We start from the raw sequence: 72,089 nt of genomic DNA on the forward strand, positions 1-72,089 counted from the left end.
AGGCTAACCCTCCGCCTGCCATGGTGGCATCCCATATGGCTGCTGGTTCATGTCCTGGATGCTCCTCTTACTATCCAGCCCCCTGCTAATGGCCTGGAAAAGCAGTAGAAGATGGCCCGATTGCATGGACCCCTGCACTCAAGTGGGAGACTTGGAGGAAGTTCCTGCTCCTGGCTTCCGCCTGGCCCAGCCCCAGCTGTTGCGGCCATTTCGGGGAGGGAACCAGCAGATAGATAGATCTCTCTCCCTCTCTCGTGCACACACACTCTCTCTGCCTCTGCCTCTCCTTCTCTGTAACTCTTTGAAATAACTAATTAATAAGTCACAAACATAGCTTTGGTTAGTTGCAGGAGACCCTGTAGCCAGTTATCCAGTTAAGCTGTTATCAGTTGGCTGATTGATTGACTAAGCTGTAGCCATATGGGCACCAGTTCATGGCCCGGCTGCTCCACTTCCAACCCAGTTCCCTGCTAATGGGAAAGCAAAGAAAACGGCGAAGTCCCTGGGCCCCTGCACCTGCGTGGGAGACCTGGGAGAAGCTCCAGGCTCCTGGCTTCAGATCTGCTCAGCTCCAGCCAATAAGGCCATCTGGGGAGTGAACCAGTGGATGGAAGACCTCTCTCTCTGTAACTCTCTCTCAAGTAAATAAATACAATTTTTTAAAATTTCTTTTCTCCTGGAGCTGGGAGGGCATTTTCACCTAAGAGTTCTGCTTTTACTTTCTGGAAGAAAAAGGAAGGTCAGTGGACTCTTCCTACACCTGTTCTTTTTAAAATATCTTTAGCCTTAAGTAATCATTGTGGCAAAAACAGTTTATTTTGGGGTGGTATGCTCTGAGCTCCAGCACCTAGCGGGGTGTATACAGCAAGCACCAGAATTCCCTTTCACAGCCCACATTCCTCTCATGACACCTTCCTGCAAAGCTTGGTTGCAAATTGCATTTTATTATCTATACTGTTCATTCCCTCCATTAGATTATGAGTTTTATAATGACTAGGCCTATTTCTTTTTACCTTTGCTTCTGTGGGAGCAAACAAGTGTTTGGAGTAAGGAGTTTAATCAATCTCAGTTGAATGCAAGGGTTTAATAGTTTTTGTCCTGATGGTAAGGTTCCCGCTGTGGGGAGCAATGTACCATACAGTCCTTGATAGCGAAGGTAAGGCAATCTGACAATCCCAAGGTGAGGTTGCAATTTTCATCAGATAAAACCTCATTGCTGAGTTAAATGAACCTGTAAGTCAATGCTGTTCTCTAAGGCCATCTACGGAGTCTTCAAGCGTGCAGCAGCCTCCTCTGAGGGGAAATTCTCTGTGCCAATACATCCAACGAAAAATGGCAGACCCGACAGGTTTGCAGGTGCAGAAAAAGGTGTGGCACGCACGCACCTCTCATGGCCCCGCCCCTCCCGTGGGCCCCACGGTACGGCTCCGCCCCCTTCCCGCGGTTGCCCGGCAACAAGTCCCGGAAGTCGCGGAAGCGAAGTCGCAGAAGCGCAATCGCGGCCTGCGCCGAGAATTAGCGGAAGATGGCGGAGGGCGGAGGCCCCGAGGCGGGCGAGCAGAAGAGGAGGTCTTCCGGCCCACGGCCCCCGAGCGCGCGGGATTTACAGGTGCAGTGAGCGGTCGAGGGAGGGAGCGCGGCGGCGGGCGCAGGCGCGGGCTGGCGGCCGCGCGGCCGAGGACGGCTCTGGCCGTGGCCGCGGCCCTGGCTGAGGACGGAGTTGTGTCTGGGCGCCGCGGGTCTTGCCCAGTGGTTTGTGAAACAGGTGTTGGAGGCTCTAGCGCCGCCGGCCCGTTTCCTTTCCGCCCCGTGCGCAGTGTGAGAAGCAACTCTCCGCTGAGAATGGCATTTTGTCGGTCAAGTTGTGTGGTTGGCCGGTTTTTGCTTCTATAGAAGAAAGCTTTACTGTGGCCATTGGGACATCAGCAAGTGCTTAGCAAGTAATAACGTGTGTTCTCATTTGTTCTTGTCTTGAATGCTGTGAACTATAAAAAATGGTTCCTTTTTTATCAAATAGCTTTCCCCCTTTAAAAGGATGAACTAAAGCAATTCAGTCCAGAGCTGTTATAGCACGGGCGTAAAAGCCGCTGTCTGTGAAACATTGCATTTAACAAACGGGGAAATAAAAGTTTGTTATTCGTTTGGAACACTGACATTCATTACTGAATCCTGTTTTATCGGATGCTGACACCACTTTGCTCATCTTCGGCATTTTTGTCTCTTTATAAGGTCACTGTTAAATTCAACAAGTAAACAACTATATAGAGTTACAATTTAAAATAAATGGGACTGAATCACCAGGTTTTGGTGGAACAACACTGTGTAGCCACACTTAACATTCTACATGTTAAACAGACATTGACGCCCGGCCATGTAACATACTGCTAATCTCTGGAGAATGCAGAGGTTAATAGGATAGCAGATCCACCATGGCGCTGGACAGTATTAAGGGTACTGCCGAATAAAATTTGTGAGAGGCCATGAATTTGGACTGGCCCAGTAGAGCAAACCAGTGTAGAGTTAATCACATACACAGCTTTGGTTATTTGCAAGAGGCCCTGTAGTCAATTAGTTAAGCTGTAACCAGTTGGCTGAGTGATTGACTAAGCTACAGCCAATTAGGTTGTTTTCTGTGCCTTGCTTCCCTTTTTGTATAAATGGTGTCAGATGGTGGTGTTGGTTTGCGCTCTCCTACTCCCTGCTTTCTCTGATTCTGGGAGCTGCCTGCTTTCCCAATTTTTTTTTTCTTTGTTCAGATAAACACTGTTAATTTTAATTGGATTAAGGAATTCTCTTTTAACAGTATAGAAGTGTAAATGACATCTCAACCTTTTTGAAATCTTTTTTGGAGAATAGGGTATAACTAGATTTAGCATATTTAAAGAAATTTATGTAAGGTAAACAAATTTCACGTATTTCATATATACCAATTTAGGAGCTTAGTGATACTTCCTACTCTACCCTCCCTCCTCCTCCTCTTCTTATTTTTTCTTTTAATTTTCACAATGATGTGCTTTAAGTTTATCATAAGCTTATCCTTCCAGTATGTAAAGAATTTAACACAGTAAGAAGAAAAAAATAATAAAACACTATTCTTTAAGAGTAGAAACAAGGGCTGTAAACAATAATCTCAAAATGTCAATTTTGCTCATATACATTATATTTTTTGTACTCTATTACTGCAGATTAGGGAAAACATATTTGTCTTTTTGGGACTGGGTTATTTCACTAGTATAGTGGTTTCCAGTTGCATCCATTTTGTTTTAGAAGATAGGATTTCTTTTTTTTATGGCTAAGTATGTATATAGTCCATATTTTCTTTATCCATTCATTGGTTGTTGGACATCTAGGTTGATTCATTTCATTTTGTTTGCGTAAACTTCCAGGAGTGGGATGGGTGGCTCATATGGGAGGTCCATATTCAGATTTCTGAGAAACCTCCATGCTGTCTTCCACAATGGCTGTGCTAGCTTACATTCCTGCCTACAGTGGGTTAGGGTACCGTCTCCCTCACATCCTTGCCAGCATTTACTGTTTGATTTGTGGATGATAGCCATTTTAACTGGGGTGAGGTGAAACTTCATTGTGATTGTTACTTGCATTTCTGTGATGGCTAGTGATTCTGAGCATTTTTTCATGTGTATATTGGCCATTTGAATTTCATCCTTTGAAAAATACCTATTCAAGTCCTTTACTCATTTCCCAACTGAATTGTTTGTCTGAGTTTCTTGAGTTTCTTGAGCTCTTTATAGATTCTGGGTATCAATCTTTTATCAATTGCAGTGTTTCAAATATTTTCTCCCACTGTGTCAGTTGCCGCTTGATTTTGCTAAGTGTTTCCTTTGCAGTGCAGAAAACCCATTGATTGCTAGGAATTTCCTTTATACTTTTACTCTGAGATTTTCGGTATTTACATCTTTTTTCTTTTCTTTTTTTTTTTTTTTTTAAAGATTTGTCTTTTTTTTTTTTTTTGGAAAGGCCTAGTTAGAGAGAGAGAAGGGGCAAGGGAGAAATGGAGGGAGACAAAGAAATCCTCCATCTGCTGGTTTACTCCTCAGTTAGTCGCAACAGCCAGAGCTGGGCTGACCCAGAGGCAGGAGGCAAGAGCTTCCTCTAGGTCTCCCACATGGGTGCAGAAGCCTCAGCAAGGAGCTAGATCAGAGATGGAGCAGCCATGACTCAAATGACACCTATCTGGGATGGCTGTGCAGCAGTTGGTGGCTTGACCTGTCAGCCCCCTTCACATTCTTCCATAATGATGACTATTTTTCTGTGTTTTTGTGTGTAGCACCTCCTTAAGCATCAGTTGTAAGGCTGGGTTGGTGGTGATAAATTCCTTCAATTTCTGTTTGTTATGCAAAGCCTTTATTTCACCTTCATTCATAAATGAGAGCCTTGCAGGGTATAGTAATCTGGATTCACAGTCTTTTTCTTTTAAGACTCTCTGCATTCTGCCTTAGCCTGTAGGGTTTATGATGAGAAATCAGCTGTGAGACTAATTAGAGACCCTCAGAAGGTAATGTGGCATTTTTTCTTGTGCACATTTTAGAATCTTTTCTTTATCTTTGTGAAAATTTGACTATAATGTGTCATGGTGAAGATCTTTTCTAGTTTTTGTCTATTAGGGGTCCTATGTGCTTTGTATACTTGGGTGTACCTTTCTTTCTCCAAGTTAGGGAAGTTTTCTGTTATTGTTTCACTGAATAGGCCTTCTAGTCCATTCTCTCTTTCCATACCTTTAGGAACTCCTAAGACCCATTTGTTCGGTTGTTTGATAATATCCCATAAATCTCAAACATTGTTTTTAGTTTTTCTAAATTTTCTTCCATTTTTTGGCCTAAGATATTTCCAAAGATTTAACTTGTAGCTCAAGTACTCTTTCTTTTGCCTCAAGTCTGTTGTTAAGGCTTTCCACTGTTTTTTATTAGACATAATGAAGTCTTCATTTCTAATACTTAGGTTGGTTTCTCTTCAGTATCACTGTCTCAGGGAAAATTTTCCTTCCATGTCATCTATGGATTTCTTTAACTCATGAATTTGCTTCTCATTGCTTCTAAGTAATTTTATCATCCGTTTTTTCAAATTCCTTTTCAGGCATTTTATCAGTCTCTTCATCTTCACATTTTAAAATTGAAGTGTTTTCTTCCTTTGGGAGGGAATCCTATCATCTTCCTTGTTCATGTTTCTACATTTAGTTTTAGGCTTTTGTGGAAATACTTGTTACTTTCTCCTCTGATGACTTTTATCTTAGAACTATGCCTTGTGGCTTAGTGGAGTGTCTGCTCCTTCAGTGGTTATTCAGAGATGTTTGCTGGGTGGGGTCAGGGAGCTCTGCTCAGAACATGGGTATGGTGCAAGAGTCCAGGGTGACACCTGTGTTGGGTGTGGTAGATCTCCTCCTCTATTGTCAGCAAGGGGGAGGGTATGATCATTTAGCTGGTGTAATCACTGCTCACCATCTCTATGCCAAGGTGATCTATGCCCAGAGTGAGCCCACAGTGGCTACACACCCACCCATGCAGGTGCGTGAACCACACAAAGGATTTGTGAACCACACAAAGGATTTTAGACAGTGTCACTAGTGACTTAGGCTGCTGCAGTGTCCTCTCATTTCTCTTTAAGAAGATGACATCTGCTCCTGATATCATAAAGTATTTTTAAGAGGTAGTATGATTGCCAAAATAAGCAGTCCATAAGATGGAGAACTTGGAGAATGGAGACATTAGTGTAAGGTTATGAATTGAACTCACTGTAGAATAGTTCCAGTGCCCATAGTAAGTCAGGCTCTTACATAGAATCAAGGAATAGGAAGTTACCAGCGTAGTATACCTCATCTTGTTAAATAGATATAAGTATCCATGAGGCAGTATGAGATGTTGGGAAAAATGGATTAGTGACCAGAGCAATTTTGGTTTCCATCATGGTCCTGTCCCTTAGATAGTGTGTGAAATTAGGAGAAATGTCTTAACTCTCTGATTCTCCATGCCTTCATTTATAAGCAACGATAGTGGTGCTACTGTAAAGATTAAATAATGTCTGAAAGACCAGTGCAAAATAAACTCAGAATTCTGACTCAGGCAGATGAGCTATAACTTACTTATTAGTCCATTCTTATGCCATTTAAATTAAAAATATAGAACTTTTCTTTACTATAAATCCATTTCTTTTTATTTGAAAAGTGAGAATAGCTTGATTCATGACTACCTGATACTTCACAGCTTGTCTGTAGAATTAATACTAGATTTAGACACTCTGGTAGATGTTGCTGCTTGTGAGAATGCCTTTGTTTCCACCATAAACATAAAATCTCCTCTCTACTCTATGATAGGTCAATAGGAAGAGAACTGATTTTGTTATGAACATAATTTGGTTTGTCAATTACAGCATATCATCTTTTTTTTAAGAATTTTGTGAGACTGAAGAATTTGTAAAGCCCCTTGAAAACAACCAAAATGGTGATGTGTCAATAAAGTTTCTATCAAAAATTTTGAAAGAATTGGGTAATGTTCTCCCCAACTGGTTTCTTGGAAATTGATGAATTATGTTACTTTTAACATGGCTATGCTTATTTTAAGAGTGATTCTAAGAGTCTTTCAGGGTAAGATAAAGGATGATACATTACTAATTGAAACTGACACAAGTAATTAGTGTATGTTCACTGCCATGCTGTGCAGTTCGTCAGGATCTCAGTCACTTGGGAGCATTTCAGGTGCCGTTAGGGGAAAACGGCATAGTTGCCTTCCTGACTCCAGCACTGGGAGCCGCTGACTTGCACACTTGTGAATCACTCTTGGTTATCAACCCAAGAGCAGCTTTTCTTGACCCCTTCATCCCCCATGGGAAGTGACCAGCGGGAAAGTTTGTGGTGAGATGAGTTAGTGACAATATTAAGCCTAAAATCCTGCTCAGTGTTGATTAGTATTTCCGAATGTTTGTCTTTACTGGTGAGCCTCAGTTCATCTATGCACAGTGCTTTAACAGCTGGTTAAGGTATTCAGTTGTATACTTCCATCCCAGATCTCCCCCAGCAGATGATCGGAAGAAAAAGGCTTTCTGTTTTCCAGTCTGTACTTCCATATAAGTTGGAAGTTGGTGGAGAGGAGAAGAGGAGAAATTAAGGATAACTTCAGGCCAGCACTGCTCCCACCTGGTAGCAGTGGATATATGTTAGGGTCCATGAGCTCAGCTGGGTGGTGCCCTTGGCAGCCAGTTGGTCCCTCAGCGGTGGGCCAGAGTGGAGCTCAGTGAGCAATGGTCCATTGCACTACATGCTCAGGATGAAAGAATCGTTCTGGGGCTACAACAAGATGCAAAAGTTCCCCCATGCACAGCTCCAAGGTGTATTCAGTAGCCTGGAGCTGTGACAGGTGTCCCTTAACCTCAAGGTCCTTCAATAAGATAGCCACCAAGGACTAAGTTGATGAAAGAAAACAGTTGTCAGTGCCGGCATTGTGGTCTGGTGGTTTGAGTTTCTGCTTGTGTGACTCTGGCATCTGTATGGGAGTGCAAATCCTGACTACTCCACTTCCAACCAGCTCTCTGCTAATGTGCCTGAGAAAGCAGAAGATGGCCCAAATGTTTGGGTCCTGACAACCTACATGGGAGTTCTGGGCTCTTGGCTCTGCCCTGGTCCTTGAGTCATTTACGGAGTGAACCAGTGGATTGAAGACCTGTTTATCTCCCTCTGTTACTCTTCCTTTCAAATAAATAAATGTTAAAAGAAAATTATCAGGGCCAGCACTGTGGCGCAGCAGGTTAAAGCCCTCGCCTGAAGTGCCGGCATCCCATATGGGGCACTGGTTCTAGTCTCGGCTGCTCCTCTTCCCATCCAGCTCTCTGCTATGGCCTGGGATAGCAGTAGAAGATGGCCCAAGTCCTTGGGCCCCTGCACCCATGGAATACCCGGAAGAAGCTCCTTGCTCCTGGCTGCAGATCGGCATAGCTCCGGCCGTTGCAGCCATCTAGGGAGTGAACCAGTGGATGGAAGACCTCTCTCTCTGTCTCTACCTCTCTCTGTAACTCTCTCAAATAAATATTTAATAAAAAATTATCAGGGAGATGGGTATAGTGTTGACCAGCTTTGTTGGGAACCAAGTAATCATTGTTATGGCATTTGGAGAAAACACATCTGAGATGTGAGGACTACAGAATGTATTGTACCATGGACACTAAAGGGGAGAACATTAATACTTGCTAGAGCCTAGACAGACCATTGCTGTCAGCAACAAGGATAATGTGGTAACCTTTACTGATGCCAGAATACATTGTGCCAAAGCAGAGGAGCCATTCAAGTTTGAGGTCAACTATTTGGTTCAGTGATAGTAACATGTTCTTGACAAATAGCAACGGTTGTGTCAATATCCACAGCTACTAAGAACTGAGTTACTGCAGTCTATCAGCACCTATCTTTCCACCTGCATCTGTATGAAGTTTGGCCCCATGAGAAATATACTTTGCTCCAGGGAATACAATGCTGTGGTCAGCCTCTGGAATGTGGACTACTTAGTGTGTTCGGATGCTTTTCCAGGCTGGATTGGCCTGTGTGGACTCTGTTAGCCAGTATGGGAAAATGCATCAGTATCAGGTGATCATTTCGTTGACATTGCTGAAATAGAGACATGAGACGAGACAAGCTAAGGGAGGTACAGTGTGAGTTCCCAGTAATCCCCTTGGCTTGACATCTCAAAATGCTTCTGTGGTTTTACCTGTGATGAAAAGATGGCAAATATGACAGTGGCTGGGAAGCTGTTGGGGCTACTTAATGATTCCTGAGAGAAGGTACTAGAAGAGGCCTGCCTATGTGTTGTTTGACATGATCCCTTAGAGTTAGTGAATTCCCTAAATATTTGTAAATTGGTAAAAATTTTAAAAATTCTCCTGTCGTGCTGCCCAGTGTCATTCTGTTCCTGTGTGTGTGTGTGTGTGTGTGTGTACTCATACGGGAACTGTTTTTATTCCTTCCCCCCAGAATCACTTAGCTAGCGAAGACTCTGCAGGATGGGTTGTCCTCCGGGGACTTCTTGTCTCACCTCTTTGGGGTATATGGTAGAGTTCGTTAAGCTTGACACTGCTTGAAACATACCTCGTTTGAAGGGAGGGTAAGAAACGGTAGAATAGGCATGGAAGTTTTTAAATGAATATATCTTATTTGGAGACTGGAGAAAAAAATAACTTCAGTACATACTAGGTTAAGGATTCAGCTTGATAGTGGATATTGTGTCTGAACAAAGAACGTCTGATACTGTGTTATAATTGCTACAAGTATCCTAATCCTGTTGGGTATCATTAATCCATATCATCTGGTGTCAGCTTGAGTTGTGATTAGAATCACCCAGAAGGCTTGTTGAAGCACAGATTTCTGTTGCTAATAATCTTTATAATGAATCCTTACTGTAGCTTTAAGAACTTCACTGTAAGGGTGAGAATTCCAGTACTTGTAATCTTTTGCCATATTCTCAATATTCTCACTCATTACTTTGTTTTTTCAGATTTCTTTTCTTTTTTTTTCTTTTTTTTTTTCTTTTTTTTTTTTTTCTTTGACAGGCAGAGTTAGACAGTGAGAGAGACAGACAGACAGAAAGGTCTTCCTTCCGTTGGTTCACCCCGCAAATGGCTGCTATAGCCGGCGCGCTGCGCCAATCTGAAGCCAAGAGCCAGGTGCTTCCTCCTGGTCTCCCATGGGGTGCAGGGCCCAAGGACCTGGGCCATCCTCCACTGCCTTCCCGGGCCACAGCAGAGAGCTGGACTGGAAGAGGAGCAACCAGGACAGAACCGGCACCCCAACCAGGACTAGAACCTGGTGTACTGGTGGCCGCAGGCAGAGGATTAGCCTAGTGAGCCACGTCGCTGGCCTCAGATTTCTATTTAAGCTCTTCACATATCAAGTTCTAGAGAAAAGATCCTTATATACTTTATTCTCTCTGTATCATTGAAACATCTTCATACTGAAATTTTGGGATTTTGAAATGCCATTGGCTTTGACCAGTGCTTACTAATTTGATGTCATTTGACATCAAAAAATTTTATTTAATTAGTTGAAAGGCAAAGTGACAGGAGAGAGACAGAGATCTTCCATCTTCTGATTCACTCCCTAAATGATCACAACATTCAGGGCTGGGCCAGGGTAAAGCCAGGATCCTTGAACTCCATCCGGATCTCCCAGATGGGTGGCAGGGTCCCAGGTGCTTCAGCCATCATCTGCCTCCAAGATAACAAAGCACTTTTATAATTTGGATTTCTTGCAAAATTGCCATATTGGAAATATGACTGTTGATACATATGTGTGAGGGCAAAAAAAAAAAAATCAAAAATGAGAAGTCATTCAGCTTTGTTGTATGTATATTTTAAGAGTTGACTAATAGAATCTTCAATTAACTGCCCCATGAGCTTCTTTTCCTACTGAGAAAAGCATTTGTGGTGGTGCTTTTCTTATCTCTTATGCTTCAAAAAAAAATTTGTTCTGTAAGAAGGGAAGACAGACCAAAGACTGTAGACACACCTGTTGTAAGTGAATAGCCACAAGGAGTATTAAGGAAAGTTTTTGAGCTAATTGTCCAAAGATGTCAAAAATGGGAAAAAAGTAATACAGAACTGTTTGGATTACTTTTCAAAATTCTACTTACAGAACAAATATAGTTTTATTTTGAAGATACCTAGATGTGTTACATAGAGTATAATTTGGTACTATTATTTTCCAACTCATATGTAAACCATATATATATATATATACACATATATATAATTCATTATTTCATTTCTCAGAAACTAATTTTGATGAAATTTATATGTCTGGTAAATTTTAAACATTACTTGTGAAATTGTTTTATGTGCTTGGATTTTGAAAACTTCTAACAGTTGAATGGAGTTATTGTATGAGATCCTCATGAAAGAAGCTGATATTAGTGTGAAATGTCTTGAAGCATTCGTAAAAGAATTGTGGGAGAGTTAATTGGTCCGAATTTTAAAATGGCTTGTTGCCTAATACAGATTTTTGCAACTGTTGAATAGTTAACTGAAAATAATTAAACAATTACTTTTCCAACTTCAACTTATTCTGGTATATAATGGCATTTTGGTTCTCTAAATGGAGAGCTACAATGAGTTTATTTTGGGGAAAGTCATCCTCAGAAGTAGCAGCCTTCACATAACTTATAAGAAATCTGTAGTGCTCATTTTCAAGTTAATAGTGTAGTCATAACTTAAAGCTGCATAGAAGAGCTTATTTCTAGTGTTCTACTGAATAACAAGCCTGTTACTATGTAGTTGGCCTTGGCAGAACTATATGAAGATGAAGTGAAATGCAAATCTTCCAAGTCTGATAGACCTAAAACTACAGTCTTCAAGAGTCCACGAACACCACCTCAACGGTAAGTTTTGTTGTAAAAAATCAAATATCTCTTTTTAGTTCACCAATCCCAAGTTAAAGTAAATACTCTTAGGGATTTTTTTTTTAATTATATTTTCTCAAGTTATTTAGGTACCTGGTCTAAAACTTCTATAGACAAAAAGCAAAGACCTTTATGGAAAACTTATCTGAAGTACCTGATATTTTTGTTGGCATTATATGCGATTATATCTGAATACTATTTTTCTTGGACAAAGTGGTTCTTTAATATTTTTGAGTCATGAGACTCATTGAGGATCTTAGGAAACCTACAGACCCTTTTGCAAAGACACATTCATTCACAAGTTTGTCAGTTATTTTCAAGTGTCTGTGTGGTTCTTTAAAGTCCCTCCCTGGAGTCTCAATGAGATATTTTTTCCCTTTCATTTGAAAATCTATGGCTTCTGGACCCTGTCTCTGCTCTGTCAGGTGATGAATCATCTAATAAGTGACCTCCTGGGTAGTATTTGCTGTTGTTAAAATTCCTGAACCATAAAAAGAAACAATCTAGAAGATTTAATAGATGAGAACCAGCTATATTTTGTCACCATAAGTAATTTCATTAACATCTTTTTAGTTTTGCAAATATCATCCCTGGGTAGAAACATCTTTTCTGATTATATCTCATTCTCAGGGTATAATTTTCCAAAACTTGAAAAATTCACATTATTTTCTCTTACATTGTTACTACATCATAGCTTTTTGTAGGGGGAATAAAGATAGCACATCTTTCTAGAACTGAATGAAAAGAAAAAACATAGTTTCCCTCAGATTTTTATTTTATCCATTTTCAGACCCTTAGAAAATCAAAAGATTAGTCCAGCGGGTAAATACTGCATCTGCTTCACCTGTGTGTTCCAGTTGTTAACATGCTGTAACATTGCCCTTGTGCACACTCTTCACCCAACTGTGTGAAAAGATTGTGTCCATCATGACACTTCAGCATGCATCTCCTCAGAATAAGCACATGCTCCTTTATCACCTTCATAACATATTACAACTTGAAAACTTAGCAGTAAGTCCACAATATCACTTAATACATAGTCTGTGGTCAGATAGCTCTTAGGGATTTAAAATCTAACCAAGGACTGTGCACTGCATTAAAATAATCTTCTTTTGGATTTATAAATCTAGACCATTCTTTCCACCTTTTTGTCCCTTTTTTAGTTCTGCATAATATCAGATTTATTACACTGACTTAGGACTTTCATGGTCTAGGCCAGATGTCTAATAAAATGTCCCACATTCTAGATCATTGTTTCCTTATGATTAGATTTTCTTGCTAAGCATTTTTGTCAAGATTACTAGATAAGTCTGATAATGTCTGCTATTTATTATATCACATCAGGAGCCATGTGATTTCAGGTTTTTCCACTATTGGTGATATGTTCACTTGGTTAAGGTGCTGAAAACCACATCACTCCATTGTAAGGTACAGTTTTACCTTTGTAATAAGCAGGTTGGTATCTTGACACTGTTTGAATATCTTATCTCTTCATTTAGCTCTTATTTGATTATTTATATATATAATATATTTGTTAACTGCTTCTTTAAATTATTCCTCCATCCAGATTTTGAAAGTGCTTAAGGTATATTTCTGTAGCTAAGATGTACTCATTCACTATTTGTTCTTCAGTTTGAGCATATTTGGAAGGACTTTATCTGCTTTTTGTGTAGCAAATCAGAATATTTGAGTTCTTAGAATAACATTAGTATTTTCTTTGCTATTCAGATATAATCAAGATATTTTTAATGGATGGATTTCTTTTATACCATCTGAAATAATGTTATTAATCATCATAATTTGATAATGCAGTTCTTAGGACCTTGTCCCTCAGATTTGATTTCTAGGATTATTTAGATATTCAAAAGGATGAACTTCCTTAAAAGATGCTGCTTGATATTTAAACCGTGTTTATTCTGCTTGAGATATAATATAAATTATTGGCAATTTTTTTGTAATCAATGTTTTCTAACACTACAGACATAGTTCCTTTGATTGCATGTTCAGTATCAACATTTGCCCAGTTTCCTTGCGTTTCTACTTTTTATTTAGTACAGAAAATCATGCTTATTTTTGTATCTACCTCTTTGGACAGTGCTAGAAATCACATCAGGAAAGAAACCAGAACTTTGGTAGATTAGTGTGACAAATAAGGTTAGATAAGTCAGGGTGCAACAAGGACACAGTAGACAGCGCCCCCATTTTAAAAAGACCTCACGCTAGACATCATGCTTGGCTATTACTGTCTTGAAACCCTTAGTATATTTTGACCAAGAGTGTTCACATTTTTATTTTGCAATGGACCCCACAAGTTATGTAGCAAGTCTTGGATGCTGCCACATTATGGACAACCTTGAGAACCATTTGTGTAGAAGGCACTGAAAAGCGAATAGGTTTGGTTTTTTTAATGTAAATTTAATGATGAAAACTGATTTAGTGACAATAGCTTTGACACACCTTAGTACTAATTTTTTTTTCTCTCTGTTCTAATAGATTTTGCTAATTGGCAAGTTATTTAAACTTGCAGTTCCAGTTTTCTCACCTATAAGGTGAGGACAAAGCCATTATTATGAGGATTAAATAAATACATAGTTACTCTCTGATAAATTCTAGCTGTTGTTGGCAAGTTCTGGATTTAGGTTTTATTAGTGGGATGGTAAAGAAAGGGTGAAATTGATGTAAGAAACTTTGAAGGAATTTGTTATAGAAACTTAATGATGGCATGGGATAAAGGGAGCAAGTAAATAAAGACTTACAGATTCTTTTTCTCAGATGCCAAAAAATGTAATTATAAATGGGAGGATTAATATGTAGAACATAGATTTAGTTTTGGAGATGATGAGTTGGATTCAAGTAGAACTCTCCAATAGAGGCTTTTAAATGAAAACTGGGCCAATAGTAAGGGATTACAAAAAACGTAATATTTGAGAATCTTTTGTATAGAGTTGGAAGTTTTCTTTGAGAGTGGCTTAATATTTTGATGATCAGATGAGTTTAAGTACAGGAGAATGGGATTCAAGGAACCAGGTATACCTAGTTATGAAAGAGAAGGAGAAAGAAAATAAGATGGAAGGAGATGTTGAACCCCACTGGACAAAGGAACAAGCAATTTTGGTATCATGTAAGTCCAGGGAAGACGGAGTTCACATATGAATTGAGGAAAGGAAGAAGGGTTCAAACACTTAAGAAAGTAAGTAATAACTAAAAAAGTCTTTTGGGTTTGACTGTAATAAAGTAACATAGAACCTTTAAATAAAATAAATTCAGAAGCAAAATCTTACCCCAGGATATGAGTACATGAGAAGGGTGGGTCCCAAATACAGATAATGTTGTTCAGGATTTGGAGGTAAAGAGATTGGCAAAGGAGATATATACTTCAACAATTTATATTTATTTTTAGTTATTTTTTAAAAAGTGTTTGTGAAAAGACTATCCTTTTTCTCTTAGAACTACTCCTCTGAATAGTTCCTGTATTAATTGATGGTCAATAGAAATACTTGTACTTAATGGAGTGATAGAGCAGCCTTATCATGACTGAATTTAATGTAATTAATGAAACATTAAAACCTTTAAAAAATTTTTACTATAAGAAAGAACTCCTTTGGAGGCTTGAGAGAGCCAGAAAAAAAGTTCAGAGGAAAATAGAACCACAAATTTCAAAACAGTTTATGAATATATCAGTTGAATTTTGCCTGTATGTTCCTCTTTTTTGGATAAAAATGTAGCTAGATAAGAGAAATAAATAATAGGTGTAAAATTATCCTATTATCCTATTTATACCCTATAGTGGCTTTACCTTTACTATTAACATTACAATTCATTTTATATATTTTGAGTTCTTTTTCATTGAAAGTGATGAAAGTATAATAATCTGCATTAGTCTTTTTTTTTTTTTTTTTTTTTTTTTTGACAGGCAGAGTGGACAGTGAGAGAGAGAGACAGAGAGAAAGGTCTTCCTTTGCCGTTGGTTCACCCTCCAATGGCCGCCGCGGCTGGCGCGCTGCGGCCGGCGCACCGCGCTGATCCGATGCCAGGAGCCAGGTGCTTTTCCTGGTCTCCCATGGGGTGCAGGGCCCAAGCACCTGGGCCATCCTCCACTGCACTCCCTGGCCACAGCAGAGGGCTGGCCTGGAAGAGGGGCAACCGGGACAGAATCCGGCGCCCCAACCGGGACTAGAACCCCGTGTGCCGGCGCCGCTAGGCGGAGGATTAGCCTAGTGAGCCGCGGCGCCGGCCAATAATCTACATTAGTCTTTAATAAGTGAATATTGCACGTTGTAATCTTTGGTAAAATCTAAAAGAAAAGTACAATATGTAACTAGTTATTAAGGAAATTAAAACCATTATGTGATTCAATAGAAGACAAGCATAAAGCCTAAATATAAATACAAACTGAAACATTTCAATAGTTATGTTAAATATAGTCTAAATAGTCTACTTAAAGGACAAAAGCAGATTGAAAGGCAAATACAACTGCATGCAGCTTAAGAAAGGTAAATATAAAGACCTAGAGAAATTGGAAGGAAAGGAATGATCTGTGCGAACACTAAACAAAGCAGCTCTTAAAGGGAGAAGCACTGCTGAAGTTAAAGAGGAGACATTTCATAGTGATAAAGTGTCAGTCCCTCCAGAAGATGGAACTATCCTACATTTGATAACATGGGTTTAAAATATGTGGAGCTAAACTCACAACATTTATAGTTTTAAGAAAACATACAGCAGGGACATCATTGTGGCAGTGAGCCAAGCTGCTCCCTGCAACTGGCATCCCACATTAGAGCATTATATCCAGCTACTGTGGCCATTTGCAGAGTGAACCAGCAGATGGGAGATGGATGTCTCTCCCAGGCCTTGCCCCTCCCTTTCCCTCTTCTCTCTCTCTCTCCCACCCCCCCCTTCACTCTGCTATTCAAATCTTTATAAAACACACACACATAACATGCAACAAACAGGTTAAAAGGGTTAAATAATCTGATTTTGAAAGATCTACAGACAACCTAACTTGCGGAAAATAAAACATTCAGCAGTGAAATAATGAGACTTTCTTCTGAAGTTGGGAATACATCAAAAAGTAACCCCTTTCATCATTTTCATTTAACTTATTCTGGAGGTTTTAGCACAATGATAGAAGAACAAAAATATACAATTGGAAAGATAGGAAATTCATTATTTGCACACAGAGAAAACTATAAAAGACCATATTGAAACTGTTTGATTTAATAGTATGTTAATAAGATCGGACCCTGAATTTAAGATCAAAAATGAGAAGTCAATTTTATTTCTATGTTCAAGTAAGAAATAGAAAGTACATTTTTAAAAGATAACATTTATATTCAAAAATATCAGATGCTTAGGAATAAATCTAACAAAAACTGTAAAACCAGAACTAGAAAACTGTAGCTTATATTATTAATAAAGGATCCAAATAAGATGTGATACACCAAATTTTAATATCTAATATTGACCCACATTGTATAAATAGCAGGAGTTTGCTTTTAATGATATTTGATAGGAAAATTTTAAAAGTTTTACAAAAATACAAAGCTTTAGGAATAGCTTTATTCATGAATAATGAATCATCTACCTGAATATAGGCTACAAAAAGACAAAAAGCATTTTACCCAATGCCGTGTCCTTGGTACAAACAACAGTGGCTTTGCATATAGCAAGCACTCAACAAGCATTTGTTGGATTAACAATATTACCTTGTAGAAGTCCCAAATTTTGGAGACTTGTAGATGGTAAAGGATTACCAACTGCTTTAGGAACCAAAAATTGTGTTTTGTTCTTGGTCCTTCTACTAATTAAATGACAAATTTTTAAATATTTATTTATTTGAATGGCAGAGATTTAGTAAGAAAAGGAGAGAGAGAAAGATCTCTTCCATCCTTTGGTTCACCACCCAAACGTGCCAGGGCTGGGCCAGATGGAAGCCAGGAGCTTCTTTCAGGTCTCCTAATTAGGTGCAAGGTTCCCAAGGACTTAGGCCATCTTCCACTGCTTTCTCAGGCGTATTAGCAGGGAGCTGGATGGGAAGGGAGCAGTTGGGAGTCACACTGGTGCCCATATATAGAATGCTGGCACTGCAGATAGAGGCTAGTAAGTTAGTGTTAGCATAAAATCATTACATCAATGGTCAGTAAAAATTAACAATTCTCTCCCTTGAAAAAAAGAAAATAGTACATTCATGAAGAATTAAAACAAAGTAGAGGACTTGCACTACAGGATAAAAAGACTTGGGTCAAAGCTGCAGTGATTGAGTCAGGACTGAGAGTAGGCAATGGACCAAAATGGAGAACTCGGAATCCTAGATGACCATGTGATTTAAGACAGAGGTGACACTACAGAACAGTGAAGAGAGATTTTTTTTGGGGGGCATGGCTCTGAGTAAAATAAACATTTATATACGGGGAATAATTTTTGACCTCCCCTTTACACCACATGCAAACATCAGTTCCAGGTGGATTGTGGATGAAAACATAAAAATTAAAACAATAAAGTTTCTGGAAAGTAGAGTATCTTCCTGACTTTGGAGGCAGGCAAAGATTTCTTAAGTAATAAGACCATTATCTATGACTGTAAAAATTGCTAGTAAATATTTCCTATGGCTGACTTCCAGTAAGATCTTTCTCATCAAGACAGCTGGGACAGGCATTGGGTACAGTAGTTAAACGCTGCTTTGGGATGCCCACATTCCATATCGGAGTGCCTGGGTTATGTCCTGGTCTGGTCTCATTTCCAGCTTCCTGCTAATGTGCACCCTGTGAGGCAGCAGATGATGGCTCAAGTACTTGGGTCTCTGCTACCCACACTGAAGACTTGGATTGACTTTTGTTTCATGCTGGCCCAGCCCTAGCTTTTATAACATTTGAGGAGTGAACCAGGGGATGGAAGATCTCTATGTCTCTGCCTTCCAAATAAAATGAAAGATAAATAAAAAAATCTAAGACTAGTGTAAATGATACTTACTTTGCCAGATTAGACAGTTATATCAAGGAGTAAAGAAGCTTACAATAGAAGACAGTTACAGCAGGAAGTTTTCCAATTCTGTGTTTGTCATTGCTATCTAAAACCATCTGCTCTTGAGCTCCTTCTCTTTAACAGTTGTCACTTTTTATAAGTTTAAAATTCTTTTTTCCTTTTTTCTTTGTATGTATGTTTTAAGGTGAAGAAATTTCATGTAATGTATTTCATATATACAGTTTTAGGTACATAGTGATAACTCCCACCACACCCTACCTGCCCTCCCACCCATGTTCACACCTTCACTCCTCCACCTTTCTTATTCTTTTAATTTTTACAATTATCTACTTTGTTTATTTTATACTCATAAGATTAACTACACTAAGTAAAGAATTCAACAAATCATAAGAAGAAAAAAACACTGTTCCTCAACAGTAGAGTCAAGGGCTATAAACAATCATCAAATCTCAAAATGTCAATTTCACTCATATATTACTTTTTTTGTACTCTATTAGTTACCATAGATCAAGGAAAACATATGGCATTTGTCTTTTTGGGACTGGTTTATTTCACTAAGTATAATGGTTTCCAGTTGCATACATTTTATTGTGAAAGACAAGATTTCATTGTTTTTTATTGGCTGAGTAGCATTCCATAGTGTCTATATACCACATTTTCTTTGTCCAGTCATCAGTTGATGGGCATCTGAGTTGAGTCCATATCTTAGGTTTTGTGAATTGAGCTGTAATAAACATGGGGGTACAGATAACTCTTTCATATGCTGATTTCATTTCATTTGGGTAAATTCCCAGGAGTGGGTCTTAAGACCCGATGGGGGTACTGTGTTCAACCTTGCAGAACTGGACCCTGCAGATAGCAACTTGGAAGAAAGCCTTCCATAGGTTCCTGCCCTGGTTAAACTTAGACCCCAGTGTTTCCAGAGCCCTGGCAGGATGAAGCCCACCCCGTCCTTATGCAGTTAGTGAGTGTTGTTCTACTGATAGCCACTTTTGTTCTCCAGTTGGATTTTCTTTCACTAGTGTGAATTGAAAACTGTTCTGCTCATGCAAAAAGGGCTCTTTTATATTAACTAGGAGTATGTATGAAGTTGGAGTGAGAGTAGAAATTAATTATCACATAGCTAATTCACTGCAAAGAATTGTAATCTACATTAATACAAGGGAGTATGATAGAGCAAGTCTTTTTTTCCAATCCAAAAATATCTAAGGAGTAAAACTTGTATGTGTAGCCCTACAGTCTAGAATTTGATATTTAGGCTGTATAAGTTTAGAGGTCTCTTTACTAACTAGATCTGTGCTGAGAGTGGATTTCTTTTTTTTTTTTTTTTTGACAGGCAGAGTGGACAGTGAGAGAGAGAGACAGAGAGAGAAAGGTCTTCCTTTGCCGTTGGTTCACCCTCCAATGGCCGCCGCTGCAGCCGGCGCACCGCGCTGATCCTGGCAGGAGCCAGGAGCCAGGTGCTTTTCCTGGTCTCCCATGGGGTGCAGGGCCCAAGCACCTGGGCCATCCTCCACTGCACTCCCGGGCCATAGCAGAGAGCTGGCCTGGAAGAGGGGCAACCGGGACAGAATCCGGCGCCCCAACCGGGACTAGAACCCGGTGTGCCGGCGCCGCAAGGTGGAGGATTAGCCTATTGAGCCACGGCGCCGGCTCGAGAGTGGATTTCTTATGCGGATGAGACTATCACTTTTCTCCCACTTTTTCCAAAGAAGCTAATTTGAATTTGATAAACAATCACAAGGGGCTAAGGAAGGAAAGTAGTAACCCAGGTATTGTGCTGAACGTGGTATCAGAATCTCTGCAAACTTTGTGAGAAAGTACATGAGTTGTTTCTTATTTAATCTTTTTCTTAAAATGAAATTATGGATTAAATATTTCCATAGAAGTTACAGGAATTCCTCTTTTCTCTTAAGCTCAGTTTCATTTATTTGAAAAGCAGAGGGAGGTCAGGAGAGAGAGATTGATCTTCTATCTGCCAGTTCACTCCCCAAATGCCCACAAGAGCCAGAGAGGGGCCAGACTGAAACCAAGAGTTCAGAATTCCATCTAGGACTCCCATGTGAGTGGCAGACTCAAGTACTTAAGAGAATCTGCTGCTTTGCAGGGGGAGCATTAACAGGAAGCTGAATGGTAAATGGAGGCAGGACTTGAACCCAGGCACTCAGTCCAATACAGGATGTGGGTGTCCCATGCAGTGACTTAGCATTTCTGCCACAGTGTCCACCCAAAGAATGCATCTTTTTAAATAAAAGTTATTTCATAAGACTGTAACTTTTTACTTTAGTTTCCATATGTTATTCGGAGTTTGTTTTTTCATGAACCATAATGTTTAAAGGTTTTATTCAGGTGAACATGAATACCGTGGATTACATATAGTTCGACCTTCAACTGGGAAAATTGTGAATGAACTTTTCAAAGAGGCAAGGGAGCATGGGGCTGTCCCTCTGAATGAAGCTACAAGATCTTCAAGTGATGACAAATCTAAGGTCAGTGTGCTGTTTCAAAACTAAACCTACTATTTCTATATCTGATCTCCTATTCTTCTTTTATAAGCAAACATTGGTTTTCTAATTGTATATTTGTTTTAATATTTCATGTTATAGGATTATTGCCTGTCTGTTAATTGACAGAAATTTGCAAAAAGTATAGACAGAAGTCTCACATACTGTTCACCTATTTCATGTAGTTTCCCCAAATGGTTCTACTTTGCATGATTATAAGAGAGGACTTCATGAAATTTGTGGAAAATGAAATTAAAAGATAAATTTATTTCAAAAAGGTAAATTTAATTCAAAGTACTTTGAAATCTCTTCATAGTTTTTTTATCATATGCATTTCTACATACCTTTTAAAGAAACCCTGTGTACATGAATTTTGACATTTTTCTGCATGAAAATTTATCAATTAATTCCATTTTTCACAAACTTCTTGAACTTTGTAGGACAATATTTAAGCCATGAATTTGCTATTAATACACTCTGTGTCAAAAAATTTTATCTTGTAGATTTATATAACTCAATCATGATACCATTCTATCATTACAAAGCTACTCATGTTGTACCCCTTTGTAGTCATGCCCACTATCTTCTCCTACACTAACTCTCTAACCTCTGGCCATCACTACTCTCTTTTTCCATCTCTGTGATTTTGTAACATTAAAAATGTTATAAAAATGATATCACGCAATAGGTAAATCTTTTGGGAGTAGTTTTTTCAGCTGGCATAGTGCCCTCAAGGTACTTCAAAGTTATCCCATGTATCAAGACTGTTCTTTCTCTAAGTTGCATTTATGGTATGGATGTACCACAGGTTTGACCATTCATTTATTCAGGGCCATTCTAGCTGTTTCTAGATGCTGATTATCACAAATAAAACTGCTGTGAGCAATCATACATAGGTTTGTCTACAGATGAATTCTAGTTTTTATAGCATAAATGCTCAGGTGTGCAGTTACTGAGTCATATGGTAAGTCCGTGTTGAGTTTAAAGAACCTGCCAAACTGTGTTCCAGAATGGTAATACCATTCTATATTCTCAGTGTATGAGAGACTATTTCTCTTTATCCTATAAGCATTTGACATTGTCACTATTTTTGATTTAGCCATGTTGATAGTTGTATAGTGATAACATACTGTAGTTTGAATTTGCATTTCCCCAATGAGTGATAATGTTAATTTGCATTTTCTTAATTGTTAGTGGTGTTGAACATCATTTCATGTGCTTGTTTGCCATATTTTTTACTCTTTTCAGTGAAATATCTCTTTATGACTTTTGCCCATTGGTTATTATTGAGTTTTGAGAGTTTTTAAAATATTTTAATAAGTATGGGTCCTTTGTCGAATGATATGGTTTACAGATACTCTCAGACTATAATTTATATTTTCATCCTCTTAATTGGAATTTTGCAGAGCAAAAGTTTTAAACTTTAATGCAGTCCAGTTTTTCAGGTTTTTATTTTCTTTTGTGGATCATGCTTCTGTTATTGTCTAAGAACTTTCACCAAACCTTAGAACCACTCATTCTTGCCCATGTTATCCAAAAAAGTTACATAGTCTGCATTTTACACTTAAGCCCATGATTCATTTTGAGTTAGTTTTATGTAAAATGTGAGATTTATATTGTTTCCTTTTTTGCTTATAGATAGCCAGTTGCCCCAATGTATTTGTTGAAAAGGTTCACCATTCTTTGTGAAAGTGCTTTTGTACCTTATTAGATTTCTGTTGAGCATTAATATAGCTTTTTTATCAGCCATCTCAGTATTGGAGTATTGAAGACTTCAAGTGTCTTTATGTCTAATTGTTATTTATTCCCATAATCAGCATTCTCAGCCTGGAATTCTCCAATCACAGTCACTCGGTGAGGTCTTCTAAACTCCCACATGAACTCGCATACGATGGCTTAGAAGGTTGGAGGTGTTCCTAGATGAGTGTCTGCTGAAAAAGCATGTCTTCTCCATATTGATTTTGATATCAATATGGAGAACTATTCTGATGAAACAAATTTTAGTTTTTATTATCTGTCAACAGCTTGAAATGCTTTCTCAGTCAAGTCTTTTTTTTTTTTTTTTAAGATTTATTTATTTATTTGAAAGGCAAAGTTAGAGAGAAAGAGGGAGAAACAGACAGATCTTCCATCTGCTGGTTCACTCCCCAAATTGTAGGGGCTAGGCTAGACCAATGCCAGGAAGCAAGAGCTTCATCTGTATCTCGCACATGGGTGGCAGGGGACCAGGCACTTGGGCCATCTTCTCTTGCTTTCCCAGGTGCATTAGCAGGGAGCTGGATCAGAAGTAGAGCAGCCAGGAATCGAACTAGCACCCATATGGGGTGCTGGTACTACAGGCAGTGGCTTAACCCGCTATGCCACAACACCAACCCCTCAGTCAAGTCTTAAAGTCACTTTGGTTCTTGCAAGCTCTCTGCTTCCATTTTAAAAAAATGTAGAATTGATGATTTAGTCTGTATGGACAAAAAAAAAAAATGTGACAATTAGATCATTGAGGATATTAGGAGTGATTAGAAAGAACAGTATTTTTACTTAGAATCCGCCCTACCTGATGAATGGAAGAACTTGTGATTAGTATAGCAAAATAAAAAGTCTAATCAGAGCTGACTTGTTACAGTTGAATCCAAATAGCTTATAAAATAAGCTTATAGCTTTTCTTCAGGGTCATTTAGACTCATTGATAAAATTCTTCCTTTACTCTAAGACTTGTCATAACATTGTAATGGTAGCTTAAAAATACCTTAGCTACACTTGAAAATACCCATTCCAGTGCATAAATGCTCATCTTAATTTGATTATCTAGTTTATAGTACATCACAATTTGTAATTACACTTTACTTAATAAACCTTTAACTCAATTTTTATCTTACTTTTATTGTAGTCTTTTACAGGTGGAGGATACAGGTTGGGAAATTCCTTTTGTAAGCGGTCTGAATACATCTATGGAGAAAATCAGCTGCAAGATGTAGGTATAGTACTCAAAATGAAAATTGATAGATATTTTCCTTTGGTTACTACTTTTAATTTTGAAATTTAAAACCAAGAATATAAATTTCTTTGTTAACTTTTGAAGCTTTATTCAAAGGATCAATGTGTAAGGTCTCAGTGTAAATTTTTGTATCATGTATCTCATTCATGCCTTATACTTAGAGGTACATAACTGATTGTTGAAAGAATGTGTAGGTGACTGTCAAAATGGGCTTACAGGCCAAGTATCTGGCCTACTGGCTAAGCCCCTGGTTAGGATACCTGTTTCTCACATTTGAGTGCCTGGGTTACATACCAGGCTCTGGCTTCTGATTCCAGTTTCCTGCCAGTGCAGACCCTGGCAGTCAAGGGTGATGTTTAAAATAGTTGACTTCCTGCAACCCATGGAGGAGATGTGGATTGGGTTCTCAGCTCCTGACTTTGGTCTCCCCAGCCATTGTGGGCATTTGGGAGTGAGCCACCAGATAGTAGCTCACTCAGTCTCCCTCCCTGTATGTCCCAATCTCTCTGTTTTTCAAAGAAAATTGTTTTTAAAAGTGTCATATATTGTGATAATGATTATAGTTGGTATAATGAGCTGGGTTGTAAACATAGACACTAAAGTCATTCTTTGTTTCTGTTGCCTTTTAAAATGTTGGAATTATAGTTTCATTTTCAGCATTTATAATTTTCGTAGAAGCACATTGGGACTTCTCTTGCCCTTTATCATGAGTATTTAAGCTCTGTAGCAGAGAAGAGGAAGGGTGGGAGTAGTGGGATCATAGCTGGGTGCCGTCTTCTGTTTTCTTTTACTGGTAGTTGTGCTTCGAGGTCAGGGTCAAGCTGTGGAACCTTTGGTATTTTCAGCCATTATCATTTGTTAAACTGAATGCTAGTCTGCTAAGCAAACTGAATAAAGCACAATAGGGATAAATTCCTATTTTAAATCTAAGTAGCAGTGTAATGTTCTGTGAGATACCACATTGGAAAACTTAGCCTTGTTTGATGGAAATGGTTTCTCCCCTACTCCTTATCTCACAGGTTCAGGTTTTGCTTAAACTGTGGAGCAATGGTTTCAGCTTAGATGATGGAGAATTGAGACCTTACAGTGACCCAACAAATGCTCAGTTTTTGGAGTCTGTTAAGAGAGGGTAAGATACATTATTTGTATTCTGTTACTTGGAATGGGGCTTTTTTTTTTCCCATTAACCAGATGACTATTTAGTGGTGTGCCCTTCTGCTTTTCAAGAGTTGATTACTAGACAGTATTATGTAAGTGATTGCTGGGAGAATGGGCCTTTTTCCCAAGTATGTAAAGGCTGTATTGCTGTCTCAGTCACTACTTCTGGCTTTGAGGGGAAGGGACATGGGACGTTGGATATTGGCCCCGTTTTAAAAATCTTGATGAAACCATGACCCAACTCTAAGCAGAAACATCTTAATATAAGAGATCAGGAAATTGGTTAGCATGTAGCTGCCCGTCCGCTATAGCATTGTCCTGCTTACTGGTGACAGGGTGACTTACACTGCACACTTGCCTGAAATTCAGCAGCTTGTATGAGAACTCTTTAAAGTGGCATTACTACTGGCAGGTAGTTCAAACAGTTAATTTAAAGTGATAATTTGTGAAAGTAGTCCAGAGAGATAGTACTCTAAGCCAACTGAAAAATAATATCAACTCATCAGTCCTTATTGCTACAGGATGAAGAATCAAGTGATTTTTGCTTTGATGATAAAAGCTTTTCTGTGATACAGATTTCACTAGCTGACATGGAATTATTCCTAAGTAGCAGCACAACTAAGGAGATAAAGATGACAATAAGCTGGAAGATGTAGTAATAGGAAGGGACCAGATGACTTAGCATGAATTTTTAATGTAAATTTTGCACAAATGATGTCAGGATACCAGACAAAGGTAAGTAGTGCTATAAGCAGTATGCTGAAGACCTTAAGAAAGGTGAGAAGCTATCCTAGGAGGCAGTGTGTGGTAGTGGCAAACACAAGAATATAATAGTTTGAATCAATGCTATGGATATAGGAACCTGAGGAATCAGTGAGAAGAGGTAGGAGCGTTTGGGGGGCAGAGATGGTCCTCTGTGGTGAAATCCAGCATTACTGTTTCTATGATGCTGATTTTACGATAGTGGAAGAAAAAATACTGATAATCAGAGTACAGTGATATATATTAAGACTAATTTATTGTTAAGTAAAAATCTATAAACTTTGTAGGCTAATACTGAAACAAATGTGGCATATAGAAAAGACAGAGTTATAGAGAGAGAGACAGAGAGGTCTTCTATCCGCTGGTTCACTCCCCAGATGGCCGCAGTGGCCAGAGACGCGCCGATCTGAAGCCAGGAGCTTCTTCCGGGTCTCACGAGAGCGCCGGCTCTGGATCTTTTTGAGCATTGACATGTTGCCACAATGAGAAATCTCACGTTTAACTTCATGTGACAGGTCTAGTCAAAATGCAGGTGCACCTAAAGTACAATATAAATATACCTTGAAGCTATATGTATTAGGTATATATGAAACATAAGTGAATTTTGTGTTTAGACTTGGACCCCATCCTACAGTTACCTCATTATGTATAATGCCAATATTCTAAAATTAAAACACTTCTGGTCATAAGCCTTTCTGATAAGGGACACTCAACTTATTTGATAATGTAAGCAGAAATTGCTGTTCTGCGGTGTAGCTCATGATTTGATGACAGTAATCTTTAGAAAGCTTAAATGTTTTTCCCTTTTTTCAAGAGAGATTCCCTTGGAGCTTCAGCGACTGGTTCATGAAGGCCAACTGAGTCTGGACATGGAGGACCATCAGGATCAAGAATATGTAAAACCTAGGCTGAGGTTCAAGGCTTTCAGTGGAGAAGGGCAAAAACTTGGAAGGTAAGATTCCTAAAATGAGAAAAGTATTCATCCTTGTTCAAATTTTCTTTCAGGACAAAAGAAAAGCAAAAATGACCTGTGAAAGAGAAACTAAAATATGAACTGTGAAGACCTTAAATAAACAGAAATCCAGTGGTGGTGTTGGTAGGCCGTACTTAGCAGTTACACATTCCTGGCTGTCTAAATGCTCTATTTGCTGTTAACTAATCTAATCTTCACAATAGCCGCATTTTGCAGATATAGTAATTTTCCCAATGTGATTTGAGTTAGGAAATGACCAGTGAGTGCCGTTCAAACCCAGGCACTCTGGTTCCAGAGTCTCTGCTTTTCACCATATGTTATATGCCTGTTTCAGATAATGTGGTTTAAAAAGGAGAAAATTAGTGAATTGTTGATTACATAAAACAGTGGCTATCTTAACTTCACAACATGCATGCAAATTACAGACGCCAAATAAGTAAAACACCTGTAAAACCTGAGCTACTATGACTGAGGATGAAAGAGAGAGTTGTCTCTGATGCGTTTCCAAAGAATTCTGACAGAATTTTATAGAGCACAATTCAAAGACTAGTGTGTGGCATAATGTATGAGAAGGGCCCTTTATAATGGCTACACCTTGGAACCAGCACTGTGGTGCAGGGGGTAAAGCTGCCCCCTGCAGTGCTTGCATCCCATGCGGGTGCCAGTTTCTTGTCCCAGCTACTGCATTTCTGATCCAGCTCCCAGCTACTGTTTCTGGGAAAGTGGCAGAGAATGGCCCAGGTCCTTGGGCTCCTGCACCCACAGGGGAGACCCAGAGGAAGCTTTTGGTTCCTGAGATGGACCATCCCAGCTGTAGCCATTATGGCCATTTGAGGGTTGAACTAGAAGATGGAGGATTTCTGTCTCTACCTCCCAATCTCTCTCTCTCCAATAAGTAAATAAATCTTTTGAAAAAATAGCTATGGCTTAGATTTATGACTAAGAATTAATGTTAGAATGTACATCTTTATTAGCAAAACTAAAGTACATCTAGAATTAGAATTGAAGGTAGCCTAACAGAAATACAGCTGAAAAAGTCCAATGGTTTTAATATGCAAATTTAACTCTTTGATGATAGTATCTCAAGAAGGCTAGTCTTTTTCTTTATGAGTCAAATAGCTTGGGAAAATGGCAGTAGGGAAAGGAGAAGCTGATGGGAAAGAATAATAGGGATCAGTATTGGTGATGCCATGTTATTCACTGACCATATTCTTCCGAGTTTTAATGATAAAAAGTAGATTTGTTAGCTTAAATAATAAGGGACTTATTTTAAAAGTGTTTATTTATGTGAAAGTCAGTTACAGAGAGAGGGAGAGATAAGAGAGATCTTCATCCACCATTTCACTCTTCAAATGGCCACAACAGTAGGGGCTACACCAGGGCATAATCAGGGACTAGGATCTTCTTCTGTGTCCCCCATATGGGTGCAGGGGCCCAAGTACTTGGGCTACCTTCCGCTGCTTTTCCCAGGCCATTAACAAGGAGCTGGATTGAAGTGGAGCAGCCGAGACTCTGACCAGCATTGCAAGCGGTGGCTTCATCTGCTCGGCCACAACACCTGCCCTGGGATTTCTTATAGGATGTTAAGTAAGTTGTAGTATTTCTAGCAAAGCCAAGCTTTTTTTTAGGAAAAACAAACACAATCAAAAACTGTCCTATGGAAAGCACCTCTTTCATTAGCTGCTCAGTGCCTGTGGAGCTAAGGACCAGACACTAGAACAGTCTTTTTTTTTTTTTTTTTTTTTTTTTTTTAAGATTTATTTTATTTATTTGGACAGAGTTACAGAGAGGTGTAGAGCCAGAGAGAATCTTCCATTCTGTTGGTTCACCCCCCAAATGACCACAATGGCCAGAGCTGAGCTGATCCGGAGCCAAGAACTTCCTCCGGATCTCCCATGTGGGGCAGGGGCCCAAGGAGTTGGGTCATCTTCTACTTTCCCAAGCCATAACAGAGAGCTGGATTGGAAGTGGAGAAGCCAGGACTTGAATCAGCACCCACACGGGATGCCTGCACTGCAGGCTGGGGCTTTAACCCTCTTTGCCACAGCACCAGCCCCAACACTAGAACATTCTGTCATGACTGTTCTAGAAGAATCAGATGGCTCCAACAGTAGAAGTGGCAAAGCTTCCACATCACAGTGATTACTTTGACCCCTACAAGTATACATAGAAGGGTATAATCATACAAAGTTCTAGTTGCAAGAGAGTCTGAGAAATGTAGTCTTTACAGTTTTCAGCTTCTAGCATACGGAACATGTACATGAGAGACACATTAACATGGAGATGTAAGTCCACATGCACGTGAACCTAAATTTTGAATAAGCAAATATAACATACAGAGGCTTCCTGATTCACAATTGTTAAGCTTATAGTGGTATGAAAATGATAACACATCTGGTGGAAACTACTTGGAATTTTGAATTTTGAACTCCCAGGCCAGAAATGTGATATTCTTCACAAGGCTAGATGGTAGCAGTAGCAACCCACAGCTGCCAGTCAGCCCCATGATCCCAGGGAAAAACAACCTGCACTATGCAGTGTGCCGTGCTGCTAAGCTGTGAGGTTGGCTAGGTTATGTGTATTAAATATGTTTTTTACTTAATGTCTTCAACTTCTGATGGATTTATCTGGAAAAACCACTCTTGTAAATTGAGGAGCATCTGTATTCTAAAAACGAAGAATTACAGAGAATATTTTAAATTAAGAAATATATCAAAAATTTAACTGCTGGGGCCGGTGCCTGTGGCACCGACATCCCATATGGGCTCCAGGTTCTGGTCCCGGTTGCTCCTCTTCCAGTCCAGCCTCTACTGTGGCCGGGAAGGCAGTGAGGATGGCCCAAGTGCTTGGGCCCTGCACCCGCATGGGAGGCCAGCAGGAAGCACTTGGCTCCTGGCTTCGGATCGGTGCAGCTCCGGCTGTGGCGGCCATTTGGGGAGTGAACCAACGGAAGGAAGACCTTTCTCTCTATCTCTCTTTCTCTCACTAACTCTATCTGTCAAATAAATTAAAAAAAAAAAAAAATATTTAACTGCCGGAGACCAGCTCCAGCCAGTCCAGGGGCCCCAAGGTGTGAGAGGTGAGGGCGCTCAAAGAAATGAGAGACACTCCCAGCAAGGCTGATGGCAGGGCTCTGGCTCTCGAGCACCAGACTTTATTTTTATATGTCACATAATGATGCTTTCTTCTTACAGTAACAAGTCTGTGGTCCACTTTCATCTAGTCACAATTTCTTTGATTTCCAAGGGCATATTTAGAGCATGGGTTTCAATCACAGGTGCGAGACAACGATTTTCAAAGGCATGTTCAGAGCATGGGTTACTATCACAGACAGGTGTGAGATAACGGGCTGTCCACACAAGCCAAGGCCTAGAGTGCTGTCGAGCTACGCAGAAATTGGCTACACAAGCTAGAACAGTACCTTCCTAATCTAATCTTTACTAGAAGCCCCAAGTTCAAAGCAGGCCCTTTTTAAAATGTATCCCCTCTCTGCGGTTCTTTCTGTAATTCTTTAATTTCTTTATTGTACTTATTTAAGGTTCACTTAGATCGATTCTACAGTTTTGACATCCTAACCATTGCTGTATTTGTAGCACATATTGAATTAAAACTTTAATAACATTTATCTTTATTCTAGTGGGAAGTATATACCAGGGAGCCTGTTGCCTTTTAATTCTTTTCCACAAACAGCTCAACCTTGCATAAAGCATTAACCCCTTCTCCTATACTAGCATTTGATTTGATTAGAATCCTACAAAGCAAAGGACATTTTGGGGATAATGAGACTAAGCATTCTTCCCTAAAATTAGGAATACAGCAGTCATTAGCAGGACCACCAGGAAGCTCCAGCTTGCTTATGCAGAGTGTAGTTCCCATCAAACCTAAAACCACCAAGAGGACCGCAGCTGTCCCTCTCACGCCTTGCTGAGACAGACCTTCTGCTGTGACCTTCTCAGCCAGCCGAAGTTGCCTTGGCCTCGCCATTTAACAATTAACCTTTATCTATTTAGAAAGTATCTTTCTAAAATGCCTGATTTCCCAAGCCTTCCAAACAACTATTCTGTGAACAAGAATAAGTAAGTAAAACAGAATTGAAAATAAACTATAACCCCATCAAAGGCAGTCTACAAATGAATATTGCATAAATGGAAAGTAACTTTAATTTTTTATTTTGGTATACAATTAATTTTGTGGTAAACCTAAATGTAATTAAAATATTATCCAGTACCCTCATGTAAATAATAGAAGCAAGAAAGCCAAAGATGTAAAACTATTAAAATAATCGAATGAACTGTATTATTGGATAAAAGGTAGCTTGGTGAGCCAGAGCAGAGCCCTGGAAAATCAGAGTTGTTTTCGATAGGAAAGACCAGTGAGTAGACGTTCACAAAAGGTTTGTGAGCTGCCATGTATGGTGATAAAGGTCGTGACTTGAAGCAACTCTCTTTCTGCTTAAGAACACTCACTCACTGTCAAGATTCTATGAGCCATTCAACTATTACAGCCACTGCACCTGAAGTCTAACTTCATCTTGGTCCCTGGACCCTTGAGTGCTCTCTTCTCCAGAGCTTAGGAAGCCTGTTCCTTCTGCTTTTCATTCTTGTCCCACCCCTTTGGCAGCCCACCGCCTGGCTGTCACCCTTGGATAGTCTGTCCTTGTGTGTCTGTGCTGTGAGTGGAGGACAGTCTCAGCTGTGCTGGACAGACAAGGCTGCGCCTTCTCCATTCGCATTGCCCTGACCCAGTGCTCTCTGCCTCCCTGGTCTCTGTCCTAACCCTGCTTCTTCCTCTCAGCAGATTCCATGCTGTTAACTGTTATGCAGCACAGCTTCATGCATTAATTGGGTGAAACAGCGAGTGTAGAGGAGGTGGTGATGGTGGTAGTGATGATGGAAATAATGTGTCCACATGGTTGTTGGTGAGGCAGAAGTAGAACAGGTCCTTTGAATTCTTGTGTCCCTTCTCTTTAATTTTCACCCCTCTCCTTTGTGTATGGGACACTGGACTGTTGGCACAATAAACCAGCTCAGCATTCTAATTACATAAGTCTTCATTTCCATACTTGAGGATCATTAATTATAAATCATCATTTCCTCATTTTTCATATTGTAATTATATATGTATATATACACAATATATATTCTTAAATTGGTTCTAAAATCTTTCCGGGAATAGCTAAGGAAAAGGCAGAAAGGTTAGCAACAAAAACTAGTTCATTTTACCACTTTATCATGGATTTTGAGAGAGAAACTTTTAGATGGAGTTTGGAGTAATGATGAATTAAGTTTACATTGGACCAAAGCCTCAGTGCTCATAAAACTTTTAAATTAGTATTTACGTAAATTTCATTTTTTCAGAAGAAAATTTATAGGAAGCTAAAACTCAGTATTTGAGAGAATAAACATCAGTACTGTCAAAGAGGAGCAGGCGTAGGTCAGTGGTTTAAGTTGCTGCTTGGGATGCTTGCATCCCGTATCAGAGTGCTTGGTTTGAGTCCCAGCTCCTGTACTTCTGAGCCAACTTCCCACTAATGTGCATCCTGTGAGGCAGCATGTGGTGGCCCAAATACTTAGGCCTCTGCCAACCATGAGAGAGACTTAGATGGTGTTCAGGCTCTTGGCTTCAGCCTGGCCCTCACCCTTGCCCTCATCCTCGTCCTCACCCCCACCCCCACCCTTTTCCCGCTGTCACTGTCCCTCATTCAAATAAAGTGAAAATAAGAAAAAAAAATAAAGACTGTGAAAGAATCACCAAAGTGAATGAGAGAGTAGAAAATAGTAAGAATTTATGTTTATAAAGAATTTGGATAAATTTGTTTTAACCTTAGCCAAAAGAGCACTCACTTTTCAATGCTGACATTTGACTTAGAAAGACTGGTCATTCTGCTGGTATTAGAAGGTACTAAGCAACTTTAAAAGGTCGGAGTGACATTATAAAGGTAAAATGCTTTGTCTAATAAACTTCATAGTAAGTTTATCACCATGAATAGAATTTCATTCATCACTATTGCTTGGGAGTTACTTGTCTTTTGCAAAAAAGAAAAAGAAAAAAAAAGTAGCTACTTAAATGTTTTTAAATAATATTAACCAAGTTTAAATTAATAGTTTAGTTCTGATTATATGAGCAAAAATAACTTCTACTTATTAAAAACACTGGTTTAGAACTGTGTTAAGGACTTTCTGGGGTAATATACCTCAGTAACATTATTAATACCTATTTTATAATTAGTAGACTGATATACAAAGAGACTGATTTACTCAAGTTTACAGAATTAATGTAGCTGGATTTGAAACTGTCTGTCTCTGTGCTCTAAGTCATTCTTTGTCATTAGCACAACTTTGTGCAGATTGCTTGCTAAAGAAATTGTGCTAAAAGTCTGAAATTGCACGATAAGAGGAAATGATGCAGTAGGCTTTTGGGAGAGACTGAAAAATCTGATTCATACCATCTGAAGTAATTTTAACATAAGTGAAAAGGTTGGGAGAAGTATAGGAACTCAAATGAAGTCATCCTTCTGCTGGTCCAGAAGTGATAGGATTTTTTTTTAAATCGACTATAGATCTACATGTTTATCTGCTGTCTCCCATTGGACATATGTCTCATTTATGAATGTGTGTTTGCGTTCTAATTCTTACATTCTTCTTTCTTAGTCTTACACCTGAAATCGTCAGTACACCTTCCTCTCCAGAAGAAGAGGATAAATCAATACTTAATGCAGTTGTTCACATTGATGATTCAGTGCCAACTACAAAAATTCAGATAAGGTTAGCAGATGGGAGTCGTTTGATACAAAGATTCAACTGTACACACAGGTAAGATTTTGTACCAGTAAAGTGTCTAGTTTGCTGTTACATACGGTTCCTTTTCTTACAAAAAAAAATTCATTTATTTGAAAGGCAAAGTTACAGAAAAAGAGAAGGAGAAAGAGAGAGAGAACGCTTCCATCCTCTGGTTTACTCCCCAAATGGCCACAATGACCGGGGCTGGGTCAGACAGAAGCCAGGAGTCAGGAGCTTCATCCAGTGGATGGCAGGGACCCAACCACTTTAGCCATCTTCCACTGCTTTCTCAGGTACAGTAGCAGGGAGCTGGATCAGAAGTGGAGCAGCGAGGACTCCAACTTGTGCCCATATGGGATTATGACATTGCAGATGGCAGCTTTACTACTACTCCACAACACCAGCCCCCATACTGTTTCTTTTCCACTTAAGACTGTATATGACTTGAGTAATAAAGAATGTGAAATTCATTAGATATACTTTGTAAGTCAATTTTTGACAGAAAAATCTTTAACAGTATAATAGCTATATATAAAAAAATAGTATTAAAACAATGTGTTTAACCCATCCTAATAACTAATGCAAGTACAGACATCACATAAAAATAAAGAACTTTAGTTTTGCTTATTGCTAACACCATACAAGGTGGAATCAGATTTAAGATCGTAAAACCAGGGCATGGGCATTTATTCTAGTGGTTAAGATATTTATTAAGATGCCTGTGTCCCACATTGGAGTGCCTGAGTTCAATACTTGGCTTAACAACTGTCACGCAGACTCTGGGAGGCAACACTGATAGCTGAAACAATTGGTTCCTGCCATGGGAGACCCGGAATGAATTCCAACTCCTAACTTTGGCCCAGTTCAGTCTTGGCTATTATGGGCACCTGGGGAGTGAACCTGCAGACAGGAGTGTATGTCTGTCTCTCTCTGTCAGCTTCTCATATTAGGAAAGGTTTTTGTTTTGTTCTTTAAAAATAGTAAAACCTTGGGGCTGGTGCCGTGGCTCATTTTTTTGATCCTCTGCCTGCAGCGCCGGCATCCCATGTCAGCGCTGGGTTCTAGTCCTGGTTGCTCCTCTTCCAGCCGAGCTCTCTGCTGTGGCCTGGGAAGGCAGTGGAGGATGGCCCAAGTGCTTGGGCCCCTGCACCTGCATGAGAGACCAGGAAGAAGCACCTATCTCCTGGTTTCGGATCCATGTAGCGCCAGCCGTAGCGGCCATTTGGGGAGTGAACCAAGGGAAGGAAGACCTTTCTCTCTGTCTCTCTCACTGTCTAACTCTGTCAAATAAAAAAAATTTAAAAATAAATAAATAAAAATAGTAAAACCTTATTTGGACTTTACTCATTTAAATATTTATGATAATTCTGCTTGGAATTAACTTTCTATATAGCAAATTCTTCATACTGTGAATGTGTAGTGTAAATAAAGTTTAATTGTGCTGTGGGCAAGTACACCAGTTAAAATTGTCTTAAATTTATATCCCTTAAACACTTACACATCAACAATTGTGCTTATAAGATATTTTTATTTGTTCATTGAAGCAAATTATTTTAGTTGTGTGTAGAAATAATTTTTTTAAAATTATTACTTTTTTTATAGTTTTAGACTCAGCTCACCATATACCAACCCAGATTACCATTTTTGTGTGTCATATGCTGGTAACCTAATCTTATACTGTAAAACCAGTACAGGTACTTTCAGTATTGTTACATTGTTAACACTTATTTTATCCATTACTCACCTGAAAATTGTTGCTATTTTATAGTAAAATAAATCATAGATCCATTACAAAATTATACTTAAGGCTAAGATAAATTCTTCTATTGAAATAATAAAAATTAAAGAAATTATGACACTTTTAAATAAGAGTTGAAATTATGTAATTTTTATTCTAGAGATCTAATTTTAGGGAAAAGCTTATATGTAAGTATGTTTTTTGTAAAACAAGTTATTTGATCTTTTTTCTTCAGGATCCTGGATGTCCGGAACTTTATTGTACAGTCTCGTCCTGAATTTGCAGCTCTTGACTTTATTCTTGTGACTTCATTTCCAAATAAAGATCTAACAGATGAAAGCCAGACATTACAAGAAGCAGATATTCTTAACACCGTGATTCTCCAGCAGCTAAAATAATATTATGCCTTTCTATGCAGTAGCTTATTTGGAGAGAAATTGTGTCATATTAATCAGGAAAATACTTCCAGCGTAAAAACAACCGAATTATTTTTCCATTTTTACAGAATAAATCTTGGTTTTGTTGTTATTCTGTCTTTCAGCCTTAGTATAGATGAATTTGGATGAAGTGTCAATCTTGAGATGTTTGAGTTTTTAGTTGCAGGCTGGCTTTTGTTGATGGATTTTTTTTAAAAATATGCAGTTTCTTGCATATTCAGTGTTGATGTTAACAACATGCATTTGCAGAGAAAATGAACAGAACCACTTTTTGATAAATGTATTTGATAAAATTTGCACTGCAGTTCCTTGATGGAGCATTGACCAACAGCCATTAAGACATCTTTTGATCAAATAAGTTAAAACTTTTTCTGTGGTATATACTGAGAAGTATCTGTATTCTGATTTTGAAATTGTTTTTATCAAACACTAGTTATTTCTCCTATTAAGATTTTGTGCATCTTTTTTACTTATTTAGCTATACTGTGAATGTCAGAAAATATGGTTTGGTCTTAGTTTTCTTCGTCTGTGCCCATCATAAACCAGAAACAAAAAGATGAGCAACTCTTGAGAAAATAAGGTAAACAGCACTTTAAAATAGAGAAATTAGAATCCCTTCCGGAGCCTGCCTTTAATTACATTCGTTTATTCATTCGACCCAGTTTTTTCCCTAGGCGTCCCACTGTGTAGATTAATCACTCTTCTACTTGTTCAATCCAGAATGTAACCTGTTCCCGAACAGCACTGGTGTGGAAGTACAGGAATTTACATTCTTGTAGACAGACTGGTTCTGAAGAATCACCAGCATACTTGTTTGCATTTCTGTTGAAAACAGACATTTCCAGAACGAGGTAGACTATATCAGGAATAATAGAAAAGCTTTTACTTCTTCCCAGATTCCACTTCATCGTTAGTCACCACTTCAGAGTCATTTGAAAAAAGTATATTGCTTAAAATAACACAGATTTATTACCTTGGAGTTCTTTAGGTTGGAAGTTCAACATGGAGCTTACCTCTGCTGGGATCAAGGCATGAGCAGGGCTGCATTACTTTTGGGAGATTCTAGAGGAGAATCATTTCTTTGTTCTTCTTCCAGGGGCCTCTCACTTTGCTTTTCTTATAGCTTCCTTTGCCCATCTTAAGAGCCAGCACCTTTGGATCTCTCTGACAACAGTCAGGAAAGATTCTATACTTTTAAAGACTCGTGAGACCATCAGACCCACTGGTCATCTCTCAACTTAAAGGCCATATAACTTTAATCACATCTGTAAAGTTGCTTTTATCAGTTCGCAGGCTATTATTCACAGGTTTTGGAATTAGGACATGAACATTTTGGAGGGGACATTATTTTGCCTTTCATAGTCCACCCAGTCCCAAAGATTCACATCCATCCCAGTTAATCCTATTCAAAGTGCTCAGAAGTCTCAACCCATTACTGTAACAAAAATCCCAAGTCTCATCATTTAAATCACTTAGATTTAGGAAAGGATCTGGGTGTGATTCCTAGGGTGTAATTCCTCTCCATCTGTGTACATATAAGCCTAGAAAGCATATTAAATACTTCTAAATAGGACAGGACAGGCATAGAATAATCTTACAGATATCCCTGTTCAAAAAGCAGAAAATTGAATGAACAGAGGAACCACCTGGGCCCAGGAGTGTGTACACAAATCCAGCTCGGCACACTCAGTAGCTGTCAGGGCCTAGGGTTAGTCTGTGGCTCACAGCTCAGTCGTCTGCCCTGGGATCCTCTTCAGAGTCAGTCACCTTTTCTTTTTCACAAAAGGTAGCACATGTTAGCAGCTGAATATCATTGGCCTATTTTTTTGTTCTTATTGTCTACACCTTTCACTTTAAGGTAGTAGTGTTACTGCTGGCATTATGTTGCCTAAAAACTTGTGAGTCTCCTACGTATGGTCTGGGGAGTTGACTGCATTTTACAGGAGGCTCCTCCATGTTTGTCCTCTACTTCTGCTCATCTCTATCCCTGAGATAGCTGGAAGGATCTGAGACTCACATCCTCAATCTCAAGGCCTTTTGTATGAGTGAATACTCAGACCTTTAGAACTTTCTGAGGTATTAGCAAAAGGTGGCACAGCCACATCCTCATCTCTTTCTCTAAGACAGGATTTCCTGACAGTGAATCTCTTAATATTAATGTCTCTTGCTGTTTAGAATAGGATGATAATTTCCCAAATCGTCTGGCCATGGTTTCTTTATTTAACAGGTCTTCCATCAATTTACCTACAAAGGTACTTCAAAAAACTTGTGGGGTTGGGCACGTGGCCTATGGATAAGATGCCTGTGCCTCATATTAGGGTGCCTGGGTTTGATTCTTGGCTCTGGCTCCTCTAATTCCAGCTTCCTTCCAGTGCAGACCCTAGGAGGCACCAGATGATGATGGCTCAAGTATTTGCATCTCTCTCACCTACACAGAAATCCTTTCTTGAATTCCTGGCCCCTGTTTCTAGCCCAGCCATTGTGGACCTTTGGGGAGTGAACCAGCAGATAGATAGTAGCTCGCTCTGTCTGCTCTCCTCCTTACTCCCACCTCTTGAATTAAGAAGAAAAAAAAATTGTGGAAAATGGAATTAAAAGATAGTTTATTTTTGGTGCAAAAATATTTGAAACCTATGCACATTTCATAATATGCATTTTATAAAGTTTTTGAAGACCCCTAGTATGGATGGATTTTAGAATTTTTTTTTTTTGCCCCACAGTAAACTTAACTCTTAATTCCAGTTTTCATGAAATACTACCCTTCTATCTCCTTTTCCTTATTACTGTAAGCAGCCCGAAACAGGCTGTGCCTTCCATAATTGCTTGAAAATGTCCTCAGCTGAATATTGAAGTTCATCGTTTACAAATTCTGCCTTCCACCTAACTACAGGACACAATTCAGCTATCCTTTTTGCCTCTTTGTGGTAAGGGTCTTTTTCCTCCAGTTTTTCAATGACATTCCTCATTTCCCTCTGACTTCCAGGTGGCAATACCTTTAATGTCCTGATGTCTTTATTTCTACGGTCTTTTCAGGGCCATTTAGATACTCCCCCTGGTGACTTAGGTATTCTGTACTGTGTGCTCCCAAGGCCTTACTAGCATTAGCATCCTAATGATGTGTTTCTACTAACACTCAAAGGCAATCTAGGCTCTTTCTGTTATGCTCCTTAAAATTCTTCCAACCACTACCCACTCCCTAATTCCAAAGCCACTTCACTGTTTTTAGATACCTATCTCCGGGTATCTAGAAAATTCTGTCATGCCTACTCACTGCCAGTTGATTTGAATGTGCTACTTACTAGGAGATTTGGAATTTACCTTTCTCCAAGGTCACTGGCTATTTCAAGGAGGTGAATTTACCTGTGCTATGTGTTTTAATACTGGGAGTGCTGTTAAAAGTACCACAGGATAAAAATGTCCCCTTTCCCCCACTGCATAGAAGAAGTGAAAAAGTTTTCTCAACCTCATGATATGGAGGAGGAAGATTATTCCTGGGTCTCCCCCGCAATAGGAAGACCTGTTGCTTTTCACTTGTTGAAAACTACTTGGATAATCTGTATACTTGGGGCTTGAGAAAGGTTGTGGAAAATGGAATTAAAAGATGGGAATTTTCCAGGGATGTTTTGAATTCCCCCTAGTAAAACAGTCTGGGTAAGAAAGATTTCCTAGGGCTAATCTGCCTTTTCACATAGCAAAGTTGTCTTCCTAAAGAAATGATGTCTTGAAAGAAACGTTTTAAATAAAAGAGCATTTCACTGTGGACTAGCAAAAGACAACAACAAAAGAAAATTAACCAACCCTTGTAAAATAATTTGAAGTTTTTTTCTTCTTGTAAATTATTTTTGTCAGTTAAGTGGAGTGCCTATAAGATGCACACACAAAAACACTGCCATTTTTGTATATAATAGTCTTCATTAGGAGAGAAAACTAAACATCCAAAAGGGATGAACAGTACTACCATGTGTGCTACATCATGTCCTGTTTGAGAGCCATTTTCTGGGTTATTTTTAAAATTACAGTAACTAAATTTTAAAATTTATTATCTCCAAAAGATTGTGTCACAGTGAGCAGCTAGACAACCATGTGTGAGGTCAGTCATTTTGCATGATGGATGTAATCAAAAAGGTGGAAGTATCTGCTTGCCAATAAAGAATGTTTTCATGAAACTCCTTGAAGGTGTTTTTCAAAATTTCTTTGACTTGTAATTTTATTTAAATGGCTAAGTAGATTGTTTTGAACATGAGTAACCTTTTCTGTGGTTTAATTTCCCTTGGTACACGTTTTTCAGGGACAGAAAAGGTCTGAATTGTGTCAGTGTTATCTCAGTTACCCCCTGCTATTTCATCTTATTCTACACAAGTAAAAAGATTCAGATGCTGGACTTTCTGTGACAGCAGATTTCTGAAAACCATGTCTCCATGCATATTATTACAGAGCACATTGCGTGTTCCCCTTCAGAGTTGGTGTCCCTGATCCCTGATGCCAAGTAATTTATGTGGCTGATACCATCCTAAATACTGGTGAATAGTATCTGTAATCCTGGATAAAATGGTCAGTTAAAATGTCTCCTGACTCCAGGTAAATGATCTATGAAGGGAGTCCTGATGCATGTGTACAGAAGCATATGTTTTTGTAGCACAGGAAGATGACGTGTGTTAACCTTAAACTAATAACCGGCTGTAAATCGCTTAACAGTTTTAACAATGTATAGTTCTGACTTTGTCGTGAAAAACTTTTGGAAATTTGGGCTTGATTACTTTCTATTAGATAAATATTTCTCTTTTTATTTTTAAAATTTATTTATTTATTTGAAAGAGTTACAGAGAGAGAGGGAGAGATAGAGCTTCTACCCACTGATTTACTTCCCAGATGGCTGCAATAACTGGGGCTGGGCCAGCCTGGCGCCTGGAGCCAGGAGCTTCTTACAGGTGTCCCATGTGAGTGGTAGCAGAGGCCCAAGCACTTGGCCCATCTTCCACTGCTTTGCCAGGCTGTGAGCTAGATCTGAAGTGGACCTGCCAGGACATAGACCAGCCCCCATATGGGATGCTGGTGTCGCGAACAACAGCCACAATGCTGGCCACTGTAGATAAGTAGTTACATTCTGAATGATTCTAGGCAGCTGGTATCTTAAAATTTTCTCTGTACTGTTGTTGGTTTCATGTGACTTTATGAACACAACTCCAGGTTAACAGCTATTCGGATGAAAACCGGGAAAGAGTGAGAGTAAGTTACTTTTGCCGACTGTATGACAGCAGTTCTTTTCTTCAGAGGGCCTGATAAATAACTCATTGTCTTGCTCTTAAAGCCATCTTTTTCTGTAGACTCACTGAATGAGAGTGTGTTAATTAGGCAACGTGAAAATGGCTAAGAGACTCGAGAAGTGGTGAAACATTTCTTTCTTCACTAAATTCTCTTTGTTTCTTTACCATTGTCAGTTTACATCCATTCCATAGTACTGTTTAAAATGGTTTAAATTTATGTAGATATTTAAGCCAGTAACTTTGGGGATAGAAAATGATTTTAAATTAATATCATTTTAATTTTATTCCTTTGATTCGAGTTCTTGGCTTGTATTTTTCTTATAGAATATCTTTTGGTGTACTTTCTAGAACATAATCATAAAAGGCCTTTTCGTCATTGTATTTCCTGTGTTTAACAAAGTCTTCACTTTGCTTTCCATTTTTATCTTTGTAGGAAAGGCTTGTTTCTTCAAATGTTGGCAGGTTTTAACATTGTTATCCTAGGATCAAGAATGATAACACTGTAGTTCTGATTTTTGTATGAGAGGCTATTGACTAAAAAGTAGCAGCTCTGACTGGCCTTCAGTTGCCGGTGGCTTTATCATAATGCCAGCCTTCTTTATCAGCATGCTGATGTGAGTCATGCTGCTCTGCTTGCGATACAGCTCCCTGCTAATGGCCTGAGAAAGCAACTTGAAGAGGGCCAAGTGCTTGGGACCCTGTCACCCACATGGGAGACCCAGATGGAGTTCCTGGGTTCATCTATGACCTTAGCTGTTGGGGCCATTTGGGGAGTGAATCAGTGAATAGAAGGTCTCTCATATGTCTGTCTCTCATTCTGCCTTTCAATTACGTCTTAAATAAAAAGTAGTAACTGGAAGTACTATAGATATTCAGACAGTAGTAGGCTTGAAAGTGAAAGTTGAGTGGCCAGCACTGTGGCATAACAGTTAAAGCCTCCGCCTGCAGTGCCAGCATCCCACATGAACTGAGTCCCAGCTGCTCCACTTCCGATCCAGCTCCCTACAAATACACCTAGGGTAGCAGTAGAAGATGGCCCAAGTGCTTGGGCCCCCACGCCCACGTGGGAGACCCAGAAGAAGCTCCTGGCTTCGGCCTGCCTCAGCCCTAATTGCAGCCATTTGGGGAGTGAGCCCGCAGATGGAAGATCCCTAGTCTCAGTTCTCTCATTCTCTCCCCCTCTCCCTCTTTCTTCCTTCTGCCTCTCCTCTGTAACTGTTTCAAATAAATTAATAAATCTTAAAAAAAAAAAAAAAAGATGAGCATAGTTGAGTAGAAGTGGAGGTCTCCCAGTCACCTGGAATTTCTAACTGGATCTCAGTGTTTCGGCATAGAAGGCAGCAGGATGAAGTGATGTGCAAAGTGGAATTCAATCCAGGTCTCCCATGTGAGTGGCAGAAACCCAACTACTGGAACCATCGCTGATGCTTCCCAGGCTCTGGATTAGCAGGAGGCTGGTGGTAGGGGTGGTAGGGTCCACAGCCAGGTGTCAAACCCATTTACTCCAACATGGGAGAAGTGTTTAACACACATCCTAACAAGCCAAGTGCTCACTCCTTAACAGATTAAAACAAGGAGAGGAATGGTTCTAAAAGAAGTGTCAGTCTTGGTTCAGTTCTGGGAGTAGTAGCCTCTGTCGCTGTTAAGTCAGAATGTCCTGGTGGTTCCCCTGGGGTGAAAAAGACTAAGGAATGACCTCCTGGGAACTGACATGTGTGAGGCACCTGGTATTTTTCTGAGTCCTAGTAATTGTAGGTGCCGTGAGTCTACAAGTTTGAAGATAAGAAAGGACACTGTTCTATGAATACATGGTTGAAACCTCTCAACTTAGTAACTCTCATTTCATTACTCAGAAACAACCAAAGATTGCCTACTGTATGATTTTTTCTTACAGATTTTATATCTATATAGTACATGCTATGTAGTCTTAGCCTATGTAATTGCAATTACTCAGGTTTTTTAATTACCATTTCAGCCGTTGGCACCTTTTTTTTTTTTTTTTTTTTGACAGGCAGAGTGGATAGCGAGACAGAGAGAGAGAAGGTCTTCCTTTGCCGTTGGTTCACCCTCCAATGGCTGCCACGGCTGGCGCGCTGCGGCCGGCGCACCGCGCTAATCTGAAGGCAGGAGCCAGGTGCTTCTCTCCTGGTCTCCCATGGGGTACAGGGCCCAAGCACTTGGGCCATCCTCCACTGCCTTCCCGGGCCACAGCAGAGAGCTGGACAGGAAGAGGGGCAACCGGGAAAGAATCCGGCGCCCGGACCGGGATTAGAACCTGGTGTGCCGGCACCGCTAGGTGGAGGATTAGCCTAGTGAGCCGTGGCGCCGGCCAAATTACCATTCAGCCGTTGGCACCTTATTTCTGAATATATTATCTCATCCTTTGTTACTTTACTGCTGACACCCCAAGAATATGAAAGCGAAGTTAGTGAAATCTCATCACAGTAAGTTTGGAGTGCACTGAAGTACATGTTGTAACCTTTTTATTGGAAAGCTACAGAGAAGCAGATGCTGCTGAAGACTAGTCATGTGGCACTCGTGCCTCTGAAATCAAACGGGTTTGAGTATTGTTGACTTTGGCTGCAAAGTGCTGTCAGTTTGGCTGAACTTAAGAAGAAAACTCTCAGTCGCCATTAGATATTGTTCTTGTTCTCTAAATTAACTCCATTATGCAATCTTCCACGCAAGCAAAGACAGCAGAAATGACCGAGAGTTAAAGATTTCCAAATAACCTTTATCAGTAGATAAGGATACCTGCAAACATGCATGAGTTTCACTGTTCTTGGAATTATTTTTGGGGAGCAAAATGTTATAAAACTCTTAATTTTGGGCCGGCGCCACGGCTCACTAGGCTAATCCTCCGCCTTGCGGCGCCGGCACACCGGGTTCTAGTGCCGGTTGGAGCGCCGGATTCTGTCCCAGTTGCCCCTTTTCCAGGCCAGCTCTCTGCTGTGGCCAGGGAGTGCAGTGGAGGATGGCCCAAGTGCTTGGGCCCTGCACCCATGGGACACCAGGAGAAGCACCTGGCTCCTGCCATCGAATCAGCGCGGTGCGCTGGCCGCAGCACGCCGGCCACAGTGGCCGTTGGAGGGTGAACCAACGGCAAAGGAAGACCTTTCTCTCTGTCTCTCTCTCTCTCTCACTGTCCACTCTGCCTGTCAAAAAAAAAAAAAAAAAAAAAAAAAAAAACACTCTTAATTTTGATATTTCTAAATAATACTGCCCTTTCTGGTAAGTTACTTTACCAGTGTTGATTTCCATACTTTTTTCTTATATTTTAAAAAAGATTTATTTATTTAGTTATTTGAAAGGTAAAGAGACAGATCTTTCCTCCACTGGTTCACTCCCCAAATGACCGCAACAGCCAGGTCTGGACCAGGCCAAAGCTAGGAGCCGAGAATTCCAACTGGGTCTCCCACATGGTTGGCAATGGATCATCTTCCATTTCCTTCCCAGGCACATTAGCAGAGGAGCGGATCAGAAGCAGAGCAGCCAGGATATGGGATGCCATGCCGGCCACAGAAGTGCAGCTTCAGCTGCTGTACCACAGTGTTGGCCCCATCTATGGGCTTATAAATACAGATTTTAAGTGTATTTATCATATAAAAATTCCCTAAAGCTTGTAACTTTAACTCTGTCCATACTTCTCGAAGTAAGAACTAACACAAGCCTGTTGTACAGGCTTGAATCCTTTTGTATTGACGTAATGAAAATGACAGACTTGCATTCCAAATCATGTCCATGCACAACAGTGAGTGCACAACATAGAATAATTGGGTCAAGCCTCAGACACAAAGGACCATTAGATGATTCACAAACTTTATCTTAGTTTTTTAATTAATCTGTTAGGGAAAATAATAAAATTATAAAAGATGTTTGCATTTCTAGAACTGTAAATTTGTGGCTTAAAATTTTTATGTCTGCAAATATGTCCCTTAATTCCACTTTGTGGTTGGTTTTCCAATCAAACTAAGTTTTTCACTTAGATAATTGCATTTAGGGTTACAAAGAAGCATTTTTACTATTTCCGCTTTATTCTTCCTTCTATACCTCTTCTCATAGTGTATATGCACTGTGTCTGAAAATCATAATGATTTGCATGTAGGGGTAGGGTGGAAGTGAGATTTTTTGCTTTGCTCATATACCTCTGAATCTTCAACACATAACTTGCTTATTCTGCTATTTTCTTCTTGGGTTTTCTTCCCTTGGTTCTCCATTCTTCTAAGTATCCCTTCCTAATGTTCTGATTCACTGGGAGCGTTCTCTGGAACAGTAAGCATTCCATCCTAACACATGCACGGAGAAGAGCCAAGTATGGACGATCTCACCAAGGGCAGGGACCAGCTGAGTCTTGGCGACTGACTTCTGCTTGTGGCTAGATGAAAGCTGTCGAACACAGATCGGTTTTCAAGGATGCCTTACCTAAAAAATTATATTTGTTTTAGTGCCAATTCAACTCCCAAATATTTGTTTATTGAATCATTCTCTGCAGAGAACTTTTAAGGGTATTCCGAATGACTTAATTACAAAAAATTAGTTTTCACTCAGCTGTTCAGTACGTCTCTGAATACCAACGAGTTAAAATCTTTCATAAACATAGATCCTGACATAATCTCTACTGTGACATCACTTGAGTTTGTGTACCTTTTTCTCCCAAACATCATTTCATGTGGCCTTCACAGGAACCCTGGGAGAGAAAATGTTATCTCCATTGTCTGGAAAATGGGGGAAATGTTAAATGACTTGTGAAGACACGCTGTGAGTAGAGAGGAAGTCAGTGTGCCTGCTTAACTCTTGATGTAATCCAGAAAAGCGTAACAAATGTATTCCATTGAAGTTCTACATGACACAGGAGCCTTCAAAGTTGGGGCGGGAGTTGGGGGCTGTCACGTTTAAATTCAATGAGGAATGGAGAACAGGTAGTAAAGTGGAAATCTGAATAGACGGTAGGCTGTGACCTGTAATAGACTGAGGGTGGAGCCCGGCAAGGCTGTTCAGATGGTCTTGGCCTTCCTGTGTGGCATTCCTTCTTCATAGTTATGGGGCAGGAAGGACCCTTCTGGAACAAATGTCTCCAAGGAAGAGGGAGAAGATGAGTCTTTTAGATTTTTGGACTGGACCTGGATGAGAGGGATTCTAGATTTACTACTTGCCTTATGGGAATAAGGATTCTGGCCTCTATGAATTACTTTTGGGAGAGAAAGATGTAGAGGGCAGAAGGGCAGCAGGTCAGAGAAAGAGTTTCTTAGGCTTTCCAGTCTCCTGTAGTTCAGCATGCCCAAGTGTCATACCTTAGGGTACCATATTCAGAGCCACCAGCATTAACAACCATTGCTTTTGTTTAATAGTAACCTGCAGTGTACATACAGAAATATGAGGGTATTCAGATTAAAATAAATGTAAGTGATTTCCTAAAGGATATTCAGCGAATATGGTAACTCTTGACTTCACTGCCCAAAACACCCTCAGCTGCAGTGTTTACTTATGAAAATTTGGTGCTCTATTTAACTCCCCTGTATGCATTTTTTTGTTCCGTTACACTTTTTCCTCAAATGTTTGCTGCTTTTGTTTTTCCAACCTACCCTAACAGCTGTGGTACATCAAGAATGATGTGACCAAAAATAACATTTGAAAGAATTTGGGACTAATTCTGTAAGAATATTCTATATCTTTTTAAACTGGAGGTGTGACTTTTTCACATTGATCTAGTGTAAGAATCTGGTATTCTTACTCAGTTTCAAGTCAGAAGAGATAGCCACATCAGTCAGATATCACTACTGCATAGCAATTAGAAATATCAAAAATATCACTCATGGTGTTTCCCTTTCCTTCATACAATGACTTGAATCTTATGCAGCAACCAAGAATGAAAGACAAAGGAAAAACAGCTTTTCCACTGACCAATATATATGTATGGGGAAGAAGCCACATCAGGTCACGGGGAGTAAAGAAATGCTTGGTGTTTTCTCAGCTTGTCGTCATCTGGCAATAAGCTGGTGCTCTTCTCACAGCACTTGTTAAGGTGCAGCTGACGATAAGACAGAATCTTACAGTTAGCTTTGACAAATTAGCATGAGGACATCAGGATATGGGGAATGGTTATTTGTCCTTGTCTCCACCAGGGGGTGTTAAGGTCTGGAAAAGGCCTCCCATCAGTCTTTCTCTTGGCAGCTTTAATAAAAGGAAGGGGAAGGAGCAAAGTTGCTTGCTAAAATAACAACGACGTCAATATCATTTACAATGCCTTCTGGAGTCACCTGAAGCATAGGGAAGGAACACGTGGCCAAATGCAATTGGCACTGTCCGAGATGTCGCGAAGTCTGACTGTAAAATGTTGTCAGTATAGCAGAGCAGGGTTTTTTCCAGCGGCGTGTTGCCCACTGAGCATTATCCAGATGCTCACCATTTGAGTGAATGGTTCGCTGGCCATTCTCCCTGGAAAGCACTTAAAATGCTCTGCAGCAACACATTCTCCATTTAAATGTACTATAATAAATTTAGTCTTTAATTCTTTTTCTTTTTTTTAACCTGTGACATACTCATTCCTTCTGTTTGCCTTGACTAAATTCTGGCTTCTCACATTACCATTCTTAGTTTGGTTTACCTTTGTAGTCCTTAATTCTCATCACAGTGAATTCTACTTAGATCTTCCAAAATTGAAACAACCGTGTAATCACCAAATCCAGTAACAAAGAGATGTGTGAGAATTGTAAAATAAAAATGCAGAGAATTGGCATAAAGGTTGAACATCCTAAATTTCCTATCATGTCTGCACCATGAACTCTGCAAGTTCCAATTTTCTTATTTCCAGAATGGAGAGATTATTTATTTATTTATTTATTTATTTTGACAGGCAGAGTGGACAGTGAGAGAGAGAGACAGAGAGAAAGGTCTTCCTTTGCCGTTGGTTCACCCTCCAATGGCCGCTGTGGCCGGCTCCGTGTGGCCGGCGCACCACGCTGATCCGATGGCAGGAGCCAGGTACTTATCCTGGTCTCCCATGGGGTGCAGGGCCCAAGCACCTGGGCCATCCTCCACTGCACTCCCTGGCCACAGCAGAGAGCTGGCCTGGAAGAGGAGCAACCAGGACAGAATCCAGCGCCCCGACCGGGACTAGAACCCGGTGTGCCGGCGCCGCAAGGCGGAGGATTAGCCTAGTGAGCTGCGGCCCTAGAATGGAGAGATTATAAAACAATCTGGTACAGTCATTAGAGGAAACATTAGGAGGTTTGTTTAAAATTTTAAAATAGAACCACCTTATTATCCAGCAGTTTTGCTGCTGGGTATATATCCAAAGTAAATAAGATAACAGTCTTGAAGAGATATTGACACTCCCATGTTCATTGTAGCACCATTCACAACAGCCCAGATATAGAAACAACCAAAGTATCCTATAATAGATGGATGGATTAAATGTGATGTATGTATACAATAGAGTTTTGCCCAGCTCTTAAAGAGAAGGAAATCCTGTCGTTTATTATAATAGATAAACCTTTACGACATTATACAAGGGAAATAAGCCAGGTGCAGGAAGATCAATGCCATGTGATCTCACTTGTATTTGAAATCTAAAAAAACAGGTCAAACCCATAGTAACAGCAAAATGGTGATTATCAGAGCAGTGGGGCAAAAATTGGTCAAAGGTATGAACTTCCAGTTATAAACTTAGTGATTTCTTGAAGACCTGATGTTTGGTAACTATAGTTAATAATATGTTATAAACTTGAAATTGCTGCAATAAAATTTGGCTCAACTTACACAATTAAGTGCCAAATGTTTACTATGTTAGGTAGCTTGATTTTTGTGGTAATTTCACAATGTGTATATACAAGGGGTCTTTAAAAGTTTTGTGGAGAATGTGCATTATGAAAAAACTAAGCATGAATTTCAAAATGGTTTTGTATCAAAATAAATTGATACTGGTGGTAACATGTCTGAAGAAGATCTAGTTTGAGGCACTAAGATAAATACATCATAGTTTAAAAGTAAAAACATGATCAGAACCATATACATTTTGCTGAAATTGAATGAGAACAAACATTTAATTTATGGTGAAGCTTGGATAAAAGAATGGTGAAATGACTGATGTTTTACAAAAAGTTTATAGGGTCAATGCCCCAAAGAAATCAGCAGCTTACAAATGGATAGCTCATTTTAAGAAGGAAAGAGATTATGTTACAGGTGAAACCCTCAGCAGCAGACCATTTGTAACCCTGGCCATGCCCTACTTGAAGAGGACTGGCCATAAATAGTAGAAAATAGCCAACTCCATGGATGCCTCAATCGATTCAGCTTACACAATTCTGACTGAAAAATTAAAGTGGAGCAATCTTTTTGCTTAATAAGTGACAAAATGATTGTTCCCAGATCAACTACAGGCAAAAATAGAGCTTTCAATGGAAATTCTAGACAAGTGCTATCAAAATCCTCAAATATTTCTTCATAGAGTTGTAACAGGAGATGGAATGTAGTTTTACCGGTATGATCCTGAAGACAAAATACAATCAAATCAAGGGATACCAAGAGGAGAACGTGGTCCAATCAAAACCAAAGTGGATTAGTCAGGGGCAAATGAATAAGTTTACACAAATAACAAAATTAGAAAACAGATTTACTGTGGGATTGCAATTTATTTAAAAAAAAAAAAAAACACCTTTTGGAACCGAAATTTTTGTCTTCAGTATCATTCCTCACAAAAGAAAGCAGTCATCTTGAAGAAATGGATAATTCCAGGTGAATGTCAGGCAAACATATACAAAGGCCAAGTTAATTTGTGATCAAAAGTTAGAAAGCTTTCAAAGATCAATCCAGTCATATCAAAATGGCATGAATACCAGGTTAATCAGTTCTCATGGACCTAATTTGGAACCATTTGAGCATCAAGATTATAGGAAGCTCCAGTAAAAATCCTTAAGCTCATCATGATTCTCAAATTCATCGTTTGTCAACATTTAAGGTACCCATTAATTTAACTCCTTCCTTTGAATATGGTTTAGCAGAAGGTGGAAAGTTCCATGCACTTACCCTGCCTTTCCGGTCAGATGTGTTTATCTGAGTAACCAGCATTCCCAGATGATACAGCTGTAGTTCCAGAAGAATGCCAGCTAATAAAGGAAGATGATAATAGATACAGTGTGAAATCATCATTCTATGAAGTTAATGCTTAGGCAGAGGTCATCAGTTGCTAGTAGAATTATTAGGTGACCTTCTCTTTCTCCTCCTCCCCTCTCTCCCCCCATCCCCATACTAAAGGAGACACAGCTTTTCTCCTGGCATGTTCCTACACTGCTGATGTCTTCATCGTTCTTTTCTCTCAATCCTCCCGGGAATCTGAGTCAGACTTTCCCTCTGAAGTGCCTTGTATAACACTGCAGTTGCCTCTCCAATTCTCTCCCCAATTTGGACTCTGACTTTTATTACCCTCAATGGTCAAAGCAGCCATCAAAAGTCTTTTTTCAACATCTTCTTTCTTAAGTAAGTCAAAATTCTCACTGTGATCTTTAATATTCAGATTTTAGCTGCTTATAATTGAGATTAAAATCTGATCTCATCCATATTAATCAAATCAAATTGGCTTTTGATTTGCTAGTAATTTGACTCACTCATTTGACTGCACTCTACTTGTCATTCTCTGCCCCTTGCATAATGATTTGCATTATTTTTACTATGCTTAATTTATAATTCCTCCAACTTTTATTTTTAAAAGCACACCCAAAACACTATTTTCTAGAGAAGATTCACTGACACTGGTAAATAAAGAACCAATGTTGAAAGAAAAAGTGAAAGTGGTGGTATAGAAAAGTTATCTTTTACTTATCTCTTTAGGGACTTGATTATACAGATCACTATATATGCTGATATATGGCAAACTGAGCTTTTTAGGTCATAAGTCACCAGAGGTCCTCCCCACCCCCAGCATAAGTAAGTGTGCTTTTCAGTTCCGTGTAGCCTGGTGGAACAAATATTTCCCTAGAGCCAGACAGGTCTCAGCTAATTCCTAGCCCTGCCACTCCTTCCTGGGGGCCTTTAGGTAAGTTGCTCAGAGCTCCAGTGTCCTCATTTGTCAAATGAAATAAAAGCTTCCAAGAGTGTGAAAGTTAAGCATTGTGTAAAGCCATTTACGTAATTGTCCCCTACACCTCTCCTCTGAGAGAGACAAAAAGCAAGCAGACAAGGCAACTCCTCCAGGAGGAGTGCTGGTTTCCCTTCTTTCAAACTTCTAGATGAGACTCATTGTGCCTTCCCCTCTGTGCCTGTGGAAGCCAAAGGTCCTTCCCAACATTCTTTCATATTCCCAGTAAACTGTTTCGTGAGCACCTTTGACTGACACTCCTTGCTTCCACAGTAGTTCAGTTTATGAATGATCACCCCACAGCCCCTCACAAGCAGTTCTGTTCATATTACATTGGCACAGGTGTAGAAATTAGAGACTTTTATGGTTTTCCACCCATTTTACCCTCCCCAAAAGCAAAACAGAAAATACAAAATACTGCAAACAAGGCCTTCTGTTTATTGGCAGCCAACTCTAATAAAATTCTGGGGGAAGGAAAAATAAATATTACAACAAGACCAGCAACTTAGAATACTCAACAATTTTGTTGTCAATCTTCCTTCCAGACATCCATCCCTAGGGAGTTTTCTTTGGCCAACTAGGCTTCCAGGCCTATGCACTCTCGCCCACTCTATGGGCTCTGTTTGGAGATTAGAAGCTTCCTGAAACTCCAAATTCTTTCTCTGTTAAATAGAGTCAAGTACTTCATTTCTACTTCCAATGTTAAGCTTAGCTTCCAAGCCAAACCAATTGTACTCCTCAGCAGAAAATGTGGAGTAGGAGAAGTTCACTGAACAGGGTTTACTTTTCAAAGAAGTTGTAATACAGTTTTCCCCATCTTTAAATGATAGTTTGGAAGCTTATTCTTAATACAAGTGTGACTATAGGTCAACAGTGTGGTGCAGTGGGTGAAGCTGCCACTGGAGACACAGCATCCCATATCGGAGAGCTGATTCCTTTGAGTTTTGGCTGCTCTACTTCCAATTCAGCTTCCTACACCTGGGAAAGCAGCAGCTGATGGCACACGTACTTGGGTCCTGCCACACCCAGATGGGAGACCCAGATGGAGCTTTTGCCTCCCGGCTTCAGCCTGCCACAGCCCTGGCTGCTGTGGGCATTTGGGGAAACTGAACCAACAGATGGAAGATTTCTCTCTCTCTCTCTCTCCCTCTCTCCCTCCCTCTCTCTCTCTCCTTTCTTTGTGTGTATGTCGGTCACTCTGCCTTTTGAGTAAATAAATATTTTTAAAAAAACCTGCTATCTCATTGCTGATTTTAATGCTATTTATTAACCTAAAAATATAGAACATCTCATTATAAACATGAGTAAAACACACCCATGATCAAAGCTGTGTGAAACTGCAGTCTGATGTAAATGTTCCCAAATTGTAGTACTTAAAAAAAAAAGACCTTGATAAATACTGTTCAAGGCCTGCTCTTATCAGTAAATGGCCTTGATCTCTTGTTGGGTCCAGAGTTGATTGGGCTCAGTATATAACCTGCTGACTTCTGTTGATTTTGGACACTATAACTCTGCAGTGACAAAATACTTGGCATCTCTAAGCTTTCTAGTACACACATACACACTTCACTTCTGAAAGTTCTTTGTTCCAACAGACATAGTCGTGAGTTTGCCTTTTCATGCAAGTCTATTGTACAAGCTTTGAAAAGTGTGCCACCTCAAAATTAACAGAATAAAGAATAGAAACCAGTATCTCAACACATTAAAGGAGCAAAATATTGGGAATTCATGCTTTGATATTTATTTTTCAAGCATGCATAGAACCTAATAAGTAGCTAACAAAATCTGAACCCAAGATGACATGGAAGCTGGAGTATGGAAAAAGTTATTTTTATCTTTCTTTGAACTTTATGATGTCTAGAATCAGTTCAACAATCAAGAAAATCAACATGCCCCATGACTTCAGATTCTTGAATCAGTTGTTCAGTTTGATTCTCAGAATAGCAGCATAGCAATGGGCACATCAGATGGCATGTTTGAAGTTGTTTATTTCTATGATATCCTCATCTCACATAGGCTTTTGTGGAAATAGTGTAGCTTATGGCACAGCCTGGTTTACGGGGAAAAACCAAACCCACAACCTGAATCCTAGTCTTTATTCCAATACTTGCAATCAACAAGTGCTTAGATAAATCACTTCACTTCTATACAGTGTTGTACAGTCTAATTAATGTTTATGTTTTTATCAATATCAATTTAATTCCTTCTTTGCTTTGCTCATTGCTATCTGCAAGATAGGAATCATTGCTTTTGTTCTAAGATTTGTTTATATCCTAAATATTTAACCATTTTTAAATAATTTGATATTTGCTGAAAAATAGTCACCTGGTTGATAACTGTCCTGATCTGAGTCATCTCTCCTTATTCCTCTCAATATTTAATCATAATAAAATGGGACCCACAACACCACTATTTCTGCCCAAACAGGAAAGGAATGTTGATCTGCCCTTTCAAAGATCCTTTCAACTTTGTAATGCTTTGAGATTTCATGGGACTTATGACTAGGAGAGCAACAGATACCATAAGTATAGACCATACATTTTGCTTGGTCATTTCTGTCCTTAACTAAGTATCATTCGAATACTTTTCTTTGGATGAATTCTTATCTGATGTTTGGCTCAGATTAATTCTGTCTTTGCTGTTCTCTCCATCTCCCTAGAATTGTGAGAAATGTCTGGAATTTTATCTTTTAGTTGGAACACTAAACAAAATTCTTAGTCTTCAGAAGTACTATTTGGCTATAGCTTAGCTCATAGGTGGCCTTGATCCTTTATACTCAGAAAGCCAAATTTCTATGAGGTTAAAGGCTATTCCACACTAGAATTATACAATGCAGTGTCATTTCTTGTCAAAAAAAAAAAAAAAAATACATGTGCCCACCCAGACCCTAGGAAGGGAAAAATTTGTACCATCTCTGAAAGATAGGAGAATCCCCTTTAGTTTTACATGTTTCCGTTTTCCATAAATATCACTCTTGTGAGGCAGAGAAAGACGGTGACTCAGTAAGGCACTCCAGTGATTGTATATCCACAGAGACGACAGTTTGGACAGCTATTCGTGCACCAAACCATCAAGAGCTAAGAAAATCAGGTGAGACAACACAAAGGCTGGTTTTAGTATGATAAGTATAGATGCATTGAAGAAAACAGGAAAAAAGGAATTGTTCACATTAACCGTCTCTGCAGCGAAGCTGAGAGAGAGCGCTTGCCTCCCACTTGTAGAAAAGAGGGAATTAAGTCCAGACTTTCAACTTGAAACCCAGTACTAGACCCACCACAGTAGAACCCAGTGCTGAACAGGGCACCAAGATCTCCACCCCAGGCCAATACCTGCAAATTGAGCCTCTGCACCCCATTTACCCCAAAGGCCAAAGGGCTCTCTAACAAGCCTGCCCTAACTTACAAACAGTGGAGCCAGACTCTAGTCCTGAGAAACAGGGAAGGAAGTTGGACCAGGGTTTTACCTTGGAGCTCAGTACCAGGCCTGCCATGGGGAGAGCCAGCACCAGATATAGCCCAAAGGAAATGATTCTAGACCTGCCCCAGTATCAGGTGGAGGCCTGTTCCCTGGCTGGACACACTTTTGTTTAAACCTGCAGCGTTGCTAGCCAAGCAGCCTTGGTGTACACCCTCAAGACTGCAAGGAACTATGGCTCTGAGACTCAGTTGTGACCCAGCCTGTTGTCAGTCAGTGGCCAAGGGACTGTCCCCGTGACTCCTACACCAACCTTAGAAAGACGTGAGGAGGAAAACTCTAGCTGCTGGAGTGTAAGGCATTAAAGGAAGCACAGTTACGTCTTAGAAATGAGGGCTGGTCTGGAAAACCCAACACTGAGTAAATCCCAACAGTCCCTGTCCCCAGACCAGGGCCTGTGGCAGGAACCTCTGGGCCTTGCCCATACCAGGTGGAGACACATGGCCCCAGATGCCAGATGTTCAGATTAGTATTCTGGCTGGCCTCAACTCTGGCCAGTTGCAGTGATCTCAAGACATGAGACCACCTCAGCAGAAGACAGCCCATAGCAGAATGCACTTGGCCATGCCTCCATGCTGCACTGGTTTCAGCAGCACTGTTGTATTGATGGCTGTGAGACTGCCTACTCCATTCCTTCCCCAGATCCAGGCAACACAATATGGACAGAGTAATTATCCACTTGGGGGAAGAAAGAGTATGTACCGCGTTACTGTTTAGGAGCTTCAGGCTGATCCATCCGTGCTAAGGCTCAGAGACGGGAAAGAATCCAGCAATGCCTGACAACAGACCAGTGACTGTGGATCAGTGACCAATGTCTCCAACCCCAGATAGAGGCTGGTGTGGACACACTACTCCCCATCTTTTTTTATAAGTTTTGTTTTACTTATTGGAAAGGCAGAGTTACAAAAAGAGAGAGACAGAGAGAAATTTCATCTACTGGTTCACTCCCCAAATGATGACAATGGTGGGGCTGGACCAGGCTTAAGCCAGGATCCTTCAGCTCCATCTGGATCCCTCACATAGGTGGCAGGGTTCCAAGAATTTTGGCCATCTGCTGCTGCTTTCCCAGGAACGTTAGCAGAGAGCTGGATTGGAAGTGGAGAAGCCAGGACTCGAAGTGGCACACATATGGGATGCTGGCATCAGAGGAGGTGGTTTAACCCACTCTGCCAAAACATTGGTTCCATGCAACCTATTTTAGGCAGTCCTCCAATTTGTTACTTGAGGATTTAGGAAAAGCCTGGGATTGGGACATCCTCTAGTGCTGAAACAGTGACAGCACACCAATAGCATACTCAGAGAAAGTATGTAGAGTGCCTTATAGTGCTTAAATAGCAAAATATTTCCACAGGTTCAGAGAAAATAAGCAAACTGCTAAAAAATTCCTATAAGGATAGGTACAAAAAAGGCAGACCATGAAATCTGGAATAAATACCTGTGAATGACATCATATGCCAAAAAGTATCAAAAACTTCTAGGGGAACTGTTACTTCATCAAATGAGCAAAATAAACACCACAAACCAATCACAGATCAACTAATATCTGCAAAATTTCAGATGCAGAATTCAAAATAGCTGTTTTGAGGAAATTTTACAATCTTAAAGAAAATGCAGGCCGGTGCCGCAGCTCAATAGGCTAATTCTCTGCTTGCAGTGCCGGCACACCAGGTTCTAGTCCCGGTCGGGGCGCCGGATTCTGTCCCGGTTGCCCCTCTTCCAGGCCAGCTCTCTGCTGTGGCCTGGGAGTGCAGTGGAGGATGGCCCAAGTGCTTAGGCCCTGCACCCGCATGGGAGACCAGGAGAAGCACCTGGCTCCTGGCTTTGGATCAGTGCAGTGCGCTGGCCACAGTGCGCCGGCCACAGCGGCTATTGGAGGGTGAACCAATGGTAAAGGAAGACCTTTCTCCCTGTCTCTCTCTCTCTCTCACTGTCCACTCTGCCTGTCCAAAAGAAAGAAAGAAAAAAAAAAGAAAATGCAGAGAAACAACAGAAAGATGGGGGTGCTTTTTAAAAATTAAGGAGTAATATAGCTGAAAAGTACACTAAGCAAAATTTAAAATGCACTAAGAATCATCAATAGCAAAACAGATCAAACAGACAAAAAAAAACTAGTGAGCTCAAAGAGATTTTTTGAAAATATGCAGATGGTGGAGAGAAAAAAGAATTAAGTATAGCAAATAATGTTTATGGAAATTTTAGGACAGCATTAAAAGTGCTAATATCTAAGTTATTATGGTTCCAGAGGGACTTTAAAATGACAAAAGAGTAGCAAATCTATTCAAAGAGATAATAACAGAAAATTTCCCTGTCCTAGAGAAAGATACAACTAATCAGTTCCTGGAAGGCCAAAGATCACTTAGCAGATTCACTTAAATCAAGTATACCCCAAATCAAGGTCTCCAAACATTAAAGATAGAAGAGTTTCAAAGTTGCAACAGACAAATATTTTTGTAAAACTCAAAGTAACCTCAAAACAAAAATATATGAAAGACATGCTAAAAATAATAAGAAGTCAAAATACACTTTTAGAGAAAATCATTTAACCACAAACAAGATTGCAAGAGAGGGAGAAATACATAAAGCTAGAAAACGAATTTCAAAATCGTGGTTGTAAGACCATGTCTATCAATAATTACCTTAAATGTAAATGAATTCTGTGGGGAGCAACTCGGACTAGACTAAGTTACTGGAATTAAGACTTATTCTATACATCTGCTCTCCCACAATATGGCGCTGGGAGAGGAGGAAACAGCTTCTACACAGCTGCCTCCAGTTCAACCAATAAACAGCAGGACCTGCTCCTGATTGGAGGAGAGCAGCGTACTCGGCGTGTGGGTAGCAGAGTTGGGATTGGTGGAAGAGGACTATAAAGGAGGAGAGAGACAACATGCACCAGGAACATCTATCTGAAGGAACACCTGTGCAGCCCCCGAGAGAGCCGGCCGGCGGTGTGCCTCTCCCCCGCGGAAGTGGGGAAAGTGGCAGGGGGAACCGCCCTTCCACGGAGGTGGAAGGGTCGGTAGCCAACCCGGGAGAACCAGTAGCAAACCCGGGGAGGGCTGAGCAGACAAAAGAACAGCGCAGGGTCCTGTGTTATTCCTCCACGAAGAGGGGGAGTGACAAATTCAACCCTGTAATTAAGATAAACAATGCTTGCTTATAAGCATTTCACATGTAAGGACATGAAAGTGAAGGAATGAAGTGAGATATCCCTTACATATGGAATCCAAAGCAAAGAAGGAATAGCCATACAAAATTTTATCAAATAAAATAGACTTTAAATTGAAAGCGATAAAAAAGAGACAAATCAAGAGTTAATGCCACATTCAATTTGAAAAAGCTGAGCTCTTTCTCTAAGTTCTAGAACAAGACATGGATTTTTATTTTTATTTTATTCTATTCTATTTTATTTCTATCTGAAAGGGACAGAGATACACAAAGAAAGAATGACAGACAAAAAAGAAATCTTTCATCTGATGATTCACTTCACAAATGCCTACCACAGCCAGGACTGGGCCAGACTAAAGCCTGGAACTCAATCCAGGTCTCCACTTGGGTGGCAGGGAGCCAAGTACTTGAGCGATCATCTGCTACTCTCCAACATGTGTTAACAGGAAGTTGGACTGAGACTTGAACCAGGCACTATGATATGGGATGTGGGTATCTGAAGTGGAGACTTAACTGCAGCACTAAACATATGCCCCTAGAATGTCCACTTTTATTACCTTCATTCAAAATAGTAGTGGAAATCCTAACCTGAGTAATTAGGCAAGAGAAAGAAATCAAGAGCATCCAAATTGGAAAAGAAGAAGTCAAATTGTATATATATATATATAGATATATATAGAGAGAGAACTAGTAAGCAAATTCAGCAATATTGCAGCATATAAAATCAATATTCAGAAATGAATAGCATTGATATACAACAATTGCAAATTATTTGAAACAAAAATCCAGAAGAAAATCCTATTTCCAAAAGCTCCAAAAAAATAACAAAACATATAGGAATAAATTTAACAACAGGGATGAAAGTTCTCTACCATGAAGACTATAAAACACCAACTAAAGACACTGAAGAAGACACAAAGAAATGAAAAGACCTGAGATCAGAATTTTGGCACACTAGATTACGCTGCCACTGTGTGTGTTGCCAATCTTGGATGCTGTTCTTCTGATCCAGCTCCCTGTTAGTGCACCTGGGAAAGCATCCAAAGATGGCCCAAGGATTTGGGTCCCTGTCACCCGTGTGGGAGACTCAAATGGAGTTCCAGTTTCCTGGCTTCTGCCTCCCCTTTGCCCCTATTTGGGGGTAAATCAGTGGATGAAAGATGTTTTTCTCTCTGTCTCTCCCTCTCTCTGTCACTCCGCCTTTCAAATAAATAATAAAATGTCTTTAAATGAAAGAAAATGAAAAAGACACATGGACTGGTAAAATTAGTATTGTTAAGATGTTCACACTACTCAATGTCACCTACAGATTCAATAAAACCCCCTATCAAAATATCAATGACAATCTTCACAAAACTAGGAGGAAAAAAGTCCTAAAATTTTACTGAAAAGCAAAAAGTGCTTAATGATAAAACAACTTTGAGTAAAAAGAACAAAGCAAGACTTTATTACACTATCTAAATACAAAATGTACTACAAACCTAAAATACTTAAAATAACATGGTATTGGCGTGAAAACAGACACATGGACCAATGGAACAGAGTAGAAAGCCTAGAAATAAACCAACTGATATTTTTTAATATAACGCTAAGAACACTCGTTATAGAAAGAACAGTTTGTTCAGTAAATGATCCTGGTAAAATTGGATGATTAAATGCAAAAAAAAAAAAAAAAAGAAAGAAAGAAAGTAGACCCTATCCTTTATCATATACAAAAATCAACCCCAAATGTATTAAAGGCCTAAATATAAGACCTGAAACTGTGAAACTACAAGAAAACACAGAGGAAATGCTTCAAGACATTGAAGTAGGCAGTAATTGTTGGGATATGCACAGGAAGCAAAAGGAAAAATAGACAAATAGAATTCCATCAAACCAAAAGCTCCTGTACAGCAAAGGAAATAACCAGCAAGAGGAAGGACACCCTGAAGAATGGCTGCAAAGAGTATGCTTCTGACGAGGGGTTACTAATCCCAATATAGAATGAACTCAACTCAATAGCAGATAATAATAATAATAATAATCTGATTTTAAAATGGGCAATAGATTTAAGCAGACATTATCAAAGGAATGCATACAAAGGACTATAAGGTACCTTAAAAAGGCTCAGTATCACTAACCTTGGGGAAATGCAAATCAAAACCACAGTGGGATATCACCTCATCCTATTTAGAATTGCCATTATCAAAAAGCTAAAAGATATCAAGTGCTAGTGAGGATGTAGAGAAAAAGGAACACTTATACATTATTGCTGGGAATATAAAGTAGTAAAGTAAAGCCATTGTGAAAAACAATATGAAGTTTCCCGGAAACAATAAACATAGAACTTCGATAGGATCCAGCAACCACACTACCAGGTACATATACAGAGAAAATGAAATCATTCCATCAAACAGACATCTGCACTCCATTTATAACAGCACCATTCACAACGGCCAAGAGAAGAAACTAACCCCAATGTCAAGCAACAAATGAATGAATAAAGAAAATGTGGTTCATAAACCCAATGGAATACTATTCAGCCATAAAAAGGGTAAGATTTTGGTTTTTTTTTTTTTTTTGATAGCAGCTTTTTTTTTATTGGTTACAAAACCTAAGTCCATATACAAAATTAGGAACACATTTAGATGCCTCTTTTGAAAGAACATTTTAGTATTTTTTTAACTGAGTTTAAACCAAATAAAAACAATGCAATTTTTTAAACACTGTTTTGAAAACTTAAAAGTGCAGCAATATACTTAGTTTCCTTTATCTATGAAATGGTGCAATTCCAATTCAAAACTGGTAAGGTCACAACAAATTGAATCAAGCAAATGCATACTCACGTCTGCACTACTTGATGCTAATGTTCACTAATAAATGTTAGTTTGCGCTTAAACACAAGAAGAATAGGAATTGTCGCAGTAGAGGCCCAATTTTAATCTCAATGTGTGCAAAATTTAAAAGGTAACTGTCAGTTAAGTATGGAGAATCCAGAGGAAACTAAACTAGAAGGGGTACAATTCACAATATCAAGAAGATTTGGACTTTAAGGGTTTCACTTAAAGTGACTTAAAGTCACTTAAGTTTGTGACCTTAATTTGTGTTGAATTTGTTATTCCTACTTTTAGTGAACACCACGCAGTTTCAAAAATCTAGATGAGCATGTCTGAACAGGATGCAGTCACCATATGAAGCTTTAACTCAAAATTTGGATAAAGAAAAAAAGGCACAATGAACTTCAACTCAATTTTATGTGCACAAGAGTTGAATTTTTTAAATTTTAATTTTAACCACAATATGTAGATAGAAGTCTAAGACATAATGATATTCCCCTCCTTCCTCCCTCTCACTCACCTTCCTTCTACCTTTGTTTTTCAGTTTTTGAGATAACATCTTTTAAATTTGCATTGCAGTAAAAAAGCTTAATACTTCAATGAATAAGAAATCTAACAAGTGGAAAGCAAAAGACACTAGTTCAGTGGGAATATAGACAATGGCTATGAACAGTCATTGAATGTATAAATGACCATTTCACCCATATACAGATTTTTGTCAACTACTCTTTCATAATTTCCTTCAATGAAATAAAACCAACGACAATGTAACAGCTAAATATTTTCTGTGTGGTTATGAGATAATAATTAAGTTCATTTATTCTTTAAACCATTTCCTGAACAGTTTATGCTCAAGAATAATCTTATGCAGACTGCAATGCAAATAATTATACATTATATTTTTTGTATTAGACCACAGATCAGGGAAAACACATGAACACATGGTATTTGTCATTTTGGGACTGAACTGTTTCACTAAAGTATAATGGTTTCTAATTGCATCCATTTTGTTGCAAAAGATAGGATTATTCCATAGGCTATATGTACCAGCTTTTTTTTATCCAGTCATTGATGGGTGGGCAACTGGGTTGATTGCCTGTCTTAGCTATTGTGAATTGAGCTGCAATAAGCTTGGGGGCACAGATAACTCTTTGATATGCTGTTTTCATTTCACTTGGGTAAATTCCCAGGAGTGGGATGACTGGATAATATGGTATCTCTATTTTCAGCCTTCTGAGGAATCTCCATACTGTCTTCCACAGTGGCTGTACTAGCTTGCATTCCCATGAACATTATACTAGGGAACCTTTTATCCCAGAATGTATTTTTTTTTTTTTTTGATTTCTGTATGAGAGCCATTCTATCAGCAAGAGGAGGGTATAATCATGCCTCTTAGTGTAATCATAACCTCATCTCCTCTCTTCAAATGAGATCAAAGCCGGCGGGCGCTACAGCTCACTAGGCTAATCCTCCGCCTGTGGCGCTGGCACAGCAGGTTCTAGTCCCGGTTGGGGCGCCGGATTCTGTCCCAGTTGCTCCTCTTCCAGGCCAGCTCTCTGCTGTGGCCAGGGAGTACAGTGGAGGATGGCCCAAGTGCTTGGGCCCTGCACCCCATGGGAGACCAGGAGAAGCACCTGGCTCCTGCCTTCGGATCTGCACAGCGATGCCGGCCGCAGCACGCCAGCCGTAGCAGCCACTTGAGGGGTGAACCAACGGAAAAAGGAAAATCTTTCTCTGTCTCTCTCTCTCTCTCACTGTCTAACTCTGCCTGTCAAAAAATAAATAAGTAAAAAATAAATAAAAAATGTGATCAAAGCCCAGGGTTAGCCCACAGTGGGTACATCTCTCACCCACACTGGTGCATGAACGACACTAAGATCTGTGTGGCCCTCAGTGTGAGCATGGAACCCACAGTGATGACTCACCCCACAGTTAGGGAGCTCCGAGCCTCTGCTATAGTGATTGCTCAGAGACCCAGCTATATCCCAAGCCCTGCTGGGGAGTCACAAGGTTCCCACAGTCAGGATGCACAAAACTCCCACAATTGCGGGGTACAGAGGAACCGTATCCACCCCAGGAGCCTGCCCCATCCATGGAGAGAGCAGAGTCATTTCCAGGGCAGCCGTTTGTGGAGAAGTTTGAACCCAGAGCCTGTGATAGGTTGAGAGGATGGAGGGACCTCACAATCCTAAATGTGGACCCAGCCCGTCAACCCTCCCAGCCAGACTCAAAGTCAGTGGGAAATGCAGATTTTTCCCTCTGCTAAAATACCCTGGTCACACGTGAAAGAGCTACCACAGCTTTACTTGCGTCGAGATGGGCTCTTCCCCCACTGATTTCCGGGTGCGCTTCTGGGGGTATGAGGAGAAACAAATGTGGTTTTCCTTCACTGGATTGGGTGGATACCCTGCCCCTGCTGGTACTGTAGGCTGGGCTCAAAGCAGTGCGGTGCCCAAGGCTCTCCTCAGGCAACATCACCAGCGGCGTGGGCTGCCCCGGTCTGCCCTGGTTTTGCTTTCAGAATCTGGCATCTCCTCCAGCCTCCTGCTGCAGGAGTCGTGGGTGGTGCCCTGGCTTGCTGCTGTGTGTCCACAATTTCCATGCTGCTCCATGGCGTTCCTCTTCTTTCTGTAGAATTTCCACTGCAAACTTTCTCCAGCTCTTCCCTGGGAATACACTTCCCCTGCTTTTTCCTGCTAACCTCCATTGGTCAGAGTCAGAATGTCATTTCCCTATTCAGGCATCTTGGAATCTCAATATTCTGTTTTATGAATGGAAGTGGATGTCGCTCCCTTGCCCGCAAGGGAACGACACTGCTTGCAGCTTATCGGTCTTCAGTAGACTTTTAATAAGAAAATAACAGCGACAGAGAAAGAATGAAGGGAGGAGAGTGGACAGAAAAGCCCCCTCCTTCCTCAGCACACAGCTTATATACAAAATCCAGCCAATTGCAAGTGGGCTCAAGTCCATGCACGGAACACTCCAATCCGCTGTCTGTTCACGCAGTGTGCATGCGTCCTCGGGCCAATCGGATGAAGTGTCACGCAGCAGGCAGGCTCACCGCACGGTCCTCGGCACCATCTTGTTGTTTACAACATTCTCAACTCCTCTGGAACGTCCCGACCGTGGGAAAGCATTGCCCTAACCGAAACTAGCAACATCCGCCTTGTGATAAAGACACAGCAATAGCTATCAGACCGACCTTGACGTGGGGGCTCCATGGCTGCGCATCCCATGGAGCCCCACAAGTGGATGTCAGTATTTTAAGTGAAATAAGTCAGGGACAGAAAGACAAGTATTTTAAGTGAAATAAGTCAGGGACAGAAAGACAAGTACTGCACCATGTTACTCATATATGACATTGAAAACATTACTCTCATAGAAGCTGAGAGTAAAATGGTTATTACCAGAGATTGTGAGAGTTATAAGGAAGGGAAAGGAAAGAAAGGTTGGTTAATAGGTTCTAAGTTATAGTTTGATAGGATAAAGCAGTTCTGGCCTTCTATTGCACAGTAGGATGACTGCAGGTAATGATAATGTACCACATTTTTAAAAAGGGGGGAGCTGGGGCCAGTATTGTGGCTCAGCAGGTTAAACCACTACCTGCAATGCTGATATCCCATGTGAGTACCAGTTCAAGTCCAGGCTGCTTCACTTCAAATTCAGCTCCCTGCTAATATGCCTGGGAAAACACCAGAAGATGGCCGAAGCGCTTGGGCCCCCGCCACCCACATGGAAGACCCAGACAAAGTTCAAAGCTTCTGGTTTCAGCCTGGCCTGGCCCCAGTCATTGTGGCTATTTGGGAGTTAACCAATGGATGGAAGATTCTATCTCTCTGCCTTTAAAATAAATAAATAAACAAATAATTTTAAAGAGAAGCTAGAAGGAAGAATTTTAATGTTTTCACCATAACGAAGTGATTACTGTTTGAGTAGATATATATGTTAACCTTGATTGAACATCACTCAATGTATACATGTACCAAGACAGCACGTTACCTCATAAATACCTACAGTTTTAAGGTTTCAGTTAAACAGCTAAAAAGAAGCCACTCTCTGAAATAAACATGTAGGCCTCAAAGGACATTTAGAAAAGCCTAGATAGAGTCAAATAGTGACTTAGAGCATGGATCTAAGATAAAGTTTTCTTCTGATAGCCTACCAGGAAGTTCTGTTTTGTTTTATCCATTTTGCTTTGCTTTGGAATTAAATGTACCCAAGCATAAGCACACTGCTGTTGCCCTATTTGGGGATGCACTTCAATTGCTATATAACTTCAAGAGTACCCACCCCTAGTTAGGATAAACGACTTTGGTAGGCATTGTGTGTGGCTAGATAGCCAGATAATTCAACCTAATGTACTTTATATTTAAATCCAAAATTAAAACAATCATAAAACAACCTCTCAGAGTAACATCATGCTTCGTTTTGCTTTAATATAGAATTAATGCTGCTTCTTATTTTCAATGCAGTCTCTCATATCTGAGAACTGCTATTCAGTATAGATTGCTTGTGATGTTCAAGATTGGGCAGATAATATTCGCAGATTTCAAAACAACTTGAACGAATTACTCAGTTTCTTTAGAGTTACAAGTGACACCAACCTGCTTTGTCAACTTTGGAGTCAGGCCACTGGCTGAGGTAACTGCCATGTGAACTGCGTCTGCAGGTGGCAGCTTCCCAGGTGATGTGTGCTAAATGGGTGACTGCAGGGCAAAGAGAGTCAGCACTTGGCGTGTTCGTTGGGTGATAGAGCAGCTAGAACCCTCACCCCAGCCCTTCCCAAAGGCCAATCCCCTCTAGTTACTTACATGTGCCTAAAATAGAATTATACACAGGGACAAAAAAAAACCTAAGAAGCACTCATCAAAATTTCAAATATCCAAGTTGGAAAGAAGGTCATCTGTCGATACAAGACCCATTTATCACAAATACATTTGTTTTCTAACAGCAAGTTTCCAGAGCAGTAATCTCACATGTTAAAGTTCTTTTTTATCACTGTGTTAAGATACACATAATGTAAAATTTGCTGCTTGAACCTTCTTTATGTGGGCAGTTCAGGAGTGCTAAGTGCGTTCACGTGGTTATGCAACCACCACCATGATCAATCTCCAGAACTTTTGCATTTGCATAACTTAAACTCTTTCCCCATTAAAGAGCTTCTCGTTGCTCCTCCCCTCCCCCAAGCCTCTGGTAGCCACCAGTCTACTTTCTGTTTCTCTGTTTGTCTTTTTGTGATTGGCATATGTCATTTAACGTAACATCCTCAATGTTTATCCCCACCTTAACATGTGACAGGATTCCTTCTCTTCTAAGGCTGAATAATATTCCATTGTATGTGTATAACATAGCTTGTTTACAACTAGTTTATAGGGGGAGTGATGTTTTTATTACTGATACTAACTTCCTTGACCCTCTGTAGAAAGATCATTGCCCCTAGAAGTCACTGTATTACGATCTAATTTCATTTACTATAACTCTCATTTGAACACACCTGCTTATAATCCAGCCGTCCAACTGCGTCTTTGCCTTGGCTAGGTATAAAGATTATATAAGGCAAATGGAGCAAGAGTTATTAGGACTCTAGAGCAGGCTGAAGCAACTACAGATCTTTGATACTGAATAAAGTATCTTTTATTTTTTAGTTCATTAAGAGACTGTATTAATGAAGACTGTTGGCTGCCCATGATTTAATGCGTATCTCACAGAATCTAGAGAGAATCTATAGGACTGAAAGGGAGGGTTTCCTTCCTTGGGACTGAAAGAGAGTCTAGAATCAGGAATACAAATGCTAGGAGAATTTCTCTCATATCTACTTCTGGAGAGCTGTTAGTATCATTCCTCTCTCTATGCATACTAGACTTTTCCGTGTGATAGAAACTATAATGGCTTTAGGAAGTACCTGAGCCTTAACAACAATCAAGGAGTGCATGATATCTTTCAAGGAGTGGGTTGTCCCCAAAACCCACTTTGGTTGTGACAGTGAAGATGTGAATACCCACCCTGCCAGATGGTAGATGTAAGGCCCATGGTGAAAACACACAAGGGATTCTTTATAGAAATCATATTCAGTGTCTGCTTAAACACACACACACACACAATCAGAGCAGAGGATTCTTACACTACATGCCCTGTGAGACTCCTCATTTGCAGTGGACAGTGACTGTTATATTTTTTCTTTTCTGAATGAGAGAGTTTTTGTTTTTTTACTTATTATTTTTAATTTACAAATAAAAAGTTGTATCTATTTATGATGGATAATGTGATTTTTGATATATGTACACATTATAGAATGATCACGTCAAGTTAATTAACATATGTTTAACCTCATATCCTTATCAATTTTTTGAGTATATAATGAAAGCATCTAGAATATTCTTTCTTGAGGGCAGGCATTGTGTGATAGCTGCTTGGGATACCCATATCCTATATGGGAATGCTAGTTCAAATCCTGGCTTCTTGACTTCTGATCCAGCATCCTGCAAATACACCTGGAAAACCACAGATGATGGCTCAAGTACTTGGGCCCCTGCCACACATGTGGGAGACCAGATACAGTGCCTGGCTCCTGGATTTGGTCTGGCCCAGGCCTGGCTGTGTAGCCATTTAGGGAATAAATGAATGAATGAAAAATTTCTCTATCTCTGTCTCTCCTCTCTATGTCAATCTGTCTTACAAATAGATAAATCAATCTTTTTAAAAAGTTTTCCCCTTATATTTTCTTGAGTAGCTTTACAATTTTTTTTTTGACAGGCAGAGTGGACAATGAGAGAGAGAGACAGAGAGAAAGGTCTTCCTTTGCCATTGGTTCACCCTCCAATGGCCGCCGCGGCCCGCGCGGTGCGGCCAGCGCGGTGCGGCCGGCGCACCACGCTGATCCGATGGCAGGAGCCAGGTACTTATCCTGGTCTCCCTTGGGGTGCAGGGCCCAAGCACTTGGGCCATCCTCCACTGCACTCCCTGGCCACAGCAGAGAGCTGGCCTGGAAGAGGGGCAACTGGGACAGAATCCAGCGCCCGATCGGGACTAGAACCCGGTGTGCTGGCGCCGCAGGCGGAGGATTAGCCTAGTGAGCCGCGGCGCCGGCTACAATGTTATTTTAATGTTTGAATCTTTCATCTATTTTAAGTTGATTTCTGTTTGGGGTGAGGTATAGGTTCAATTTTATTTTCTGCAAAGGGGAGTCCAGTTGTCCCAATACCATTTATTAAGAGACTGTCATTTCCCCATTGTGGTCTTGGCACATTTGTCAAACAGGCATAGATTTAGTGTTTAACCATAGGTGCAAAGATTTACTTCTGTACTTTCTATTTTGTTCCATGGTCAGTGTGTCTTTTTTGTACTATTATCCATGCTGTTTTCACTACTATAGCTTTGTAGTAGATTTCGAGATCAAATAATGTGATATCTCCAGCTTTGTTCATTTTGCCCAAAATTTCTGTGGTTGTTCAGATCTTTTGCAGTTTCCTTTAGGAATGTTTATTTTTATGAAAAATATGGAAATATTGATAGACTTTTTGAATATGTAGATTGCTTTGTAGAATCTAATCATTTTTACAGTATTAATCATTTCAGCCCATGAAAATGAATATCTTTCCTTTTTTTATTCTTCAACTTCCTTCATCAATGTTTTATTGTTTTCAGTATATTTCTTTCACTCCCTTGCTTAAAATTATTCCTAAATATGTTTTTAGGCTACTGTAAAGATAATTGCCTTAATTTTTTTTGTTCTGTTAACTGAATGGGAATTTTTATGGCTGTTATCCAAGCCTAGCTGCACCATGTTCTCAGCTAGGACATAACACACAGAACTACCTTGTGGCCTCATCTTCTTCCAGGGTCTCCAATGCTACAACTCTTCATATTTGACTCATCTCAGCATCTGTTCCCTGCCTTTGTTCCCTCCTCTGCTGAAGGAGGACTCAGAACAGGAAGAAAAGTACTATTCCTCCCCTTCTTCCCTTAACCATTTTGATCAAATACAGCTGGTCTACCGCAGATCATTCTTTACTCAGAAAGGTTTCAATCATCATCTTCATGTCAATCAGTGGTTACTGAATTGAATTATAGTTTCTGTTCCCAACATCTTTAGCATGTTAATGCTGTCCTGTAGAGACCTGGCCCTGGTGAGACTCTTGACATTCCAAAACCAATATTAGGTCTCCAAAAATGGCCCTGGAATCCTCAAATAGACATTAAATACCTTTGCATTTTCCCCATGCGAACAATAGCAATGGGAGTTTTGCACTGGGGCCTAATGAGGAAGAGAGAGGTGGGGCAGTGCTGGACAACTCAAGATATAGCACCTTCTTGCTCTACTATTTTTAAGAAGGATGAAAAGTTGAAAAGAAACATCACACACTCACTCAATCAGACAATTTGAGAATTCTAAGTTATTTTGTTATGTAACCAGTAATACTAAAGAGGCTTTGAAATCAGACTTCCTAGGTTCATATCATAGGATGGTTTGAGGATTGAATGGACCATCCATGAAAGCCCTCAGCATAGCGTGTAACACAGAATAAATACACAATAAATTTACTACTGTTACTATTATTCTCTCTTACTTCAAAGTATTGGCTAGAATTAGACTCAGGATTAAGAAAACCAAGAAATGAAATCTTGGGGCTGGCTGTGGCATAGCGGGTAAAGCTGCAACCTGTAATGCAAGCATCCCATATGGGTGCTGGTTCGAGTCTCAGCTGCTCCACTTCCAATCCAGCTCTCTGCCAGGGCCTGGGAAAGCAGTTGAAGATGGCCCAAGTCCTTGGGCCCCTGAACCCGCATGGGATACTCAGATGAATCTCTTGACTCCTGACTACAGATCTGTGCAGCTCCAGCCTTTATGAGCAATTGGGGAGTGAAACAGCAGATGGAAGACCTCTCTCTCTGCCTGTCCTTCTCTCTCTGTGTAACTCCGACTTTCAAATAAATAAATACATTTCTAAAGAAGAAGAAGAAGGAGAAGGAGAAGGAGAAGGAGAAGGAGAAGGAGAAGAAGAAGAAGTGAAATCTATGGAAATCTCAAAAGGATTTCTGTATCATTTCCTATCACTAAACTTCACTGATTAAAATAACTTCTATCTGATTTGCATATCCACTCATATGAGCACATAGGTTTTAGGATGCAATGAAAGGTCATTCAATCTTCAAAATGTGCACACTGCTACGATTTGAAGAAGGCTTTTTGGGAGAGATGTACCTCTGTGCCTTGTGTGATGATCTGCTTGAAGAAGTCAGTGGCTAGCCTCTGAATCCTGCTGTTCATACATTTCCAGCCTGACAAATGAGTCAAAAGAGTGATCTCTGTTTTCTTTGTTGGCAGCTACACAGTTTTCATGTCTAGTGGGGAGGCATAGCTGTTCTCTAAGATCAACAGTGATTTGCAAGGACATGTTTGTTTTGACTTTAGTCCTATTGGAATTCTGTAACCTTGGGCTAAAATGACCAGTTCTCAAACATATTCCTTCTGAAGGGCAAAGTCAAGAACCCCCCATCCCCTCTTCTATCCTTGGGGATGGGAACATCAGAAATCAGACAAAGCTTCTGCTCTTTAGGTTCTGAGGACTTCGATCTGTAGGACTTCTCCTAGTGAGACTTTGGCTCACCTGCTCTTCCTTCCATCTGAGGACCATGCCCTATGAGAACTCTGGCCATATTCTACTGGGAAGTCATTTTTATTTCTGCCATTCCTGACATTCAACCATTTTATTTTTCCTTTAGTGGCACCTCTTGGATAACATATTTAACAAACATGTTGCCTACAATGTAAACTAATACAGAAAATTCCCATTTTTATCCTTGTAACATTCTGAAATCCAGAGTTTTAAGTAAATCTGTGTAATAATTACCAAATTTCTGTAAGGCTTACTTAGTGCTGTGAGGTGTTTCATGCACTCGTTTACTCCTCATCATAGCCTTCTGGGTTGTGTTTTATTATTCCCATGCTAAAGGTGGGAAAATCAAAGCACAAAGAGGTAGAGATCAGACTAGGATATGGAGGAGCAGAGAAGGGAATGCAGGTGTCCTGGTTCTTGAACCCAGGCTCCCAACCTCTGCATTAGGCAGAATCCAGGAATGCCCCCGTGGTTCCTGCCCTCATGTAGGGATTGAGATTTGTGACTTCTTTCTAACAAATGGAATGCAGAAGTGATGGGACATCACATCTGGGACTGGCTTCCAAGTGGACTACAAGGTCCATTTGGAACACTCTCTTGCCCTTTCTTGGATGGCTCACCATGGCCGAAGCCAGTTGCCATCTTCTGAAGCAACCTTATAGAGAACTGACTGAACTTGGACACAGATTTATAAGGTCAGCCAAAACTGCATGAGTGAGTCTGGAAGTCAGTCCCTCAGTCCCAATAGCGAGCCATGAGGACATTTCAGCCTTAGGAAAGACCCTGAGCCAAGGCACCAGCTACGTGGGTCTGGATTCCTGATTTGCAGAAACTATGAGTTAATGTTTGTTTGTTTTTAAAAAAAAAACTAAATTTTGGAGTAATTTGTTATATAACAACAGTCCAATCACTAAACCACAACACTAGAGTTTTTTAAATTCATTTTTAAAAGTATTTATTTATTTATTTGAAAGGCAGGGTGTGAGAGAGAGCAAGAAAGAGAAAAAGAAATCTTCTATCACTGGTTTATGCCTGCAGACCAGCACAACAGCCAGGGTTAGGCCAGGCCAAAGCCAGGAGCCAATAACTCCATTTGTAACTCACCACATGGGTGACAGGGGCCCAAATACTTTGGCCATATTCCACTGCATTGGAAGGCACATTGGCAGGGAACTGGATCAGAAGTGGAGCAGCTGGGAAGCAAACCCCATATGAAATGACAGCATCACAGGTAGTGGCTAAACCCACTGTACCACAATACCAGCCTCAAAATTTATTTATTTTAAAATAAGGTATCACCATTAGAAGCTGCATTTTTTTTATTTTTTTAACTTTTATTTAATGAATATAAATTTCCAAAGTACAGCTTATGGATTACATATAATGCCTATAGTTAGTGAGAGCACTTGGCTTTTTGAGATGCTCATGTAGATTACTTACACTAAGTAAGTTCTTGATTCATGTTTAAGCAGGATTATATCTATGAGTTTTTTGATGATTACATTTTTTAAGAATTATCAAAGGTTTTCTGAAATTCTAAATTTATTCACTACTTCGTGTTAGCTATTTTCTCTCAGAAAAATCCGTTTGTCAATTACTGGATTATGTGGAAATTTTTGCTTAATGAAAAGGCACCATGCCCCATGAGCTTGGGCATATAGAAGTGTCACCTATAGGCAATTAACCCAGCCTACCTTTTATATATTTTCTCTTCCATGTTTTTTTTTTCTACTCTATTTTCTCTTTTCTTCTTCATTGTGTAAGAAATCCATTTGCAGTCTTCTTATCATCAGACACAAATTGACATATTCTGATGAGATTTTTTCCTAAACTCCTAAGGAACTGCTAAATTGTTTTCATGGGGAGTTCAGTAACTTTCTCTAAATTTATCAGAATAGCTTAGAAATACAGTAGGACTATAATATGACCTTGTCCATTTAACTTGTACATTTCATGGAAAAATTTAA

The 72,089-nt window shown here is 39.8% G+C and overlaps 1 protein-coding gene, 1 long non-coding RNA gene and 1 pseudogene across 3 annotated transcripts; 2 read left to right on the forward strand and 1 right to left on the reverse strand.

The window, feature by feature from the left end:
- Positions 1-1,455: 1,455 nt before the first annotated feature.
- On the forward strand, positions 1,456-39,877 carry UBXN2B (UBX domain protein 2B). Its single transcript, XM_002710508.4, has 8 exons — positions 1,456-1,609; positions 11,263-11,366; positions 20,707-20,857; positions 23,757-23,840; positions 24,884-24,993; positions 26,599-26,736; positions 33,408-33,569; positions 35,510-39,877. The coding sequence occupies exons 1-8, from the start codon at positions 1,526-1,528 to the stop codon at positions 35,670-35,672; spliced, it is 996 nt and encodes a 331-aa protein (XP_002710554.1). The 5' UTR covers positions 1,456-1,525; the 3' UTR covers positions 35,673-39,877.
- On the forward strand, positions 1,947-11,254 carry LOC127490715 (THO complex subunit 3 pseudogene; annotated as a pseudogene).
- Positions 39,408-50,365, reverse strand: LOC103348029 (uncharacterized). Of its 2 annotated transcripts, XR_011389101.1 has the most exons (4): positions 50,000-50,365; positions 46,877-47,003; positions 45,121-45,397; positions 39,408-41,454 (listed from the first exon to the last, which is right to left on the reverse strand). It is a non-coding gene; the product is annotated as an uncharacterized lncRNA (long non-coding RNA). The 2 variants fall into 2 exon arrangements; XR_516487.4 differs by lacking the exon at positions 39,408-41,454 and having other exon boundaries at positions 44,785-45,397; positions 50,000-50,329.
- Positions 50,366-72,089: the final 21,724 nt, after the last annotated feature.

This window comes from Oryctolagus cuniculus, chromosome 6 (assembly GCF_964237555.1).
Source record: "Oryctolagus cuniculus chromosome 6, mOryCun1.1, whole genome shotgun sequence".
Taxonomy (NCBI): domain Eukaryota; kingdom Metazoa; phylum Chordata; class Mammalia; order Lagomorpha; family Leporidae; genus Oryctolagus; species Oryctolagus cuniculus.

Coding starts and splice junctions, on each gene's coding strand:
- UBXN2B (XM_002710508.4), top strand. CDS start 1,526: ATGGCGGAGGGCGGAGGCCCCGAGGCGGGCGAGCAGAAGAGGAGGTCT. Junction 20,858..23,756: donor CAAGTGATGACAAATCTAAG/GTCAGTGTGCTG, acceptor CTTTTATTGTAG/TCTTTTACAGGTGGAGGATA. Junction 26,737..33,407: donor GAAGGGCAAAAACTTGGAAG/GTAAGATTCCTA, acceptor CTTCTTTCTTAG/TCTTACACCTGAAATCGTCA.